Source organism: Primulina huaijiensis, chromosome 13 (assembly GCF_012295235.1).
Source record: "Primulina huaijiensis isolate GDHJ02 chromosome 13, ASM1229523v2, whole genome shotgun sequence".
NCBI lineage: Eukaryota > Viridiplantae > Streptophyta > Magnoliopsida > Lamiales > Gesneriaceae > Primulina > Primulina huaijiensis.
The window spans coordinates 13,702,793-13,774,881 of record NC_133318.1 but is presented as its reverse complement, the minus strand read 5'-3'; the positions used below and the strand labels follow the sequence as shown (position 1 = coordinate 13,774,881).

At 37.9% G+C, this 72,089-nt stretch overlaps 2 protein-coding genes across 4 annotated transcripts; one reads left to right on the top strand and one right to left on the bottom strand.

Annotated features, from left to right (window-relative positions):
* The first annotated feature begins 4,312 nt into the window (after nucleotides 1–4,312).
* Nucleotides 4,313–6,772, top strand: LOC140991240 (uncharacterized). Its single transcript, XM_073461178.1, has 3 exons — nucleotides 4,313–5,780; nucleotides 5,873–5,914; nucleotides 6,030–6,772. The coding sequence occupies exons 1-3, from the start codon at nucleotides 4,313–4,315 to the stop codon at nucleotides 6,770–6,772; spliced, it is 2,253 nt and encodes a 750-aa protein (XP_073317279.1).
* Nucleotides 6,773–17,161: 10,389 nt separating this feature from the next.
* On the bottom strand, nucleotides 17,162–29,408 carry LOC140990941 (dol-P-Man:Man(7)GlcNAc(2)-PP-Dol alpha-1,6-mannosyltransferase). 3 transcript variants are annotated; one of them, XM_073460820.1, is made up of 21 exons: nucleotides 29,355–29,408; nucleotides 28,118–28,177; nucleotides 27,943–28,028; nucleotides 27,743–27,784; nucleotides 27,553–27,598; nucleotides 27,144–27,230; nucleotides 26,185–26,240; nucleotides 25,711–25,828; nucleotides 25,313–25,371; nucleotides 24,778–24,849; nucleotides 24,129–24,192; nucleotides 23,930–24,033; nucleotides 22,824–22,895; nucleotides 21,969–22,055; nucleotides 21,814–21,881; nucleotides 21,422–21,490; nucleotides 21,273–21,355; nucleotides 20,126–20,225; nucleotides 18,290–18,355; nucleotides 17,806–17,899; nucleotides 17,162–17,597 (listed from the first exon to the last, which is right to left on the bottom strand). In XM_073460820.1, exons 2-21 carry the CDS (start codon nucleotides 28,149–28,151, stop codon nucleotides 17,520–17,522), a joined length of 1,485 nt encoding a protein of 494 aa, XP_073316921.1. In that variant the 5' UTR covers nucleotides 28,152–28,177; nucleotides 29,355–29,408; the 3' UTR covers nucleotides 17,162–17,519. The 3 variants fall into 3 exon arrangements, with proteins under 3 accessions (XP_073316921.1, XP_073316920.1, XP_073316922.1); XM_073460819.1 differs by lacking the exon at nucleotides 29,355–29,408 and having other exon boundaries at nucleotides 28,118–28,251; XM_073460821.1 differs by lacking the exons at nucleotides 25,313–25,371; nucleotides 25,711–25,828; nucleotides 29,355–29,408 and having other exon boundaries at nucleotides 28,118–28,251.
* Between the last annotated feature and the right edge of the window lie 42,681 nt (nucleotides 29,409–72,089).

The following is a 72,089-nucleotide window of genomic DNA, read 5'->3' as shown; positions in this document are numbered from 1 at the left end:
ACGAGTCGAACTCGAGCTAAGTAATTTCAATACAAACCGAGCTCGAGCCTGGTAATAGAAGCTCTAATTGAGCTCGAGCTCGAGCTCGAGCCTCAAACAATCTTAAACAAACCAAGCTCAAGCTTTGGTTTGGTTTGGATCGTTTACATCCCTGCCCACGAGTAATAAAAAAATGATCAAGATTATCAAGATACAAAATAACAAATAGAGGAGTAGGATAATTGCAAACCGAAAAATTCACACAATTGGATAAAAATAAGATAAACATCCTCGCAAAGTCATCAACATATCTTTTTTTTTTCTTACATGCTATGTCAAGAAGTTTTACATGAATGCTTGATCGGATTACCTTGCTTACGTTATCTCCAAAATAACTATTTAAAAAGAAGATTTCATTTTCAAATCAATATTCGCTGGTTGTCCGACATATTTTAGGCGAATCACAATGGAAAACTTTGACGACTTAAAAGAAACCGATATATCATCCCCAAATTTGAAGGACAAAGATTGGAAATCAAACATTTTCTCAAACTTCAAACAGCTAAAGCTATGATTTTTCATCCTTAATCATTCCGAAAATGGTGAATCTTTTATATACAAGAGTTGCCTTTCGCCAATTGTTGGCGAAAGTTCTCACATCTTACTCTGAAACACTAAAGCAGAGAAAAGGCTCGGTGATTTGTACGGCCTAGTGCTACTAAATTTCATCATAGCTCCTCGTTTTCGAACCATTTCTCAAAAAAAAAAAAAGTGTCACAAAGTCAAGCAGTACTAATAAACAAATTTTACAGTATCCAAATTAAATAGAAACATTTCAATATTCATACTCATACACACACTTATACAGTGACCATAAACTAGGAATTTTCAACATAGACTAGAAATTCACATTTTGCACACAAAAAAACACAATGATATCATCATCTTCAAAGAATCAAATTTTTTATTTTATCAATGAATCAAAATAATTAATCCCAAAAATTGGACGAAATCAACAGCTACAAATGAATTATCTACGAGATAAACCCTAATGCCAAAATTATATACAAATGCATTATCCCAATTTTTTTTAAAAAAAACTGATGAGATGATTTTTTCTAACGCAAACTCTCGTTGGAAAGGAGAAATGGCTCGCCGCTTGAAAAGACTAAACAATTGGTTGGAATTTTAGAAATGACTCATCGGCCTAGGTTTGAATGCAAAATAGGTCCAAAATACTTTGAACTTGTCGGACCTAAGCTATAATTAGTTGCGGGCAATGACCGGTCTTGTTTGGTTGTACGTAATTACGCATCGATTTTTTGGTTTATGATTTACGGTTTTTGAAATGTCTATGTTGGGTGCAATAATTGTCTCTGCTGGAAGAGCGATCGAACAGTGGTGCTTGAGTTGATGTGCGGTTTAAAATATTTGAGTTGCACCATTAACACTAGCTATAGCTTTTGGTAAAGCGGTAAGCACTCGGTCCTACAGTCTAATATGACAACCAAAACATTTATTACAATTTGGATCGGTTTAATAGTATTACGGTTTGATTTATATGGGTAGTTTATATGATTTGGAAACAAATTCGATTAATTCATTATGTATCATTCTAAAATGTGTAAAATAATCATTTAAATTCAGTTGCTATAATCTTCATTCGATTTTTCGAAGCTACAATTATATAATTAGATAATTGAATTCTATTATTTCATTTTAACTTTTTTTAGTAAGGTTAAGTTATTCAAATTTTGTTATTATAGATTTGCTAATTGTGCGATTTCTAAATTAAACTATTTTTAAATATACATAAATTTTTTTGAACCATTTTTTAAGTAAAATTATAATTAGCTACACAAATTTAATAATAAACAAATATATAAATAGAAATACAATAATTTATAATTCAAATTACATTTAGTTAGTAATAGTCTAAATATAAATAAAATATTTCTTTTCTTAAAATAAGGTTTAAACGGTCGATTCGATTTTTAGTTACCTAAAACTATAAATAAATCATAATAATTTCAGTTTAGGTTATAAAGTTTAAAAAAGTACTTCGGATTACGGTTCGATTTGGTTTATAGTTTTTTCTGGCTTGGATTTTCGATTTTCCTGTTCAGATCATATTATGCTCACCCTAGCTACAATCCTTCTACAGTCTCCGGTGGAGGTTAATCGATGCCAAAAGTGGAGAATCGACGCCGGATGATGAAAAATATACGCACATACGTTGTTGTCGGAGGTGAAGGAAAATGGCGAAAATTGTTAAGAATGCTCGCCCATGGAAGAGAATACACGCCGGAAGAGGAGAATCGATTCTGGAGGAATTGGTAGACACTCGCGTACGATGATGTTCAAGGAGGAGAGAAAATGGGGAAATGTCTTAAGAAAGCTTGATTCAATAAATTTAAATCTGAAGACGTTTCATTGTAAAAGAGAGTTGAAACTCAAAAATTCGACTGTGGAGAGCCCTTAATAAATAATTCTAATAGAGGAGTTGATACCTATATCGTAAAGTTGAGTGGAGATTTTAGCCTAAATTACCCTAAAAAAAACATATCAAAATCATAATTATTTTAAAAATACAAGGGTTAAATATAAGTTTATGATAGTCAAACTACTTCATTTAAAATTACACTTTTTGATTAAAAAATTGCATAGTAATAATTGATAGAAGTAATTTTTACGTGTTTTATTGCATTAGTTGGTGTGTTTGTATTGTGCATGCGTACATTTTGTTTACATTTTGTTCATTTTAGAGTAAACATTTGCATTTGGTCATGTCTCACCTGGGCGTAACGAATTGGCAGGTAAACTGGCTGGAAAAAAGGAAATCGGAGCAAAGTGTACCAGCAAGAAGACAATGGACAGAAGAGACGGCGCTCGGGCGGTAAAATTCTACCGCCCGAGCGCGAGAAGTAATTCACAAAGAAAAGTTACAGAATATGTGGCGCTCAAGCGGTAATTGGCTACCGCCCGAGCGCCGGAAGCCGCACTCCCCAAGTGTTTTACAGAGAGTGTGGCGCTCGAGCGGTAATTCTTTACCGCCCGAGCGCCACCTAAGTTTGGCAAGATTTGACAGCCGATTCTTTACCTTATTTTGGGAGTGTGGCTGATATGGGAAGGGGAGGTACGAGATTTGGGATTCATTCAGACATATTTTGAGAGCCGCCACAAGCTTGGGAGAGAATTGGGCGCTTGGATTGAAGATTCGACACTTTCCGGGCACCGTTCTTCACGTTTTCGTCAATTCTAGTATTTCTAACTTAGTTTTTATCTTCGAAACTTTGTTTTGCTGATTTCAATCATGAATTCTAGTAGCTAGCTTTAGTATTTGTTGGGATTTGAGGGGATCCTACCCAAAAACTTTGATTTAATTTAATTCAATTTCGATTTCGGGTTTATTCTTGATTATACTATTGTTTTTCTTCGTGTTGTTAGAGCAGCGCTAATTTTGACAACGAGTTTATATCGTGAGTGAGTTCGAGAGCATAACTTGTGATAGGAACGAGTAGTATAATCCGTGGATCTACAATTTATATAGACATATGAGATTGGATACGCGCCGATAGTCATAGTCCTAAGGGTCGAAAACTAGGGTATTTCACAGATCGACATGCGATCCACTCTTGATAAATAATTAAAGACATTTAATTACTTCATTGAGTCGAATTAGTTTGGCATAGCTCGAGAGAGTATGTTCAATTGAATAGGGAATCCTGTCGGAAGCGTAAATCAATATCGAACGAATTAATTAATTAACGAGGGGTAGGTGAACCGATATTCCCAACAAATCTTTCTTTTCATTGAATTTTAATCAACCATTTTAGATATTATCTTCCATCAGTTAATTATTGAATCTTTTTATTTGCATAGTTGCTTAAGAATAGTAGTGTTAAAACGATCAAATCAATTTTCGTTGCTAAATGTTCAATAACTGAAAAGAACCATTGTTAAATACAGTCTTTAGTGGAACGATACTCGTACTCCGGTACATTATACTATTACTTGACATCGTGCACTTGCGATAAATTTTGAGCATACAAAACCATATTTTTATTAAGGATTTCACAGTGCAAGTTTTGCTCGAACAAGTTTTTGGCGCCGTTGCCGGGGACTGTTAATCTACAATTTTATTTTTAGCTATTTTCTTTAGTAGTTTTTTTTATTATTTTTATTTTTCTTTTTGAACTAACGCTCCGTATTCTGTTCCAGATCTCTTGTCTAGTGCATGCCAAGGTCTCTCGAGTCTGAACTAGAGATATTCGATCCCGAGATTGAAAGAACATTACGCAGACGACAACAACAGCAGAGACTTAGAGACATAATGGACAGGAACGAACGTGAGGAGGAGCATCACGAAGATCTAAGGATCGAAGAGCCAAGGCGCATACCCATGCTTGAGTATGCGCAACCGTCGCTTGACGGGGCGCGTCCAAGCATAATGCGCCCAACTGTCAGGGCAAACCAATTTGAGATCAAGCCAGCAATAATTCAAATGATCCAGAACACTGTCCAATTCGGGGGGAATACGCTGGATGACCCGAACACTCACATCGCCGACTTCTTAGAAATTTGCGATACTTTTAAATTTAATGGAGTTTCAGATGATGCTGTTAGACTACGCTTATTTCCCTTTTCTTTGCGTGATAAAGCTAAATCTTGGTTGAATTGTTTACCTGCAGGTTCAATCACAACTTGGGATGATATGGCCAAGGCATTCCTCTTAAAGTACTTTCCTCCATCAAAAACCATGAAGCTGCGAGCGGACATAACCACCTTCTCTCAATTTGAGCAGGAGTCACTCTACGAGGCGTGGGAGCGCTACAAAGACTTATTGCGAAGATGCCCACATCATGAGTTGCCTCTTGGGTTAGTGGTCCAAACTTTTTACTATGGTTTAATTTCATCTAACCGGACCATGATAGATGCTGCGGCCTGCGGAAATCTGTTGAGGAAAACGGCCGAAGAGGGGTATGAGTTACTAGAGGAGATGGCTGCTAGCAGCTATCACCCTCAATCCGAAAGGAACACTCAGCGAAGGACTGCAGGAATACACCAGGTAACTGACTTTTCAGCTGTCACTGCACAATTAGAAGCACTCAACAGGAAAATAGACAGCATGAACACAAACGGGACAGCGATGCGCCTGCAAGAGATATTTTGTGAAAAATGCGGAGGGGAACACTATGTTAAAGACTGTCAAGACAGTGGCCCTTTCTATGTAAATGAGGAGGCACCAGTGAATCAAGTGGGGATTCAAAACCGTCCGAGGAATGATCCTTATTCAAACACATATAATCCTGGATGGAGACAACACCCCAACTTCTCATGGGGTGGCCAAGGCAGTCAAACGCGACCACAAGGAGGACAGCAGTATAGTAAGCAACCGATGTATCGAAATGAAACTCGAGATGAAAAATCAAACTTGGAGCAAATGATGTCGAAGTTCATTTCATCCACTGAAACTAGACTCCAAAACCAAGATGCATCGATAAAAGGACTCGAGAATCAGATTGGGCAGTTAGCCAAAATGATAGCCAGTAGAGAGCCAGGCACCTTGCCTAGTAACACGGAGACTAATCCAAAAGAGCAAGTGAAGGCCATTGAGTTGAAGAGTGGAAAGGTTCAAGAGTCACGGGAAAAAGAAAAAATTCAAGCAGGGGATGAGCAGACTGCAACATCTAAAGGTAAGTCTTCTAACTCTACACCAGCACCCACTGCACAATCTAAGATTGTTATCCCTCCACCTTTCCCTGCAGCATTGAAAAAAGCAAAACTAGATGCACAATTCGGTAAGTTTCTAGAGGTGTTTAAAAAATTGCATATCAATATTCCTTTTGCCGATGCTTTGATGCAAATGCCTAGTTATGCTAATTTTTTGAAGGACATCTTAGCAAACAAGAGAAAATTGGAGGATCACATGACGGTAAGTCTAACTGAAAACTGCTCTGCTTTGATGCAAAACAAGATCCCACCGAAACTCAAAGATCCAGGGAGTTTTTCTATTCCTTGCATGATTGGTGATGTTGTTTTTCATAAAGCGTTATGTGATCTTGGTGCAAGTATCAACCTCATGCCTTTTTCTGTGTTCAGGAAACTTGGATTGGAAGAACCTAAACCGACAAGGATGTCTTTACAACTGGCTGACAGATCTGTCAAGTATCCAAGAGGAGTGATTGAGGATGTGTTAGTCAAGGTGGACAAATTTATCTTCCCTGCAGATTTTGTGGTGCTCGACATGGAGGAGGATATGGAGATGCCTCTAATTTTGGGGAGACCGTTCCTTGCAACTGGCAAGGCTCTGATAGATGTGCAGGAAGGGAAGTTAAGATTGAGAGTGGGAGAAGAGGAGATTACTTTTGACGTTTTTAATACACTTAAGCACACTTTGCATGCTGATAGTTGTTATAGAATTGATGCTATTGATTCTCTTGTGTCTAACTATGTGCAGGATGCTCTTAAGGACCCTTTGGAGGCCACTCTCACTACTGAAATGGGAGAAGATGAATTGGATGAAGAAAAAGCTGAAATAGTGGCATACTTTAATGCCAACCATCCATGGAGAAAGCCAATGAAGATGCGACTAGAAGATTTAGGAGAGCGAAGAGATTTGACACCGCCAAAGTCAAGCATCGAGGACCCACCAACACTTGAGCTAAAACCACTGCCTCCACACCTAAAGTATGTATACCTAGGTGCGAATAACACTTTACCTGTCATTATTTCTGCTGCTTTGACAGATGTGATGGAGGACAAACTGTTGGAAGTTTTGAAAGCGCACTAGAGTGCATTTGCGTGGAAGGTGACAGATATCAAAGGGATCAATCCATCAGTCTGCATGCACAAGATCTTGATGGAAGACAAATACTCACCTCTTGTGCAACCTCAGAGAAGATTGAATCCAAAGATGCAAGAGGTGGTGAAGGCTGAAACGATTAAGCTTCTCGATGCAGGTATTATCTATCCTATATCTGATAGTGCATGGGTAAGTCCTGTTCAGTGTGTGCCGAAAAAAGGTGGGATTACTGTGATCACAAATGAAAATAATGAATTAATACCCACTAGGACTGTTACGGGATGGCGTGTGTGCATTGACTATAGAAAATTAAATGATGCCACCCGTGAAGACCACTTTCCCCTTCCCTTTATTGATCAAATGCTTGAGAGGTTAGTGGGTCACGAGTATTATTGTTTTTTGGATGGGTATTCTGAGTATAATCAAATCACTATTGCACCTGAGGACCAAGAGAAAACCATTTTCACTTGTCCTTATGGAACTTTTGCTTTTCGCCGTATGCCTTTTGGTCCTTGTAATGCACCGGCTACATTTCAGCGCTGTATGACTGCTATATTCCATGATATGATTGAAACTTTTCTTGAAATATTTATGGATGACTTTTCTATCTTTGGTGCAACGTTTGATAAGTGTTTGCAGAATTTGAGATATGTGTTGAGGAGGTGCGAGGAGACGAACCTGGTACTTAATTGGGAGAAGTGTCACTTCATGGTACAAGAGGGAATTGTCCTAGGGCATAAGATTTCGGAGAACGAAATAGCGGTGGACAAGGCAAAAGTCGAAGTTATCAAGAACTTACCACCTCCGACATCCATAAAGGGAGTTAGAAGTTTTCTAGGCCACGCCGGTTTTTTTCGGCGTTTTATCAAAGATTTTTCTAAAATTGCCAAACCTCTATCTTCCTTACTTATGAAAGATATGCCATTTGATTTTAATTCTGACTGTTTACAGGCATACGAGGATTTGAAGGAGCGCTTGGTGACGGCTCCTGTCTTGGTGGCTCCAGATTGGGATCTACCATTCGAGGTCATGTGCGATGCCAGTGATACTGCGGTGGGAGCTGTGCTTGGCCAGTGGCAAAACAAGGTATTTCATACAATCTACTACGCAAGTAAGACCTTAGATGAGGCTCAATTAAATTATGCGACAACTGAAAAGGAATTACTTGCAGTAGTATTTGCTCTTGACAAATTTCACTCATATCTTGTTCTGTCCAAAGTCATTGTTTACACCGACCACTCTGCACTTAAATATTTACTTGATAAAAAAGATGCAAAGCCACGCCTTCTTTGATGGATTTTACTGTTACAAGAATTTGATTTAGAAATAAAAGATAAGAAGGGTGTCGAGAACGTTGTGGCGGATCATCTGTCTAGGTTGGAGCTGGTTAATAATGACAGTGTAGATCATGCTATAAATGATTGGTTTCCTGATGAGTAACTATTTGAGGTGAGACACTGTCCTTGGTATGCGAATTTTTCTAACTTTCTTGTCACAGGCACACCACCACCAAATCTATCATTTCACCAACGAAAGAAATTCTTCTCTGACGTGAAATATTACTTTTGGGAGGAACCGTTTTTGTTTAAGATTTGTGCAGATTCTATGATAAGAAGGTGTGTTGCAGATGAGGAGTTTGGGCAAATTCTCAATCATTGTCATGACCGTGAGGTAGGTGGTCACTTCGGACCAACAAGGACGGCATCTAAGGTACTCGAATGTGGCTTTTATTGGCCAACCCTATTTAAAGATGCTCGTTCTTATGTGCTAGCCTGTGATAAATGCCAGCGGACAGGTAACATCTCTAACCGTCATGCAATGCCATTGAATAACATCATTGAGTGTGAGGTTTTTGATGTGTGGGGGATAGACTTCATGGGACCGTTTCCCAGTTCATTCACGAAAAAATATATTTTGGTGGCGGTTGACTATGTGTCTAAATGGGTAGAGGCAGAAGCATATGCCACTAATGATGCTCAGGTGGTCTTGAAATTTTTGAAGAAAAAATATTTTTAACAGATTGGGAACACCGAGAGCAATCATTAGTGATGGTGGCACTCATTTCTGCAACAAATTATTTGAAAAACTCTTGAGCAAATACGGTGTCACACACAAGATCTCTACCCCCTATCACCCCAAGACAAGTGGTCAAGTTGAGGTGTCTAATCGAGAAATCAAGCGAATTTTGGAAAAAGTGGTGGGTGTCAGTAGGAAAGATTGGTCGGGGAGGTTAGATGATGCTCTTTGGGCATATAGGACTGCTTTTAAAACACGTATAGGCATTACACCATATAGGTTGTTGTTTGGTAAAGCATGTCATTTACCTGTAGAATTGGAGCATCGAGCGTATTGGGCCACAAAAGCATTGAACTTTAATTTCACTGATGCAGGTGAACGACGTCTGCTGCAACTGGATCAGTTAGAGGCATTCCGGAACCTGGCATATGATCTTGCACTGTCATACAAGGAGAAGACAAAGAAGGCCCATGATAAGCGGATCATCGAGAGGGAATTCAAGGAAGGGGACAATGTTTTACTCTGCAACTCCCGATTGCGACTGTTTCCTGGAAAATTGAAGTCACGATGGTCTGGACCATTCGTGATCTCTAAAGTATACCCGTCGGGAGCCGTGGAACTGCACGATGGGAATGATGGGACATTCATGGTCAATGCCCAGCGACTTAAGCACTACATGGGTGGCAGAATANGAGCTCGGCGCTCGGGCGGTAATATTTTACCGCTCGAGCGCGGCCATTCATTTCACGAAAAGACTTCCAGAGAACCTGGCGCTCGAGCGGTAATTTTCTACCGCTCGAGCGCGCCTGCAGATAAAAAACGCGAAAAATCCTTTCCTCTCTCTCATTCTGCGAAATTTTCCCCAAATCCCTAACTCCTCTCACCCCTTTTTCAATTTTCCTGTGCAGGGGTTTCAATCCTTACCCAAATCCGCTGCACGGTGGAACAATATTCGTAGGGAAACAAGAATATTCATCGCTCCGGTCATCTTCTCCGATTCAAGGCACAATTTCCGTCGACACCACTATGGCACCAAAGAAATTGAAAGGTACTCCCGGTTCTTCCTCTTCCTCCTCGTTTGATAGAACTCGCTTTGTGAATGCGGCGGCTAGGGACAGATATGACCATGCTAAAATACATAGAAACCCCATTGCCGAAAGAGGATTTCGTCGTACCTTTGACGATAGATAGTTGCCAACTCTTTTGGACTTGGAAAGAAGAGGATGTGAAAAATTTAGTGAGCCACCTAAGGCGGCTGTGGTGTCCGTGGTTAGGGAATTCTACGCTAATGCCGGTGAACGGACTGATAGTAGGGCATTTGTTAGAGGAAGGCTTGTGCCGTTTGATTCTGCCACGATCAACTCCCTCTTAGAAACGGCTGAGGTCGATGACTCTAACTTCCAGGAGTTGGTGGTTGCTCCCGACTACAACTTGATTATCGAGACTCTATGCCACCCGGGTGCGATGTGGAAACCGTTGGGCGGACCGCCAAGATGTTTTGACGAGAAACACTTGAAAGCTAACATTGCCCTGTGGTATTTGTTTGTGGCCCGTAGGATGATGCCAGTCTCGCATAAAAGCGAGGTGCAAAAGGAACGAGCGGTGCTACTTTTTGCTTTGACCCAAGGATATGACATAAATGTGGGCAAACTTATAGCTTCTCAGATCATGTTGAGTGCTCGCAACAGCCACGTTGGTCTTTTCTTTCCAACCATCATATCCGAATTGTGTGCACGAGCAGGGGTAAACTTCCGGGACGACGAGGAGTGGCTACAACCGATGAAGCCAATTTGTCATGACGATGAACAGCGAAAAAGGGCAAAAACGACAGATGGACTTCCCCACTCAGTCGGAGGAAGCCGATGGATCCAGCGCCGCCGCCCCTCGTCGCCAGCAGCCCCGCAGGCGCACTCAGAACGAGAAAATGGACGAGAGTCTTGCCTTCATGGCCCACCAAGAGCAAGTCAACGCAAACTTTCAGGCACAGTTTACCCACCTCGATTCCATGATGCGCACCATGCTCATCCACGGGGACATGGACCCAGGGGCCATACCACCACAGCCGCCGTTCATTCCTCCCTATCAGTTCCAGTATGACTATCTCCCGCAAGGGGATGCCGCGGGAGTACCACCACCGGAGTACGACAAGAAGGAGCCTTGATCAGGGGAGTTTACTGTTTCTCTTTCGTCTCTTTTCTTTTCTTTTGTCTACTGCATTATTTTTGTGTCAGCATTATTGTTCGTTCGGTCAGTTATTTTTGCATTTGTTGCTGTGTTTGCATTCATGTTTGCATTTGTGTTCCTCATCTTTTGTGCAATGGGGACATTGCACACCTTTAGTATGAGGGTGTCGTCTTTCGTTTTAGTTTTCTTGCATATTTGTCTTGCATGGGTGTCAGTTGATGGTGAAATTAGACGATTGGTAGCCAGTGATGATTTTGGGCTAAATGAACAGCATGTTACTTAGTCTTATCACTCGTTATAAATCCTCCGGTATATTGAATTTTGTTTATGCACACCTAGTGGATTTTAATAGTAGTGTCAATGATAGTTAAGTTCAATATAATCTGTGAGGGGAACTGGAAAAACAGAAGATGCGAGTAGAACTTGAATGAGTACCTGTCGAAATGAGTAACTAATCAGTAACATGAACTCAAATAAAAAATCAAAAGTATTCCTCAAACATCCTTCATCCAATCGTGCATAGGACCTATAAATTCGCTCCGAGGCCAGATTAATAAACATACACCATATCCAAAGCCTAGGGAGTACGCATGAGAAAACTATGCACAAAAAAAAAAAAGGGGGGGGGGATGTAAGGTGTGGGGGAGCCAAAAAGGGGTGAAATCCTACTCCATGGCTAAAAAGGTGGAGATGTAAGGCGTTGGAGAATGTCAGAGAAAATTTCTGACAAGTGCATAGTGAAAATGATCTACGTACTCCCCATCTTTCTAACCCACCTGAGCCCGTTGGCTATTGACTCCCTACATTTTGTTGCTCAACTATGAAACTCTACCACTGTATGTGTTTACTGGTTGGTCCCAAATAGAAACAGGACTCAGAAAAGAGAAACTTGCGTTGACTGGTTGATTCGGTGACCCACATGATTTGCGAATAAAACTGTCTGAAACACAAGATAGAAAGATCCACAGCACACACGATCACACCTCTTGGAAAAATACAATTGTGTTGTGAGGTTCTGAAAAAGGGGTGGTGATGTATGTTGTGATTTGACTAAATGGATGTGGTTCACAAACCCGCTGAGGCCGTAGATGCCAGTTTACTACTTCACCATCAGTTTAGCTATTTTTAATTCTCTTCACTCTTTGTTGGTTGCATGTTGAGTTGTAGTCCGTAACCTATTTGGCTTGAGGACAAGCCAAAGGTTAGTATGAGGGGGTTGATAGAAGTAATTTTTACGTGTTTTATTGCATTAGTTGGTGTGTGTTTGCATTGTGCATGCGTACATTTTGTTTACATTTTGTTCATTTTAGAGTAAACATTTGCATTTGGTCATGTCTCACCTGGGCGTAACGAATTGGCAGGTAAACTGGCCGGAAAAAAGGAAATCGGAGCAAAGTGTACCAGCAAGAAGACAATGGACAGAAGAGACGGCGCTCGGGCGGTAAAATTCTACCGCCCGAGCGCGAGAAGTAATTCACAAAGAAAAGTTACAGAATATGTGGCGCTCGAGCGGTAATTGGCTACCGCCCGAGCGCCGGAAGCCGCACTCCCCAAGTGTTTTACAGAGAGTGTGGCGCTCGAGCGGTAATTCTTTACCGCCCGAGCGCCACCTAAGTTTGGCAAGATTTGACAGCCGATTCTTTACCTTATTTTGGGAGTGTGGCTGATATGGGAAGGGGAGGTACGAGATTTGGGATTCATTCAGACATATTTTGAGAGCCGCCACAAGCTTGGGAGAGAATTGGGCGCTTGGATTGAAGATTCGACACTTTCCGGGCACCGTTCTTCACGTTTTCGTCAATTCTAGTATTTCTAACTTAGTTTTTATCTTCGAAACTTTGTTTTGCTGATTTCAATCATGAATTCTAGTAGCTAGCTTTAGTATTTGTTGGGATTTGAGGGGATCCTACCCAAAAACTTTGATTTAATTTAATTCAATTTCGATTTCGGGTTTATTCTTGATTATACTATTGTTTTTCTTCGTGTTGTTAGAGCAGAGCTAATTTTGACAATGAGTTTATATCGTGAGTGAGTTCGAGAGAATAACTTGTGATAGGAACGAGTAGTATAATCCGTGGATCTACAATTCATATAGACATATGAGATTGGATACGCGCCGATAATCATAGTCCTAAGGGTCGAAAACTAGGAGATTTCACAGATCGACATGCGATTCACTCTTGATAAATAATTAAAGACATTTAATTACTTCATTGAGTCGAATTAGTTTGGCATAGCTCGAGAGAGTATGTTCAATTGAATAGGGAATCCTGTCGGAAGCGTAAATCAATATCGAACGAAGTAATTAATTAACGAGGGGTAGGTGAACCGATATTCCCAACAAATCTTTCTTTTCATTGAATTTTAATCAACCATTTTAGATATTATCTTCCATCAGTTAATTATTGAATCTTTTATTTGCATATTTGCTTAAGAATAGTAGTGTTAAAACAATCAAATCAATTTTCGTTGCTAAATGTTCAATAACTGAAATTAACCATTGTTAAATACAGTCTTCAGTGGAACGATACCCGTACTCCGGTACATTATACTATTACTTGACATCGTGCACTTGCGATAAATTTTGAGCATACAAAACCATATTTTTATTAAGGATTTCACAGTGCAAGTTTTGCTCGAACAATAATAGTTCTTTTTTTAAAAAAAAAAACACTAAAAATATTTTTCGAAAGTTCTTATTTGTAAAAAAGGATAGAAATTTCATCATTTACTATAGAAAAATTTCCAAATTGTATCAACCCAAATAATTTGAAAGCCCATGAGATTAAAGTCCATCAAGTCAAAATAATTGAGCGGTTGAGGGGTTGGCCCACGAATGTTCGAGGAAGTTGAGAAAGATGAGCCACGACCCATGTCCAGTGATCATGGAAGATGGAAAAACTGCTCTGGAGAATTAAATAAAAAGAAGACAGAAACATCAGAAAGTGACACGCAAAGACATCCAACAAAAGCTACATCAAAGCTTCTTCAAATTCTCTTATTAGCAGTCTGTGTATTTTCAATTTCCCAGCAGTCTGTGTATTTTCAATTTCCCAGCAGTCAAGTTTCTTGAATTTTACATATTCCTCCAACTTTCTGATGATAATGTCGTTCATGTTCATAACAACATAATTATATTTGATGTTTGTCATGGATTTTCTCTTCAATTTCATTATATTCCTCAGTTTATATTTTTCATTTTGAAGTCATACCGAGGGAATTAGAACTAACGCTCGAATCGAGACTCGCAACGCTTGACAAAGAAGTCGGATCATTCCATATTTGGTACGATCACGTGCCTAGCACGTCCCGCAATTTTCGTGTGAAACATATTGGCACGCCCAGGGGGACACGATGCCTCCAAAGCGTACTGAGATACATGAAGGAATTCCTCCATCACAGGAAAAAAGCCATCGTTCACAAGAAGAAGATATTGATGGTGATGGAAAATCAGTGGAACGACTGGTACATGGGTTCGAAGAAGAGGCTATGAAGAAAGGAATTTCATTTTTTGGTGGTGAGGTACTTCCAAAAAACATTATATTATCCATGAAAAAAAATATCCGTGGTGATCTCAACGAAATGACCAAAGCCTTTACTGCTGTTATGATGGACTTTATGGCAGAAGTAAGGGAATGGAGGAAGTCTTCGAAGGAGGAGAACAAGTAACCAGAAGTGAGTAAACCCAAAGAAAATGAAACTAAGCTGTGTGAAGACCAATGCCAGGAGTCGATAAGTTCTCAAGCAGATGGAAAACGCCGCTTCGAGAAATCTCCGACTCTGGGGTCTGTTAGAGAAGGAAAGTATACTCCTCCACACAGGAAGGAAGATGAATTGGGGCCGAAACACCAAAGTTACAACAGTGGTAAAAAAAGTAGCTGATAATATGTTCGTTGTGACTTCTCCTAGCATGCATCTGAGGATGTATGGTGATTGGAGAATGCATAGGTATTCAGTTCCAAGTTCGGGGAATAACACTCGGGGGACAAATTATTCCCCATACCCATTACGACAAACTCCAGTCTTGGACTTCGAGACTATGCATGATGTCATCCAAGAGTTGTATGGCCCAGGGGTGAGACCAATCAACCAACCAGAGTTCCACAAACCATAACTTTTCCCAATCGTGAAAATTCTTACCCACGAGGATATCGCATTCCAAACTTTACTTTGTACTCAGAGGAAGATGATCAATCTAGCATGGACATGTGGCGAGGTTTACAACACAGTGTGGGGAACTAGAAAATTTGGATAACTTTTCCAACTACAAGCTACGTTTGTTTCCCAATTCATTGACTAGCTAGTACTGCGTTTAATAGGTATGCCACACTGCCTCGGAATTTTATTATGACTTGGCATGACATGGAACGCCAGTTCCATACACTGTTTTTCATAACAGTACCTGAGATCAATATAACGGAATTGTCGAGAGTGGTCCAGAAGCAGGGAGAATCTGCTAATGATTTCATTTGCAAATTCAAAAGAGTGAGGAGTAGGTGCAAATTTTTCATTCCAGAATCAGAAAATATGTGAAAATGGCGCAGCGAGGACTTGGCTTTGAGCTGAGAAAGAAATTCCAAGAGATGGAATTCCGCGATTTTTATGATCTTGCTGTCAAGGTATCAAAGCATGAGGAATTATTTCGTGAGAAAAGTCATAAAAGGAAGTCTACTATTGGCTCTTACTTCCAGAAAGTTGAAGAAGTCGCCTTGGCAGAAGTGGTGAATTCTGGGTCACGTACAGTCCTATTGTTAAAGCGCAAGAATGAAGAATTTCCCAAAAAAAATGCTTCTCTAGTTTAAACGCTTTATACCTTTGATGCATCAAAGACAGAAGAAATTTTTTATCATTTGGTGAAGGAAAAATTCATAATATTCCCCCCAGATCATAAAGTACCAACCAGCGAGGAGATCAAGGGAAGTGACTACAGTAAGTATCATAATTCTTTCAACCATAATACTAATGATTGTTGGGCTTTTAAAAATGTTCTGCAAGAGAGAATCAACAAGGGAATCCTGAGATTCCCTGAGAAAAAAGAGACAATGATAGTGGATGAAGACCCTTTTCCACCTGTAGCCAACATGAATGTGAATAATACCGACTTATGCAGCATGAAATGTGACATATTCTACAATGTTTTTGTCATGAAGAAGTAGAAAAAAATGTAGAAATCTACCTGCTCTTTTGAGATGATATGGCTGAATGCAAAGGAGTTTGAAGGTGGCAATTTAATTGAAAGTTGAACAGTGTCTAGGTCACTCCACGATTCGATGGCAAATAGCGAATAATCGATAACTGGTAAGTGAGAACACGACGAGAGAATCTAAGTTTGTTTATGTGAAGGCGAAATTTTGAGGATTGATGTGGGTTTGAGCTTGTCTATTTGAAGGAGGAATGAAAAGAGTAGAAAATAAGAATTTCACGTTAAGGGTTGTTACTGGAGAAACTCTGAAGGATACTGTGATATAGAATGTGACCTGTATGCCAAGTTTTGAATATGGCCAAAGTGGGCTAAACATATAATTAGCCAAATTAGCATATTGACCAAATTGGCTACGAGGACATTTGTTAGACCCAAATTGTGTCAACCCAAATAATTTGAAGGCCCATGAAATTAAAATCTATCACGTCAATATTAAGTAAAATTACTTATATCAAACAATATTTTTATGCGCCGAATGGTTAAATTTAGATTCTACAAAATCAATAAAGTAAGTATTATTTTTAGAATTTATCCTTTTCATCAGGATTAATCATCTATTTTTAAATAAATTCGAATTAATAATATTAGAACGTAAAAATGTATACATATTCAGAAAATTTCAGAATATTAAACGAGATGCATTTCCTCATAACAAAAGTTACTTTTTTTTTTTGCGAAATATAATTGATATTATTTTGTTTTTTTTGTTATAAATATTATTGATTTTACCATATCCAATCATTTGATTTTACCAAAATATCTTCGGGACCGGTTCGGTGATTTTTAGACCGGTTCTGGTCCGGTGCGGACCGATTCCGAGTTCCATGCCCAACTTTGAAACAATGGTAAAACCAAACACCAACTAAAGTACCAAAACTTGTGAATACTTATAATAGAACTCAAGCCAATTTTATGCCGGACCGATTCCGAGTTCCGTGTCCGACTTTGAAACAATGGTAAAACCAAACACCAACTAAAGTACCAAAACTTGTGAATAGTTATAATAGAACTCAAGCCATTTTTATGCCGTGTAGTGGCCTAAACATCACATGCGTATTGCCATATTTCCATGCACAAACCTCGAGACAAAATCTAGTGCAGAAATTTTTCCTGCAGTTGGAAAAAGTTTAAGGTTCCAAAAGATGTAGAAATGCCACCTTGTTTACTTCTCAGAATGTTGAAAAACATGCGGTTCTCGAGATTTCGCAAGCATAAAAATCATATTTCTTCCATGTATATCTGTTTAAGTAGCCAATACAAGGTTCCTTTCACTGTGCTGCTTGCAGAACCTTTTAGGTTTGATTTATCTATAAGCATCTTCCTGTCAATGCATTAGCATCCTGGCCAGCTTTTATGGAATATCTCCTTGTTACCAGCTCGTCCATGGACGAATACCTTCGGTTCCTTGACCTGTTGTGAATGCATATAGACACCTGTTAAACTAGAACAGAAATTTCAAACTTCGTGCATTCCAGAAAATTGCCATCATGAGTTAAAGCCCGCATTCTCGAGAATATTTGAGGTGGCAAAATATAGGCTACTTATTTGTTAACATGTCCTATTTTAGAGTAATCTGCATATCATCCTGAAAAGTATGAGACTCAGCTCCTCGTTTTACCAGTACTGCGGGAGGAAATCCAACACGAAGACGAGCTCTGGTGAACCCCTTTGTGCTAAAAAGACATTCAAACCCACCAATCTGAGATTGCTCACTGCAACATGGAGAAACCGTGAGAAAAATTGGTTGTGTTTTAGCTGCAATATATGTGCAAGTAATGTGAACTTTGGATATGGAGAAACCATAATTTGAGATAATGATACTAATATGATAGATAAGCTGGAAAAAAATGTATGTTCACTTTGACAAGTCTCAAATATCTTAAAATCGCATTTCATAATAATTCAGTCTGCAAACGGCAAACGTGTCTTTTTTCTTCAGAACCATTTCACTTACAAATTGCCATGACTAGCAGTAAAACTGATCAGTTTGAAAACTTAGTCGAGAGCATAGGGTACTTGTTTCCCCAAAAGCAAAGTTGCATTTCAGTCAATTTCTTAGCCACATAAACATGAGAGTAATCAAGTACGATCAAGAAACTCACCTTAAAAGGTATGTAAAATTTTTTCTCTGCAAATCTCCCAGAGGAATCCCTTCTTCTTTCGAATACCTAGATCGCAATATATAAGTATCGGAAAATCTATCAGTCAACTCAATGGGGAACAAAATGTTTAATGCAGGATCAAAGGCCATTATTGAGAGAATAAGTTAATTTAGGATGACAAAATTTCTGAATTGTCCTTGAATGTAAATGGGGTCTAATAGAATATGGAATAACATCTTTGAGTTATTTGACTGGAGGCTAAAAACTAGCTATAATGAATTGTGATCTAATATAACTTTGAATGAGAACACCTAAAGCATCCATGGAAATCAATCTCTGTTTTCCCTTCATCTCTTATTCAAAAAAGAAAAAACAGAACTGATTTCCCTCTATTTCTCTGGCTTTAAAAATCCAATGGCTAACAAACATGGCGGTTCTTTACAGTCTGATCAGGCCATCACTGCACCGACCACATAAGCAACATGCAAACTAAAACACGTCCACTCATCTTACTCATTGAATGGAAAGAACTAGTTGAAGTGGTAACACCTAGTTAACGCATTTTGCAAGGGAATGAAAAAACTCAGCCATGATACAGGAACTAGACCAAAAGAACAAAGAGACAAGTGCTAAAGGTTGCAAAGTCCTACAGGCACTGATAAAAAACCTTAGTGATACAAGCACAATTATTGGTGAATAAGGTACTGATAAATAACTAGTCAGAAAATTGATCTAATTGTCTCGAAAGGGACCTGAATAGAATAAGTGAGAATAATGAGACAAATGATGGACAAGAGAATATAATGAAAAAAACCTCATCCACCACAAAGTAAATTTCATTCTAATATGCTTAAAAACTAATCCTAGCAACGGAATTTCATTCGACAGAGGCACGAGTATGGAGTTATAGAGGCAATTGCAGATGCTGATCTTGTAGACTTCATAGTAGATAGGAGGAGAACAACTGGACACTGCTCCTTTATGGTAACCTAGACATAAGTGAATATTTGTGGCTTAAGATCATCATAGATGATCTAAGAATCGAGCGAAAAGGACCAACAAAGTTGTATTACCAGCAGACTATTAACATTGCTCCCAATCCTTTGCAACATGAGAAGACAAAACAAACAGAGGTAGACATGCATTTCATTAGAGAGAAGCTTGATGGTGGCATAATTTGTACATCATACATACAAATAGACAGGCAGCTAGTGGCATCCAAAAAAAATATTGGTAAGTAATTCATTTCAGAAAATCACAAGCAAAGCAGGAACAGAAAATTTCTTCTCCGTCATGAGAGAGGTACTGCAAAATCTCAATCTAATATAAAAGACAATGTTTCAATGTATTATCATTCAAGGCAAATATTGAGAACATGTCATTTTAGGAATTTTGTTTCCTGATTGTCTCCTTGCAATTGGTAAGTGAGATCCCAGGAAATTAAGGTATTCCATAATTAAGTTTTCTGACTTGAGGCTACATATTCATACTAGACATTGAAGTAAAAATATAAATTTGAACAAAAAAAAGCTCTTCTGTTTTGGTAATAGATGACTCAAGAAAAAAAGACTGAAAACAGTGCTAGAGGTATCAAGAAAGGAAGAGTTGAATGAAAATCAATAGAGAGAGCCCATAATTTTTTTTTTTGCATCCATGTATCTGTGAGAAAAGAGAAACATGTAATAAATTTTTTACAGAAAGCACCGAAATAAACATTTAACTTTATGTCAAATTTCGACAACAATGTAAATTTTTTATAATCTCGATAAGGTTATAATGTTATGCTTAGAGTATACAGAGTCTAAAAATAATAAAACGAAATATCATCAAACATACCTCCATGGTTCATAATTTTCACAGAAGCGCGAGACCCCGTTCATTGCTGAGAAGGTGTCAATGTGAACCCATGTTTCATTTGAATTTTCCATTAAATACCCTGTAAAGCCATATAAGCATAGAAATTTGCAATCTAGGATGACATACTAAAGTAAAAGAAAAGAAAAACAAAGACAAATTTGGATTTTGTATTAAATGCCCTGTAAAACCAAATAAGCTCATAGCAATTTGCAATCTAGGATGGCACACATTATTTAAAATAAGTAAAAGAAGGAAAATAAAACAAATATTAATAAAGAGTATGCATGTGTGGGTGAGAAAGAGAGATAGGTGGAGGATAGGGAACCAATTCTAATTCATATTTTCAAGAGAAAAGGTAAAAAAAGTAATACATGTTCTGATTAAACCAATATATCAAAATTTTATATTATAGAACTGACTCAAACTAGGTTTGGTTAATGATTACAAATATGTACGAAACAGCTCTTGTTTATGAAATACATCATAGTATTCACTTAAGCCTTTCCGTTTCCAAGCAATATGTAATGAAGCTATCATTGCCTATGCAGTTCAACTCGCACAATGGCACAAGCAAATCTACATTTCAGGGGGAGTGGGGGTGTTTATAATCTTCAATTTTGAGTACATGTTAGCATGTCCATGAAGAGAAAGTTCAGTTGGTTCTGGGATGATTATCTTCTAGTTCAGAGGCACCAAGCTAAATGTACAACAACTGCAGGCATTCAAAATGCAGAGTCTTTGCCATATTCCATCACCACATAAGTCGGTTGCAACTTGTGCTCCATCCTTACACACAAATTTCATACATGCCTTGCCATCATGCCCGACTCACACCAAACTTAAAGCCTGAACTAACAAATCCTCTCATATTAAAACCACCTACTTGCCAAAGTAAAAAAATATTTTTGTACAACCATCTAACCATCACGATCCAATCCAAAGGGAAGTCAAAAACTACCAATCATTTCACATTTATAAATTTTCAGTCAAGAACCACAAAAGCACCAAGAATAAAAAAATCTGTACATATTCGAAGATACAAAAATGTAAGGCCACTTCCCACAGAGAGAGTTTAATACCGAATTGATGCACTAAAACAACAGAAGAAGAGGGAAAGAGAGCTAACCTGTCTTATGCAAAGCTTTAATGGCATGACCACTTGGGTAGTTTTCGTAAGACGCCATAAATGTCAAGAATGTACACCCTAGACTACATATCGTAAAGTCAGTAAAAACAATCAAAAGGCTCAAATAATAAAAGAGGACTTCATTTAACCTGATCATGAAGCCTCCAATCATGGCAACATAGAGATATTTCCAGAAACTCTTCCTCCTATTGTTGTATCTAAGTAAAATTAAGACAACAGCACCAAAACATCAACAGAAACAACGAGAGAACAAAACATGAATCATAACTTTGAAGAAATAAGAATTAATGTAACCGAAACATGGATACTTAGCAAAATAAAGGCTATTCCCAATTAGAATTTTGAGAATCACCTATTTCCATATGTTGTCTGAATACGTGAACCACATCATATTACTAAGCATTTGTCTGTCAATACTACAAACTAGACAATAACACCTAAAAGGGCGCAGGAACACTAGGAACAACACATAAGTATTTGTATTATGCATTCAACTATTTATCAAAAGGAAATTACGTACACCCTGCTAGCAGCCATTGCAGCTGAAAAATTGAACATGGGAAGGGAACTAATGATGAAACGGAGTTCCTGTAAAAGAAAAATCTTAGCAAATCAGATGTACAGACATTGGCATGAGCTGAAATGCTCCCCAAATTGCGATTCTAAAGGCATTACCTTGTGTGGAAGCTTTGAATAAAGCAAAACGAATGATAAAACTGGAAATACGTAAAACCAAACTCTTCTGTCAAGTAAAATACCTAGCTGCAGGAAAAATTCCATATCAAACTCAGGAGCATGAAATTCTCCAGCAATTTTATGTTTTTTCACAAAACTGAAGTCCCGTTAAGTAGGAATTTTAACTCCATTAAACTGATCTCAAACTTTGTCATTGTAGATTCTTGAACATAGTTGAAGAAAGATAAGAAATAGGATGGTTTAAAGGAGGGGGACGGCTGTCTCAAAGGATGAGTAAATGGAGTACATGGAAGATACAACCACAATTTGGAAATAAGAATTGGTACATAGGTTAATGAGAAAACAGCAAAAATAATTAAACTTGAAACAGTCAACACTAAAGAATAAAAAGTTCAGTTGACAAGATTGAGTATACCATCCCCCCCCCCCCCCCTCTCTTGCTGCAAACCTGAAGTAAGAACACATACACTAACAATCTACTGAATATTGCTCCATAAGCATACTTCCCACTCTTTAATCTGTTTTTCTTCCTCTCTTTTCTAACTGCATAACGACCCAAATAAGCCCTCTTACCTTCGTATACTCCACATATTTGAGGTTCAACATGAGTTGGGCCCATTATATTTGAGCTCAATAGAATTGAAAATGTTTTGCCCAACATATGAAAGTAATAAAGTATGAGCAAATCGATCATTCAAAAACTTAAAATTTGTTCATTGCACAACAGCACATTTGGGGTTAATCATTTACATTACATCACTTCAGGGAAGCAAACAATCTTGAAGCAATTTGATAGCGTGGCAATCAATCTATTTAGTCAAGTCTTACACTCACCAAAAAGAGTGGATATGCAGCCAGCAAAGAGCGGGGAAGTGCTGATGTGAAGTACCAGTGAAAAGAATGTGTCTAAAGAAAGATATCAAGGAAAAAAATAAATACCAAACAATCCAAAATAAAAATGCATCACTCGGAAGAGATAGATTGAAAAAGATATATTATTTTAATCCTTAGCCTTTAAAGCCAAAGCAAAAAGAAAAATGCACTTGTTTTACAACATAGGAACAAACTAGCGATTAATAGGGGCTCTTTACGACCACAAGTCGGGACCCATGCCTGACTAGGGTCTAGAAATGGTTCCTTTACTGTCAATGATAGATGATACCATAAATGCACAAGTGAGAAGACCTCTAACCAGAAACACTGACAATTCAATGTTGTTCCCTGGTGAGTTTCACCACCTTAGAGGAGGGGGAGATACTACTTTTCTAAAAGTTGTACTTGAGTATTAGCACCTGGTGAAGATTCATTAAAGAGATATTTGTAAACTAATTTGATTCGTCCAACTGTTACATTTCATCAATCTTCGATTCACCCTGAATTGATTGTTAGACAAGTCTCACTAATCTCATGTCAGTATACAAAGTGCAAGGGGAAATAAAAGTTCTAAATTTGCCAAAAAAGTTTTTGGCATCGTAACCAAGTGGGCATCTGTTCTTATCTTCAGGGATGAATAAAAGCCAAAGTCAGTGTATTAAATCAAACCTAATCACACTTAGACTGCCCACATATGAAAAGAAGCTCACAGTTGGCACAAGATCCTAGCTTTATTTTGTTGTGAATGTACAAGATATTGAGCAATTTCCTGTGTAAAACTATTTAAAAACTTTAAGTAGTCAACAGATATCCACAGAGATTGAATACCCGAGCATCGTGTAAGTTAAATGAAGTTCATGAAGTATTTTTAAATGGCCATGCAAACTGGTTATAGAAAAGCCTATGCAAAAAGAAAGCAAGACCAAGAGAAAAACAGGTATTGTGTGTCAAGAATCTAACCACTTTTAGTCATTTATCAATAATTTTGCACAAATTACACCCAGTCATCAGTGATTTTGCATTTAGTTCATTCTAAAACATGTTTTTGTCTTGCAATGGAAGGATACACCCCATTCAGAACTTCGGTTCAAAATTGAGTTAAACCAAAAAACTTCCAGTTCAGGCCATAACAACTTTCTCCAAAAGAAAGAATCGACAAGTATTGTGAGACCTGCAGTGCAAAAACTTCAAAACGTTTGGCATAACAATTACAAGACTATGTATGAAGTCACATAAAAAAGTGTGGTAGTATAGACGGTCACAAACCTATGCAAGCCAAAGCAGTTATCAAGCACGATAGTAGAGCCTTCGGTAATGAAATTGATCTAGACTGCAGTCAATTAATTAATTAAGAGAGATTCAATAATAAACGATCAATGAGCTACCACAAAATCACGTCACATAGGGCGACCATCAGTTAGGAACAGCTCTTTCTCATGGGAAAAATATCCGAAACAGGATTTAATATACGCTGGCACCATATAAATTATCTTTACCGATTCAACTGGATCCAATCTTCACAGCTAACACCTCTCTCTCTAAGGAAATCTATATCTTAGAAATAATTAAAATCTTTCATGATGCTAACGCCAAATAAACTACCTCCAAAATAAGGTAATAGTCATAAGGAAAGAAAGTACCCCCTCCAAAATAAGGTAATAGGCCACTTATGAGGAACAAAAACAAAGAGTACATGATCATAAATCAATCTCCTTTAAAGTCATGGTCATTTAAATATTTTGCAGAAAACGTATAGAAAATAAAAATAATCATTGCCTGAAAATAGTGACGATATTACAGCAACGTAATTGTGAGCACGCGCAGACACAAATGCACGCATGTTTGGGAGAGAGACGGAGGGGAAGCATAACAAAATGGAAGAGAATATTCCCCAAAACTTATCTACACAGCATACCAGCAATAGCTCCAACCCCAGAGGTAAGACAAGTAACAAGATGTCACATCTAAGGACAACAGTGGCAAAAATCTGAGCATTAAAAGAATGATTAATGGTTAGACAAAAATATAAACACGCGAATAATTCATCTCATGGCATATATTCTTCCTGCAATTTTTTTGTATACAATTTATCTTGAGAACTTCTAGGATTGCAATGAAAACAAGAAAGGTCAGCCCACTAAAATCAGGAATAGTATTAAAAGCAATAGGCATACAAGGGAATAAAGATAATGTTGCCAGAACAGATAGGCAAAGGGAATTGGTTGGCATATTTATACGAGCTGAGATAAATTTGATCCTCCCATTGGTCATAAGGCAAGATAAATTTGTGATCTTCAATTGACATGGGACCATAGAAAGTATGTATTTATCAGGTATAAAGTGAACCAGGAAAATTATTTGCAGGGAATAAAATTAAAGACAAACATAGTAATATGGAAGCTACCACTGAATATGTGATATAAACTCTTCGTCGTTAAGGGTAAACATACCAAACATCTTAATGCTGCAAAACAACTCTGGTCAAACCAAAAACCATATGCCAAGTTAACTGCAAACAAGAAAATCGGGTAATGAGTAGCTCAAAAAATGCAAATAGTGGTATAATGAGGAAAGTAATGCTTTTCTCAATCTTCACAACATTTAACTCAGAGGTTTGTCCATGGTTTCATTCTAAATTCTAACATGCACCAAATAATATGAGGTGATATGCAACTGATTTTCGTTTCCGTGCATCTTAGCATCTCTGGTATTGTCTCAAATTTTCATTATTTATAGAATAGCACGTTACTTTTAAGAGCCAATGCCAGAGTAATAATTCAGTTACAATCACAATTAAAATTAAATTGGTATAAAAAAAAACAGGGTTTACTGCAGGTAGTAATATCACCTAAGCCAAAGGCCAATATATTAGGAAGTGGGCGTGTGCAGTAGAATAGCACATGAAACTGAAGTGCGGTCAATATTACAAAGAAGGCTTCAACTTGAGAGCCAAAATTCTTCCTAATCTGTTCAATTAAGAGTTGACACAATGTTAGACAATAGAAGTACAGCTCAAACATTACAATTATTTCTACAAATTCTTAAGATTAGGAAAAGTAAGCAAAGGATTGTGTCTACAAATGCATGTTCCTTCTGAAATAGGTACGAGTTCCCTGAGATATAATGAAACACCATGACTTGATCCATTAGTGAATAAATTTTTTTATGACATGACAATCCCCAACGATTGGATTCAATGACTCTGACTGGTAAGCATAGATGATAGCATATCATAAGTCCTTAGGCGCGATTCATTATACATATATCACTCAGGAAGTGAGAAAGAGTAGAAAAATTATCAAATTAAAAATAAATCTTATACCTGAATGCGGAAAAAGCGCAATGTCGAAAGGATGATACAACCTAAAGCCAGACGAACTGGAAAAATAAAGTGAGATTTTTAGCTGGCACAAAAATATATGGAATAACTGATAATAATTACAAAAGTCGAGTGTTATCGATCTATATGTGCTACACATTCAGAACACCAGGTGATACCAATAAAAAAAAGTATATGAAAGACATTAGCATGTCATTCACTGATATGTATATCGTAGGGGCTAGGAGTTGATAGTTCGTTAATTGAAGTAAACCGGTTATAAAGGCTTTCTCTGTAGTAACTGATAACAAAAGCAATATAACAAAGGGAAATTTAGTATGAAGATGTATTCAACTATCAATTTGTTCGACATTAATTTATTGTCATCATAGTCAAAGACCCTAATCAGTAGCATAACACCTCTGCTACAGAGGCATGAACAGCTAATAACTATTGGTTTTTTGGCATCCTAAGATCTTCCATTTTTTGGTTATTATATTCAATCAAGTAAGTTATTAACGTATTACAAAGCACCATTAATTTATTCCAACTAGAAGGAGATGAAATTCAATGTCCAAATCATCTTCATCTAATTACTTTAAAATAGAATATGCCAATTTAGATTCAAGGAATACCTTTCAGCCATAAAGTGTGGCTTATGCAAGAATAATATCAACAAGCTTACATTCTCAACCAAACATCAATATTGATAGCTTGTAGTTGTATCATTGACCAAAAGGCCATACCGCACTAAGTGAGCCAATCCGGTGCACAACTTAGGTTAATACTATGTAACAACACGATACTGAACATTTTTAGCACTTCAAATGCATGCAGATATGATCAAATAAAAGCATAGCAACTGCATATCATACTCGGGTGATATCTTCTCGTAGAATCTTCATATAAGTAGAAGTAGAATAAAACAAGACACATGAACTTGCCAAAAGGAAAAAGGTTACCTGCATAAAGACTATAAATCTTTGGTAATTGCAGTAAACTTGCTACCAGTACAAAAGGAGATGCCAAAATTGACACAAGAATGGCACCTATAATCATGATATATAGTAAGAAACATCATCAAACTATTAAGGCTGAACTTTACTTCAACAGACAGCCCAAGTTCGGAGTTACCCTTCACTCATTATGATAACTTTGGCATACACGATACAAGCAACATGTAAAATCTTGAATCAATCAATTTTATGATTTTAAAGTGCATATATAAAACTTTGTACCACTTCTTCGAATTGAAACATTCAGAGTAGGATTGAAGGCACATAAAAATTTGAAGTAGAAATCCAATTGACCATAAGACAACATGATTAGAACAAAATAAAGAATATTATAAAGTTGAGCAAAATATCTTACCAACAAATGTGCGAGGGACCACTCCTGGAAATTCTAAATGATCATACTATCATGAGCCCGAATATGGAAAACCAAAAAAAAATCAAATTAAACAAAAGAAAAAATAAGTTGCACTGAAAAGAATATACAGTCCCTCGTCAAAAAATAAATAAAAAAAATGCAGCCAGGCAGCCAAAGGATCAAACTTTACCTTCTCTACGTGATGCCGATGATATAATATGTCGTGCATTGCCTGGAAAACAAAATTTATTAAAAGCAATCCAAATTCACTACAGTCGGCACTTTCACAAACTCAGAAAATATCTCAATTTGACTCCAAGAAAACGGGTTGGGAAAAAAAAGCCCAAAATCATAACTACATGATTAAAGAATTCTGGTCTTCAACAACACCTGAATATTGAAGCTTTCTTCAACCTTTGTGTAAGGTGCCATGAACAAATAAAAAGCAGCAATCAAGCCCAGAAGCAGATCATAGCCTCATCACCAACCATTTACAGATTCATTCATTAGGACTCAAACTTAAAATTATATTCAAATGCAAAATATATCCAAGAAATAAGAATACCATAAAATTGCATATCTTTGGATGTTAAAGCCATAGGTAGGACGGCTGTAAATCAAAGAACTGTTCGACGGGAAAGGGGTCGAAGGATTAAGGTCGACTATAGACAAAAATTTAATTTCTCTATAAATTTAATTTCAGTAATAATAATAATAATTTTAGTTAGCCATTCCTACAATTTTTAATTTAAAATAAAATAGGACCATACAGATTTTTTTTTTTGTTTGTATAAAATTTTGGTGATGTAATTCGAGAATAAAAGTTTTATTTTATGAGCTGTCGTTAATGAAATTATTTAAATTGGTTAAATATTATGTTAATACTAATATATTACACATCTTTATTCATTGGACGTTTAACTTTACTACAAATAAATAGATTTGCTCGTAATCATGATATCTTTTATAAGAAATGCGACTATAAATAATATTTTTATTTTAAAATAAAATATAATTTATCAAATTCATAGTTAATATATTTGTTTAATAAAGTTCTAAAATTCGGTAGGCGTTGGGCTGCCCAGTGTCTGACTAGGCTCACCTAATCGGATTCTACGGTATAAACATAATAAATCACATACTAGAACTTCAACATAATAACATCAAATTCAAAATACGCTCAAAATATTCCCCACATAGTCTAATGTATCATCTCAAATTTCCAAAAAGCAAAAATTAGAAATGTTGTATTAAAAATTAAAAATAGATGGACTGAAGCTTAAAAGCTAACATAAAATATGAATTTTTTTTTATCTCATCATACATATTATTGGTTTGAATGATAGAAGTATTGAAGAAACAGGAATACCACGTACATGTTGGACCTGTAGGCTGTAGGAATGACGTGACCTTCACACCAGTTTCTTCTCCACCGCAAGAAAGATATGTTATTCTTACCAGAAAAATCACAGCATAAGAGTGAGAAGGAAAGATCGTGCGTCCTGTCCAAGAAGGAGTCTCCTAAACGAGACTCTGGAAAGAAAGCCAGCAGCCTACTGAGCATATGTTAGACATGGGCTTGTTAGCGGATCTTTAAATTTTAAAACCCCAATTTTATTTTATTTTTAAAAATCAGGGCCACCTAGGCAGCTGGCCTCCGCCTAACGCCTAAGCGGTCGTCTAGGTCGCAATTTAGAACACTGTTGTTTAATAAACAATTTTGTGAAAAAAAAGCTAAAAATGGATTTTAATATTTCTTATGAATATCGGAGGATCCAATCCTAAATTAATGATATTCAGACCTCAAGGCAATCTTAGAACAGATCTTGGTTCATTGGACCTAGTGAAAAAGTTTTCTATCCTCGGCAGTGGATATTTACTTTCATAATGATTTTATTCATTTGTCTATATTTGATACAAATAAATTAGTGTCCAAAAACAGGTATATGTAAGCAGCATGCATAATTTAATAAGTTAATTAGATGATACATTCAACATTTTAAATTTATTTTAAATATTTATGTGTTTATTTTATGGGATTTAATTGTATGTCTCGAGTTGAGTTTTTTAGGCGAATATTCGGTGTTTGGCCGGGGACGGGAGACCGGATATGATTAAGGTCCTAAAATTAAATGTTATATTTTTATTTTAAGCAAAGAAATTAGTTAATTTAAATGATTTATAAATTTTAGCATTTTAAAGTCAAATTTAAATTTTTAGGTGAATCAAAAGATTTTAAGCACCTTATTAGCAAATTTCAAAAAATTGGAGATTTAATTATTGAGTATGGTGTTTTATATTTTATTAATTATTTTATGTTTTAATTAAATTTTTTCAGTTATATGAAACTTTCACTACTTTTTAATCTTAAAATGCTACTAAAAATTTTTTTTATATAAAATTTGAAACCTTTAATTAAAAACCATACAACTTTTCAAAAATACGTCAACATTTAAAAATAATCCAAAATTGAACTTCAAAATAAAGCATAAAAATCTCTAATTAAATTATTAACAAAATCTTTAAAACTTTTGACTATCAAGCTAATGCGAAAATAATGTCCCTCGGGAGTGTACTGCCGGATTCGATCCACTCAAACGTCAGTGCCTCCCTCAATATCATCATCACCTGCAGCATTCAAACCTAGTGAGTCTAATGACTTAGCACGTTCTAAACATGAGTAGCAAATAATACATATATAAGCACATGCATTAAAATAATACTTTTAATTAAAATAGACTTGTAATCATAAATAAATAATAAATCGTCAAATTCTTAAAGCTCTCAATCATTTATCATTTTGAGTGAAGTTTAATAATGTATCCTCTGGTCGACTGATCAGTCTTAGCTCACCATTGCGCATGGGACGGGCACTAGGCACTGACGTAAAATGAAAATACGATCGTTGGGCTCCCTGTGGGACCTTTTCCCGTAAACGGGCTCTCTCTAAGGCCTTCTCCCTCACGATATTCTCAAAAATCATATATCATATCCTTTATTTCACAGTCAATTCACATCCTTCAAAATATTTTTTTTTCTTTTTAATCATAAAATATCGTGTCCTTTCCGCATTTAAAAAATAGCATTTTAACAATAAAATTTCACAGCCTTATCATAAATCATAAATTCCCATATTTTCATCATAAACATTCTAAAATATCATTCATCATGCGTTATCATTCCTTGGGACATTGTCAGACCTTTAGTACTACCCGGGACGCAAAATGACCATTTTACCCTTGGACTCAAAAATTCCCGATTTTGGATTTTTCTTACTTTTATTGACTCGAGCCTATCCCAAATCATCATATAATCTTAAATTTGACTTCTAATATTTTTCTTAGACGTAAACACGAGCCTTTCGATTTAATAACTTAATGACTAAACCATGAAGCGTTTTAATCCTGAATAAATTCAAACTTAAATATTTTAATCCTGAATCTTAAACATAAACTTTTCCCACCCAAACTACCCTAACGAACCATGAATCGACCCCGTGGACCACGGTTCGAACCACCTTTCTTGTCCTAGCCACCTAATATTCCTATGTCACGTTTTATTCCCAAAAGCCCGAGCCACCCTCGAGCCACCATAGACCAGACCACCAGCCCTCGCTCCTGGACCGTCTCAGACCCCTGAATCCCGCCTAGACCGCTACAGCCTGCCAGAACCAGTAGCGCGCAAGTTCCCTTCCTCTATCTAATATGCGCGCGCGGCCCCTTACAACCCAGTCGTGCCCAAGCCTGCACCAGCCCCCCGGACCACCCCCTAGGGCCACCCCAAACCCTTCTTCACCTAGCCTATCACCACAGACCACATCCATACCCAGCTTCCAAAGCCGAGCCCTACCATTCCTAGATGTCGCGACCCCTTCTCCTTCATACCCCCATGAGTCTAGCGCTACTAGGACTCTTCCTAGCCTTAGTCATGACCCACACCGAGCCCCTGACCAGCCCTGGCCGAGCCCTGGTGCACCACCCCTCCTAGCTGAGGCCTAGAACACATGCAAAGCCCATAATACCCTAGCAAACCCTAGGTCTCTTCCTTCCTTATCCAAGCTCGGTTTCAGCCTTCGTGTTGTCCCTTAAACAACACTTTTCCTAGCCCTTTAACATCTTATATTTAAGCACCTAAATAAGTCTTGAAAATATTTATTTTATCTTAGTCGTCCCTGGTCTCCTTTCCCTAGCTTATTATCGAATATTCGGGTAAAATCTACAGTTTCATGAAATCATGCACTTTAAACATTCAAGCATGTAAAATATATCGTTTAAGCATTTAAAATCAATATGCAATTTAAATCATTTGCATGCATCGATTTACGTGTACTGATTTTTCGAGCGTTGCATTAGCATTTAATATAATTTGCAAAGTTTAAAATAAAAGAAAAAAAAGAGAAAATAGGTTAAAACGCGCACACACACCCCACATGCACACACACTCTAGAAACCTAAGGTTCTTAGCTCCCAAGCAGCCACCACCCCTTCTACACTCCTACATCTATATTTTGGTGAGATTTTCACAAGTTTTGTCGAGGAAAAATGCTTAGCATTCGTTCCTCGTTTATCCTACACGTTCTCTCGTACTAGTATTCATTTGTTCGAGCGTTTATATGCAAAAACATGTTCCAAACCTTTCTTGACACATCAGTCTTGTTATATACTGTTATTTGTTGATATTTATGCATGAAAAACATTTCCTACATGAAATATTTGAATCAAAACATGTGTTTGCATGCTGAAATTTTTCTGCTCATGATCCTTCAAGTTTCATGAGTTTTTGATGAGTAGGCTTCGTGTGGTTCATCTAGGTTGTTGCTGCTGTTTATGTGGATGTATTAGGATGTGCTTTGATGTTGCTGATCAATTCTTGAAAGGTGAGAAGCTGTCTGGTTGCGTATAGAATAGGAGGAGCGCAAGCTGCCACAGTATGCGCGCATGGGGCTGTTCTTCAAGTTTGCTAGGTTGGAGCAGGTTTGGGCTGGGCTATGGCTCATGTCTAGGGTCTGGACTGTGTCTTAGGGTGTTAAGGTGGGTCTGGTTTTGGTCGTTTATGGGCTAATCAGTTAGGAAATTCGCTGGAGACGAGAAGTGGCAGCGCGTGTGCTCGAAGCTCGCGCTAGGCGTATCACGGCCAGTTTCTCTACGAAGTCCACGTGCGACTTGAGTTGGTAAGGACAATATCAGTGGCTTGGTTAGGGTCTAAGGTCATGGTCTTGGGATTGGTTAAGGGTTGGTTTGAGCCGTTGTAGGTTTGGAGCCGTATAGCACTCGAACGTGTCAAAAAGGGACCAAATAGAGCCTAGAGTTGCTTGTCTTGTTTCGAGATGGTTTGAGGCTGTTCCAGATGTGGTTCTAGGGTTATGGAAAACGAGTTAGGTTGCTGGTCAAAGTTGAGTGGAGTCCCGAGTCCTGGGGTAAGTCGTAAGTTGTTTTATTTAATTCGTGAATCGTACGGGTAAGATGCAAGTTTGTGGGCTATTTTGAGCTGTAAGTTATAGGTGGTGGCAGTGGATCCGGGGGTCGATCCAACAAGGTCCACGATGTTCGTAAATAAATATAGCGTGCAAAAATATTATTTTTGAAGTATGTTAGTTGACTTGTGGCCAAATTATGCGTGTACGGTTCTGGAAGCCGAAGAATGTGTCCGGTGACCTTTCCAACTTATCTTATGATTATCTTATGATTGGTAGTGGATATCCAGTCCAAGGGTAGTGGTTATCCTTGCCGACAAAGCGCTGTGGTGTTATTTTGACCAAACCAATTATGTTATGATGTCACATTTTAATGAGCAGAACTCCACAGAAAATGATTACGTTTATGTTATGTCAAGCTCGAAGCACATTTTATGGTATATTTATGTAGGGAAGTCACATAATATTTATTTATGCCTAAGTTATTTTACATATTAATTATGTTTAAATTGCATGGTTTTCTTTTATTATGTAGCATTTGCTATTCACGGTTTATGCAAGCTGAGTTTTTAGACTCACTGAACTTGACAGATGTAGATGATATTGTTGAGGAGGATGGAGGTGATGACCAGTGAGCAAGCTCGGACCGTAAGCAGTGCACGCCTGATGGCCTTGCAGTTTATGAGTTTTATGCACGTTAAAACTGATTTCGTACTCTGATTTATTTTATTGTATTTATGGTTGAGAAACAAATTATTTATTTTGTTGTTTGAAAAATTTTATGGTTGTTGATGTGAATCATTTTTATGCCTCAAAATAATTAGTATTTGAATTTTAAATTTTTTGTTTCGAATTTATGTTTATTTATTTGGAATTTTCGAAAATTACTATTAGGTTTTATTGAGTTTAATAGCTAAGAATTATAGATTTAAATCAATAGAAAAAAATTAATTTAGCATATTTTAAGTAGTAAAATAAGTACGGGTCATTACAGTAGGTATCAGAGCAAGGTCCTGATAAAGGGTTGTGCCTACTGCCGGTTGTGAGAAGCTCAGGAAGTCACACATCAAGTCTGTAAGTTTTTATGGTTTTAAATGTAATAAGTATTAAAGTGCGAGTTTTTTTTAATGGTGTGTTTAAGTTTTGAATCACATTTAGTCTGCTATATGAATATTATTATCATGCATGTTGGTCACGTGTTGGGTTAGATTGTAGAACATTAGGCCTCCCAGACGTATGGTTGATCAAGAGGACCGTGGGGCTCGTGAGGAGGAGAGGGCTTCCCCTCCACGCCTACAACCAGATCTTCAGGATGAGATGCTTGCTGGCATGACTCAGTTCTTTGCGCTGTTCGCTGGGAACAATGCCGAGGTGGGGAAGAGGACGACGCCAAGAGCAGTTTATGAGCGCTTTCGTTAGATGGACCTCAAAGACTTTGGGGGGACAACAGATCCTATGGTGGTAGAGGGATGAATTAAGTTCACTGAGGTGATATTCACCTTTATGGAATTGCAGGATGTTGATAGAGTCAGATGTGCCTCCTACTTACTAAAGGACGATGCTAAGCTGTGGTGGGAAGGAGTGTCAGTGACGGTGATCCTTGAGACCCTTACTTAAGAGGGCTTCAAAGAGGTGTTCTACTCGAAGTACTTCATGGATGATATCCGCTCTCGACTGACTAGGGAGTTTATGACGCTGAGGCAATGAAACCGTACTGTGGCGGAGTTTGTGAGGAAGTTTGAGTAGGGGTGTCATTTTGTGCCCACGATTGCTAATAACCCATGAGAGAAGTTGAGGCACTTTCTTGATGGTTTGTGGTTGATCTTGCGCCGTGATGTTCGTGTGGCTGGTCCTACGATTTTCTCTGTTGCTGTGACTAGAGCCTTAGTGGTGGAGGAGGATCAAAGGGACATTGAGAACGACAGACATGGCAGAGGCCTTATCAGGCACCTCGATACCAGCCTTAGTAGCAGAATAACAAGCCATTTCAGGGACCATTCAAGGGCAAGGGACAACAACACTAGAAGATGGCTACTCAGAAGCCTCATGATTATTCTATGTGCCTGAAGTGCAATCGCTAGCATGAAGGAGCCTACTTATGGGGGACACGCAAATGCTTAAAGTGTGGAGCTCCTGGACACATACTTAAAAATTGCCCACAGTGGAAGTGCCAACTCAGGGGCGAGTCTTTGCTATGCATGCCGATGAGGCAAACCCAGACACTACTCTCCTTACAGGTACTATAATTAATTCAACACATTATAGTTTATTGGAATTTGGGATGCATGGTTAGAAATTTTTGGGATGTTAGCATGAGGATTTTATTGAAAACAAATTTTATGGATAGTAGATTCAGTCTGTGCATGTGAGTAAGTCCAGTACTTTGAGAATTGTTGAGTTTAGTGTTATGTTAATATTATCTCAAGAAGGATCTTCGTAGCAGGAATAGCCACAAATGCTCTGTTAGATTTCGGGGCTATTCATTCATTTATATCAGACAGTTTTGTGAGTTATTTGGGCGTCAATCCCACCAGATTCGATGTAAGTTATTCTGTGACAGTCCCATTTGGGGAAGAGTTGTCAGCTTCTAGTATGGTCAGAGACATGGATCTCGAGCTACAGGGCCACATAGTCTGTGCCAATCTTATTGTACTATCGATGCAAGAGTTTGACATTATTCTGAGAATGAATTGGTTGTCGAAGAATGAGGTGTTAATCGACTTTCAGCGAAAGTCAGTGTTGGTTAGACCACTGAGTATGGACAAATTTGTATTCGAGCCAAATGGATGCAGAAATCTGCCTCGAATGATATCATGGGTTCGGGCGAGGAAGTTTAAGCATAAGGGAAGGCATTTTTAGTGAGCATTATTTCAGGCCATGATAGAACCAGTTAGTCCATATCAGAAGCCCCAATTGTCAAATACTTTCTTGGCGTGTTTCCTGACGACGTTGCGGGTATTACACCTAAGCGTGAGGTGGAGTTTTATATTGATCTTATGTCAGGTACCATGCCAATCTCTAAGGCACCGTATTGGTTAGCGCCTATAGAAATGAAAGAGCTCAAACAACAGATACATGAGCTCCTAGATAAAGGATTTATATGCCCTAGTTGTTCACGCGCACCAGTGCTTTTCATGAAGAAAAATGACCGAAGCATGAGACTTTGTATTGATTACCTTGAGTTGAACAAAGTTACAGTGAAGAACAAGTACCTATTACTGAGGATCGAGGACTTATTCGATCAGTTACAGGGAGCGACTGTGTTCTTCAAAATAGACTCTGCTTTGGGTATCATCAGCTGAAGGTGAAAGACGCATATGTGCATAAGACGGCTTTGAGAACTAACTATGGAAATGTTCCAACACTTTGACACATAGACGTTAAACAAGTGTTGGCAGGAAGGTACTGCCTTCAGTCTAGACTAGGAGTTCAGTTAGGCAGTAAGGTAAGTCCTAAGCTTAGTGGGTTTGTACAAGGCGTTGTATAAATCAAAGTCTTCTAGTGGATTTTACCCGAGGTTGTAAAAAAGGGTGACATAGGAGCAGTTGAAGTCTCCGAACATCCATAAACATATCTTGTGTACTTAACTGTTTAAATTTTGTTTTCAAACTGATTTGTGCAGTTCGAACAATTATCAGTTCAGTTCTCACCATAACTGAACTGATATATGCAAGAACTGATTCCCTTTATTTAAATTAATTAGTTTACACAAGTTAAATTGCTTTCAAATTAGTCAACTTTCTTAACAAAGGATTACTTCGAGTATTTTCCGCTTGGTTTAACACCAAACTCTATTTAATTCATCGGTGTATACATTTTTAGAACACGAGCTATTGAAACTCATGGAGAATGTTGTGTTTGAAGCACCTTAGCAGGTCTTCACACGATCCATCATTCTTACTTTGTGGAGTTGGGGGGCCGAGACAAGTAGGAAAAGATACATTTTAACGTGTATGAAAGAAAGCTCATTTCAGTACTATGAAAAATTCGAGGTAAAGACATATGCTTCCAAATAGAAGAAAACACATCTTAACACGTGTTTCGTAGCACACGTGTTGAAGCGACCATCTGGATAATGAGTAGTTGAGTCTCAGCTCATTGTGTGAGATCCATAGGTTTATGTATAACTTCATTATCATACCTTTATGGCTTTCAACTGTTTCTTTAATTTTATTTTAATGTTGCTATTTTCGCAAGCAATTAATAACCAAGAATGATTCGATAATGTCATTTATTCTTGTAAGTGCTCAGCCTAATTAGCCTCATTCTTTTCATCAATCCATTGATCAAGAATGTCAGAACTCAGGTCTGATTGAACCCATCAGATCATAGTAATAACGTCTAGTAGCATAGCCCCACGGTCCCCTATGTATCACTGAGAGTACCTGCAAGAACCTTAAGTTATGGTTAGGGTACAATATGGTCCCTTCAACTCATTTATATCTGCAACCATTGCTATATCGAGAATTGCAAATGAATTCGATAACAATGTGATGTATCTTTGAGTAATAACAGTGATATGATATGTACAACTAGGAAAACACCTTTCCCTAAAGCACATGTCATGCTCTATCCAGAGACTCCTCGCACTATTAGCTCATCAAATCACATAGGATATCTTCATCCGTAGGCAAACGATGGATCTCCGACTACAATGCATTGACTCCTACGTATTCGAAAATACACAACCTTGCCACCTGATGACTTTCAATGAAGTCGGTAATCAAGTCAAACTGCAGTGCTAGTACGTAGAGCCTCCATGTTGTCTCGAGTCAAAGGACTAATGTGTATAACCATAACCGCAGTCTTTTCCACACGATAACTGATAACCACTTGAACAGTTCGGGGGAAGGTTGTACACTGCATCATCAAATGATCATACACCTGTATGAATGGACATCTTTATGTCTTTACCAATGAAACATGACGTTTACATCACAGATGACAGTTTCATGCTCAAGAGACCTTTATCCTTATTTTAAGCTGAACTTGTTTAGAATATACGGTACACTTCCTAATGAGTTTCATGATCTTATATTTAGAAGCAGACCTCATGGTACCTTTTCCATATTCAAGGATTTCATCTATGCAGTTTGCATGAGTATACAAATAATTAAATGCCATAGTTGGATAAAATCGTAAAATGTTATTAAAATAAAGATTGTCTTTACTTATGAGTCAATAAAATTTAAGCTATAAGTTAACTCGATGGACACCTACTCCATCAGTATCTCGAAAGACTTTCATGAATAAATTGTTGATAAAAAATCGTGGAACCCATTCTTAAATAGACCTTGTGAATCAGAGGTTAAAGAAGATCTAGCTATTTCTATGCATACTCTTGCCACCGTGAGTAGTTCTTCCTTCGATGTTAATTCATCCATCTCCAGAAGTTTCTCTATCATTGATGATATCCGTATGAATCAGATACAGTTAGTGTGGGTAATCCATCGGATATAGAGAATATTTTAGTGTTTAGGGAATTTGAGTGAAGATAATGACTTCAATATCACCTGCAAACAAGAAAGAAACTCGTGAATGGGCACCGGAGGGGTGTCCAGCGTAGCCACTCCGATGCTAAAGTCAGCAGGTTTGTAGGGGAAGATCACAAGCAATATATGTGAGGATATATGTGTGCTTGAGAATAAAGAATTTTCAGAATCTGTAAATTACATTTATATCTGCTATTTATAGGAAGGAAAATATAAGATTATCTCGATTTGTGTGCACACCTACCATTTATAGCCTTAGATGTTGACTTCCTATCAAGCCACCCTACATCTGATGACTTCCAGAACACTCCACATCCATGTTGCTCTGACAGATTAGACAGCATGTATCAATCATACTCGAGTGTGATTCAATTCTCGAGGTAGCTCGGGTGGTAAGATATCCGGGTGCTTATATGAGGGCCCGGACTCTTGACTGCCCGAGAAAAGTAGTGCCCGGCTAATTAAGAAAGTACCCAGCATATTTGGCTTTGATCTGGGCCATCCAATTATCCTCCTGGGTCATCCATGATCCGGATCCTTATGAGAGTATCAATCATGTTGGCCACTGAATACAGTTGTTTTCTCTCGGATAAGGGAATTGGAAAGTCTGGTAATTTTGTCCATACTAGAACAATCTAGCTTTCTTTCTTATAATCAAATAACGGAGTCCATTCAAATACACGCAATAAAAATCCATGTATGAACTAGCGTCCCTTAGCCCAGAATCGAGCCATGTCCTCTTTTGATTTAGAATCTATAAATATATATCCTGGACTCAAAAGTTTAATGATGTATGGACCTATGTGTTCCATAGAAGCGAATGCTTGAACATTATCTCAGTGAGGCCAGCCGCCCGTGAAATTTCCTATCAGCGTGAATGGATGAGTATCAATTACCACGGTCTGGTGGCTTATGGGAAACCGCCGCGCGCGCCGTAGCATGGAGCGAAGGGGCGTGCATGGTCGCTCCCTAGTTCACAATGTTGGACCAAAAAAGAATTGTAAAAAAAAATTAAAATTAAAATTAGATTTTGTGAAACAAATTTGACAATTTATTTTTCGTACGTAAGTTTGATAAGTCTCAATTACGTACCTATTAGTATATTAAAGTTGAGACATGAATTGATCTGTTATATTATATTTATCGTTTTTATATATAATTACCATATTAAATTTAAACTACAAAACTATCTTTATTCTATTAAATAATTACAAAAATTGATGGAAAAAACCATGTTAGAATCGAAATCATGATTGTATATTAAACACACAACGGATTCTACGACTCCGTTGGCATATATTATTATTATTATATTATTATTTGTTCAGTTGTTACAGTAATAAAAACAAGCGCATTTCGGAACGCTGGTCTCAGTGTCGCAGTGGATGCTATATAAATTAGCGCCAGCTTTCTTAATACATGGCTCTATGCATACTTGAATCCCGTACATCTGGCACATGCTTGGGAAAATGTACGAGCAATTGTCTGCCCCCACTCTCTCTACTGCATGCAACACAGTTCAACCATTACCAACTCATAATGATTTCAGCATATTATAGATTAATTCTAACAACTTTACTTAATGATTATAGATAGAAAAAATATTTTAGAAAATGAAATTAAAAACATAAATATCTATCGACATGCATAGATACGATTGTCGTTATCTTTCGTTAAATTCGGGCTAACATAATAGTCTACAAACCATGTTAGCTAGGTAAGCTGAATATATATATATAAATATATATGTTTTTGTGTGTGTGTGTAGTGTGTATATTCTGATATAGCTCAAACCTGATACATAAAGGTGAAATACTAGAGCAACAACAATTATAGATAGTGTGGAAATGTTTTTCATCTTGAAAATCATAAGGGTTTCAAGCAATGCCTGGAATTGGTTTGCTTATATAGAGTACTTCATAAATTAGGATTATATACATATCGTAATTTTAATTAAAATGGTCCAATATACCTTTGACCAAAAGGTTAGTTCTTAGAATTTAATTCAATGATTGTAATCATTTTTTAAGATTGTGCACAATGAATATGCCATGCATAAATATACATTTCATGCATATCTTATTTAGGTATAATCGTTAATCCAGCAATTGCAATATGAGATTCATTGGAGCAATTTATATGATCCAACTTATTTTATATATGATTTTTTATGTATCAATTTATTAAATAGTGATGATTTAGTATCTTGTTGTAGATTCAAAACAATCTTAGCATGAATCATGTTATACATGAAGTATAAGATAAAAATCAAATTTACTTTGGATCGCTTTAATTAAAAAATTAAATCATAGTCTTCATTTTGCTATGCATGTTATGATACGTAAATATATACAATATATATTTGTGTGTCATGAAATATAGCACAAAATGGAGCATTGGATTTGAATACAATATCATATTTCGATCATCTTCCCGATATTTGTTCATTTTAGTTTTTTTTTCCCATTAAAAACTCAAATCCTTTCAGTGGACTAATTTGAAATCCACTTCCTCAAATTTGTTGTCCAAATCAAATCATTCAATCGAAAGAAAAGTTATAATTCCCAAATTTTATGACAAGAAACATAGACATGTATAAGATAAATTTTGATAAATAAAAATATTGAGAAAAAAATTGTTTCGTGTAAGAAACTGACGGAAACTTAACTCAAATATCGTATATAAATCGAATAAAAACACGATTCAATTTAGGATCTTTCATATTTGATTTACTTATCTTCCTTCCGATGATATTAATGCTTCATAACAGTCTGACACCTGTGACGAACGGAAATGAATCGATTTACACAATCCAAATGCTTAACCAAATATTTGATATATTTTGTCTTTTTGATAAAGAAGCTCCCCGCACTTCTCATTACCTCTTGTTAGATGTATATTTAATTTAATATGTGTTAGTGGAAGTTGTATGAGTTTATCCAAGGAGAATGGAAGCTATAGGAATTTATCAAAGGAGAAAACTACTCCCTCTGATTAATAAATTCAAATTCAAATGAAATACTTGAATTCAATTGGGTTGAGTCAACCCTCATGGGCGACCCGTTAACTCGTTTTATTTATTTCCTACATCTCCAACTAGTACACGAAGGCTAGACATCTTGACTAGATAGATCATATTCATATACCACAAATTTCATACGAGAAAATGGAACGTGTGACCAACGATCATATTAAATAAGAACTCGGAGTTATACATCGATTAATGATATATAGAAACTCGATTCAAAATATATATGAGGATATTTAACTTGCTATACATTGGATTTATTTTACTGCACTAATCAACGTATTTTTTCCCAAAATAAAATAAAAAGGGCATGCTTGATTAAAAACTATGTATATATATCTGTATTCACAATTATGTTTTAACAACTAAGATGAACATAATTAGTCAGCTTATGAATACAAAATAAGTGTCAAAATAAATCTTTTTTTCATACTAGAATCTCCCAATCTTTATTTTAGTTGTTTTCTTAGACATTTACGACATTATCGAATCATTCATGGTTATTGATTGCTTGCGAAAATAGCAACATTAAAATTAAAGAAACAGTTGAAAGCCATAAAGGTATGATAATGAAGTTATACATAAACCTATGGATCTCACACAATGAGCTGAGACTCAACTACTCATTATCCAGATGGTCGCTTCAACACGTGTGGTACGAATCACGTGTTAAGATGCGTTTTCTTCTATTTGGAAGCATATGTCTTTACTTCGAATTTTTCATAGTACTGAAATGAGCTTTCTTTCATACACGTTAAAATGTATCTTTTCCTACTTGTCTCGGCCCCCCAACTCCACAAAGTAAGAATGATGGCTCGTGTTCTAAGAATGTATACACCGTTGAATTAAATCGATAACTTAACAATTAATTATGTGAGGACAGTGAAACTTCTTATGTTGGAGAATGAGTTAACAAAACTGACAGCTGCCAAAAATGGATCAGTGGAAATTTTGATTTTTGAAATTTTTAATTTTCATTATATGAACAAGATTTATTGTAAGGACCGTGTATTATGTTATCGTAAATCATATTGTGATTATCGATAATTCATGAGATTTTTATGTGATTAGAGAAAAAATGTTGTGATAATGAAAGATTGTATTAGAAATTGAATTGTCATTGAATGATATGTTGAACCGCAATAGAAAAATGACATATTTTACGATTTTTAGTATAATTATCTGAGTATTAGTTCAAATGAAATTAAACTAATTTCATTAGAAAGATAATACATAGCACTAAAACTTTCATGTTTTGAGTTTGTTCTAATCCATTTGGAAATAGAGGCAAAATCATTTTGAAGTGTAACATGTGCATTGCAATTTTTGCACTGATACATTTTTGGAAAATGAGCATAACTCTTCCATCTTAAATCCAAATTGAGTGAGGTTGGTTGAAAATGAAAGCCAAGACACAGATCTACAACTTTCATGTTGACCACTTGTGCTAAATCAAAACCGAGCAAGTTGGACAGAACATCTCGCGCTCGGGCGCGAGATGTTACCGCCCGAGCACGGTACAAACAGCACTCGGGGGACAGAACACCTCGCGCTCGGGCGCGAGATGTGACCGCCCGAGCGCGAGACCGACATTGGGCAGGTGATAAGAACGAGTTGCTTACATTTTCCTTTTCATTCTTATTCCGTGGTTTCGAGAAAATACAAGAGAAACTTGATTTCTATCATCCGAATCTACCTTGAAACATTGTCCAAACTTGGAACAAGTTATATATTTGAAATCCTCGCGTAGAGAACTTTCTTTTGAGGTAAGTTTCTTCTAGTTTCAGCACCTCTATGTATTGAAATGCTGGAATAGCATGTATTTGAAGTCGAGATCCATATATGTGATAGAATAACCGACAAGAAACTAAGTTTTGAAGTCGGAATTGAATTATGTTATAATTTCGATTTAATATGAATTTTCAAAGTTTCAAAGAATTTTTGAAACTTAAAACATTGATTTGAATGAATTTATTGATTGAAATGAATATGTTGTTGATGTAGATAGAGTTTATGTACTGAATTCTTCAAGCTACATCGACTGAAAACGAAGAATTGAGGTATGTGGCAACCGAGTAACATACGACTTGTATCTGTATCATATGATATATGTTTGCTTGATTTGATTGAGAATACATGTCTATATGCCTTATTTGTTGAGTTGATGTGGCATACATGACATACACGTTGAGCTATGATCCTTGGATACCTTGATATGATTGGATATGATATTGGGGTTTGTGAACACGATGCTATGTTTGGCATTATGTGGCCCTTAAAGCATAGTCATTTGTGGCCCCGATGATTGATTGAGATTTGGGATTTGAGTGCGCTTTGTCGACGCTATCATACGAGTATCCCTGATTGAGGCCGGTGTGCTATATCTCCACGATATACATGCATTGCATACAATATATAATTGTTTAGATACTTGTGGTATATATTGTGGTTGTTTCACACTGAGCTTTGCTCACCCCAGAGGAGGCTGTTGTTGTCTTTGTATGTGGACAATGACAGGTACTCCAAGATATCAGGAGACTGGAGAGGGTGCTTCAAGAGGGAGTCACAGTTGGAGCTGAGGTGTTATTGTTTTTCCCAGTGTATATATGTATCTATATACCGGGACATGTCCCGAAGATATGAGTTGTTTGTAAGAGGTTGGTTTTGATTATGTGTGGGCATATTTTATGATGTGAGAAGAAATACTATTTTTAGTATTTAAATCATAGATGAGATATTTTGGGCTCACTGTAAAGAAAATTTTAACTCGTTTTTCGCTGTCATTAATTAACTCTATTCAAATTGCATTGTAATCATGATTAGGAATTAAGGGCCCCACATGATATGGTATCAGAGCATTGCTGGGAACGCTCAATTGAGTCTTGTGTACACTTGAATAGGCACAAATAAATTGTACGTGTGTGTTTGATTTATTTGTATTTCTTGCTCTTGCTTGAATTAATTTGAGTAATTTATTGATGAGATTAAGGATTTGAGATGATGTTGATGTATCTTTGATATGTATTTGTGATATTCATAATATATTTTGTATATGGATCCCACAATTGAAACTGCGAGTATAGTACTGAAAGGTTGGTTGGACAATTCGAAGGAATGTCCATGGATCTGGTGATGTCTCGATTTCAAGACTTGAAACCATCCAGGTTCTTTGGCACTGAGAGTGCAGAAAGAACTGAGGCCTGGTTGAAGAATATTGAGCATTTGTTTAATATTATTGAATATTCTAAGACTTGGAGAATGAAACTTGCTCTTTATCAACTAAAGGACCGAGCAAAATCTTGGTGGGAAGCCGCTGAGATTGGATTGAAAGAGGCCGGGATTGAAGTAACATGGGATGTCTTCAAGGCCCAGTTTTTGGAGCAGTATTCTCCTCCTTCGTATTATACTGCCCAAGAGAATGAATTCAATAGTCAGTAGCAAGGAACGATAACTGTTGCAGAATATGCTTCAAAATTTTCTACTTTGTTGAAATATGCGCCTCATGTAGCGGCAAATGCAAAAGCGAAATATAACAGGTTTGTGAATGGATTGCATCCTGCTATCTATACTTTTGTCATTTCTGGTTTGCCTACCAGCTACGCAGAGACAGTTGAACGAGCAAAGGCAGCCGAAGTTGGACTAAGACGAGGAGGTCCTTAGTATGTTCCTCCACCTCCACCTCAAGTAGCAGCTCAGTAGCCTACTTCGCGTCCGAAAGGTAGAAAGTTTAAGAAGACTGGTTCTGTTTCTTCATCTTCTTCGAGTTCTAGTGGATCACAGAGAGGGAGTCCCGTTATTGCTCCGTATTGTGGCCATTGTAGATGCAAACATACTATTTACAATTGTCGTGGTATGTTTGGTACTTGTTATCAATGTGGACAAGAAGGCAATTTCTCTCGTGTATGTCCGAATAGGGGTACGACTTCTTCCAAACCCCAGCCAGGATTTAGAGGTGGCCCTAGTATGATGAGACCTGTTGTTCCTGTTCCCTCTTTTCAGCAGTCAAATTTTCCACGATATCGAGGACCTGGTAGTCAGAGGGCCCAAGGCCCTCCTCAAGTTAGAGTGTATGCCATGACCGAGGATCAGACGAAAGAAGCTCATGTTGGTGTGATTGCAGGTATTTGCATGCTTTGCGATTAATCTGCTTGTGTTTTATTTGATACAGGAGCATCTCACTCATTCATATCTCATGCATTTGTTGCATCGCATGATATTATGTGTACCCCATTGTATGTACTTTGTCAATAGTCACGCCAACAGGAAAAATTATTTTGTCTGAACATGTGCATAATTGTGTATTGATATATGAGGATAATGTGATATTTCTGAATTTGATTGTCCTCCCAATGCACGAATTTGATCGTATTATTGGCATGAATATCTTGACAAACAATCGAGCTACTGTTGATTGTTTTCATGGAGTGGTTCGATTTCGACCTGTTGATGGAACCAAGTGGAATTTTTATGGTAAGGGTTTTCAAGCAATAATTCCATTGGTATCTTCTTTGGAAATGTCTCGATTGTTAGTTAACGGGGATGAGGGTTATCTTACCTACGTTGTTGATGTCTCGAAAAAAGAGCCTCTTTATATGATATTCCTGTTGCGAAAGAGTTTCCGGATATATTTTCTGATGAGATTCCTGATTTTCTTCTTCATCGAGAAGTCGAATTTAGCATTGATTTTATGCCGGGGACTGCGCCTATATCTAAAGCTCCTTATCGCATGGCACCTCTTGAATTGAAAGAACAATTACAGGATCTTCTCGATAAGAGATATATTCGACCGAGTGTATCGTCTTGGGGAGCTCCAGTTTTATTTGTTCGAAAGAAAGATGGTACGATGCGAATGTGTATTGACTATAGGCATTTGAATCGGGCTACTGTGAAAAACAAGTATCCACTTCCTCGTATTGATGATTTATTTGATCAGCTTCACGGTACTTCTGTATACTCTAAGATTGATCTTCGTTCTGGGTATCATCAAGTACGAGTTCGAGAAGAAGATGTGCCTAAGACTGCTTTTCATACCAGGTATGACCACTCTAAATTCTTGGTTATGCCTTTCTGTCTCACGAATGCTCCCGCTGTATTTATGGATTTAATGAACCGTGTCTTTCGAGATTTTCTTGACCGATTCTTTACTGTTTTTATTGATGATATTCTTATCTATTCGAAATCGAAAAAAAGCATGCTGAACATCTGAGATTGGTACTGTAAACTCTTCGTAATGACCATTTATATGCTAAGTTGTCCAAATGTGAATTTTGGATGGACAAAGTAGTATTTTTAGGTCACGTCATTTCGAAACATGGCATATCTGTTGATCCTGCTAATGTTGAAACCGTATTGAATTCCTACAAATGTTCCTGAGATCCACAGCTTCATGGGTTTAGCTTGTTATTATCGTCGTTTCATTGAAGGATTTATGAAAATAGCTAAACCTATTACTCAACTGACATAGAAGAATCAGCGATTCATTTGGTCAGATGAATGTGAAGCTAGTTTTCTTGAATTGAAGACGAGATTGACAACAACACCTATGCTTACTATTCCGCAGGTACCGGAGGATTTGTAGTGTGTACAGATGCATCTGGTAAAGTTTTAGGCTGTGTTCTGATGCAACATGGCAAAGTGGTTGCTTATGCATCTCGTCAACTGAAATCTCATGAAACTTGCTACCTTGTTCATGATCTTGAATTGGCTGTCATTTTACTTGCTTTGAAGATTTTGCGCCATTATTTGTACGGAGAAAAGTTTGTTATCTATTCGGACCATAAGAGTCTGAAGAATTTCTTTTCTCAATCTGATTTGAATATGAGGTAACACATGTGGATGGATCTTCTGAAAGACTTTGATTGTGAGATTTGGTATCACCCGGGATCGGTGAATGTTACTGCGGATGCATTTAGTCGTAAAGTGCATGACTCTGTTTTAGCTTCTGTTAGTGTCGCCAAATTACATGCGGATATATGTACTTTTGGCTGGACTTTTCACTCAAATTGGAATTTCGTAACTGTCTCAGCATTGAAAATTGAGCCTAATTTGATATCTAAAATACAAAAGGCCCAACGAAGTGATACTTAGATTCAAAAGTCTAAAGAACTGGTATCTGCAGGACATCAGCCTAGATTTCATATTGCTTCTGATGGTTCTCTACGACTTACTGGTTGGCCGATAGTTCCTGATAACCTTGATTTGAAAGCTGCCCTTCTTCGTGAAGCACATCGTAGTAAACACAGTATTCACTCTGGAGGCCGAAAAATGTATTTGACATTGAGACCTCAATTCTGGTGGAGACGTATGAAGAAGGACATTGCTGAAGTCATTTCGAAATGCCTTGTCTGCCAGCAATTGAAATCCGAAAGAATGAAACCCGGAGGATTATTCCATAGTCTTGAAATCCCGAAATGGAATTGGGAACATATTGCTATGGATTTTGTGACTCATTTGCCTCGTTCGCCTAAGGGTTGTGATGTTATTTGGGTTATTATTGACCGGCTTTCGAAATCTGCGCATTTCATTCCGTATGAGCGGACTTACCCTTATAAGAAAATTGCCCAGTTTATACATCGAGAATATTGTGAGACTGCACGAAGTGCCAGTCTCGTTTATATCTGATCGTGATCTAAGGTTTGCTTCTAAATTCTGGGGTAGTTTCCAAGAAGCCATGGGTACATGTTTGGCTATGAGTACTGCTTATCATCCTCAAACTGAAGGCCAAACTGAGCGTAAAATTCAAACATTAGAAGATATGTTACGTGCTGTTGTGATGGATTTTAACGTGGGATGGCAAGATGCCTTACCATTGGTATAATTTTCGTATGATAATAGCTTCCAAACGAGTATTGGTATGGCACCATTTGAAGCCTTATATGGGAGACAATAGATCACCGTTATTCTGGGATGAAATTGGTGAAAGACAACTGACTGGACGTGAAATGATACAGGAAATGAATGATAAGGTTCAGTTGATTCGACAACGAATGAAAGCTACTCAGGATCGTCAAACGAGTTATGCAAATAAACGAAGATGACCTTATAATTCCAGAAATGTGATAAAGTGTTTTTGAAAATCTCTCCCTTTCGAGGCACGGTTCGATTTGGCATGTGAGGGAAATTATCTCCTCGGTATGTTGGTCCATACGAGATCCTTGATCGAGTTGGAGATCTGGCTTAACGATTGGCATTGCCACCATCTTTATCTGCCATTCACGATGTATTTCATATTTCTATGTTGAGAAAGTATGAACCAGATCCATCACATGTACTTCAACCTGATGAGGTTGAACTTGATCTTTCTCTTTTCTATGTTGAACAACCTGTTCATATTATGGATCCAAAGGAAAAGATATTGGGTAATAAAGTGATTCCACTAGTCCGAGTACAATGGACGCGACATGGTGTGGAAGAATCAACGTGGGAATTGGAAAGCAAGATGCGAGAATCATATCTGCATTTGTTTGATTCGATTCCATCTGTTCCATTGTATTCAATGTATAATGATCCATTTTCTTATTTTAGTTTTGATATGTAATATAACAGGTGACATATTTTATGTTTTCCAATTTTATGTATATATGGACACTGGGGATTTCGACGAAATCTTTTAAGTGGGGGAGAAATGTAAGGACCATGCACTGTATTATCGTAAATCATATTGTGATTATCGATAATTCATGAGATTGTTATGTGATTAGAGAAAATATGTTGTGATAATGAAAGATTGTATTAGAAATTGAATTGTCATTGAAAATGATATGTTGAACCGCAATAGAAAAATGACACATTTTACGGTTTTTAGCATAATTATCTAAGTATTAGTTCAAATGAGATTAAACAAATTTCATTAGAAAGCTAATATATAGTACTAAAACTTTAATGTTTTGAGTTTTGTCCTAATCCATTTGGACATAGAGGCAAAATCATCTTGAAGTGTAACATATGCATTGCAATTTCTGCACTGATACATTTTGGGAAAATGAGCATAACTCTTGCATCTTAATCCAAATTGAGTGAGGTTGGTAAAAAATGAAAGCCAAGACACAGATCTACAACTTTCATGTTGACCACTTGTGCTAAATAAGAACCGAGCAAGATGGACAGAACATCTCGCGCTCGGACGCGAGATGTTACCGCCCGAGCACGGTGCAAACAGCACTCGGGGAATAGAACACCTCGCGCTCGGGCGGGAGATGTTACCGCCCGAGTGCGAGACTGACATTGCCAAGGTGATAAGAACGAGTTGCTTAAGTTTTCCTTTTCATTCTTATTCCGTGGTTTCGAGGAAATACGAGAGAAACTTGATTTCTATCGTCCGAATCTACCTTGAAATATTGCCCAAACTTGGAACAACTTATATATTTGAAACCGTCGCGTAGAGAACTTTCTTTTGAGGTAAGTTTTTTCTAGTTTCAGCACCTCTATGTATTGAAATGCTGAAATAGCATGTATTTGAAGTCGAGATCCATATATGTGATAGAATAACCGACAAGAAACTAAGTTTTGAAGTCGGAATTGAATTATGTTATGATTTCGATTTAATATGAATTTTCAAAGTTTCAAAGAATTTTTGAAACTTAAAACATTCATTTGAATGAATTTATTGATTGAAATGAATATGTTATTGATGTAGATAGAGTTTATGTACTGAATTCTTCAAGCTACTTCGACTGGAAACGAAAAATTGAGGTATGTTGCGACCGAGTAACATACGACATGTATCTATATCATCTGATATATGTTTGCTTGATTTGATTGAGAATACATGTCTATATGACTTATTTGTTGAGTTGATGTGGCATACATGACATACATGTTGAGCTATGATCCTTGGATGCCTTGATATGATTGGATTTGATTCTGGGGTTTGTGAACACAATGCTATGTTTGGCATTATGTGGCCCTTAAAGCATAGTCATTTATGCTCACCCAGAGGGGGCTGTTGTTGTCTTTGTATGTGGACAATGACAGGTACTCCAGGATATCTGGAGACCGGAGAGGGCGCTTTTGGAGGGAGTCACAGTTTGAGATGAGGTGTTATTGTTTTTCCCAGTGTATATATGTATCTATATACCGGGCCATGTCCCGAGTATATGAGTTGTTTGTAAGTGGATGGTTTTGATTATGTGTGGGCATATTTTATGATATGAGAAGAAATACTATTTTTAGTTTTTAAATCATATATGAGATATTTTGGGCTCATTGTAAAAAAATTTTTAACTCGTTTTCCGATCAAATTGCATTGTAATCACGATTAGCAGTTAAGAGCCCCACATTTATTCTCTGGGTACATCTGTACTATCTGATCTTCAATCGGTGTTTTAACGAGTTCACATTTATTTATTTAGTAAGTTAAGAACCTATTAACTAAATAATAATATTAGTATTAATGATTACTAAGTGCAAGATTCTCATGGAATATATAGAAGAGTCTGAAATTGATTAATTAATTAATATTTAATCAAAATTTTATTAATAAATTAAATAATATTTAATTTTACAAATATGTTTATACATGTGTATATTTGAAATTACAATTGGATTTTAATTATTTTTATAGTAAAATGTGTTTTAAAATAAATTTAATTATTAATAAATTATTTGAAATTCAATAAAGATGCTTATTTAACTTATTAATTTATTTCTAATTATGAGGGTAGTGATAATTTACAAGATATATGATTTGTTGATAATATGTGATTTTATAGATTTAATATAATATTTTATATATGGTAAAATGATGATCAAGAGTCATGACCAATTTGCTATATGTATGTTGTGATATTTAACACGTTGTATTTTTAAATATTGATAATTATTTAAATTGGGCTTGGCTACGGTCCATTTCCACAGCTAAATTTGTATCACATTGTGTCATGAAAATTTAATGCAAATATTACATTTATTGGGAGATCAAGATTTAAAGATGGTGGACACAGATCCTCGAAATTTTTGAAGATCGAAGAGATGTTAAATATTAGAACCTTTTGTAATATTGCATTTGCATTCCTACATGTACCTAGGTTTCAGACATGGATCCATATATGGTTCATATGGATCAATTAGCTCTCGGTTATCAATCATCATTTATTATTTATAATGCATGTGGTATATTATAAATTGAAACATCTACTAATTTAAAATGCTGCTATTTTTTTTAAAAGCTCACATTTTCAAAAATAAAGATTTAAATATTTTGCATGTATGCAACCCTGCTGAAAAATATTCCATTTAAAAATTTATCTTAAACAATCGACAAAGAAAAATATTCTAGTTTAAAAATGTGCCAACTCGGCCCTTAATTAACGAATAAAACAAAGAAAGAAAAATCAACAAAATATCATAAAAACGTGTAAAACTGATCATGTCTACTCGAAACTCATAAAAACTTGATGTGCGGAAAAGTGTGGTTCTCCGGTCGTGCTCGCACATCTAGCCCTGCCTACCCAGAGTTCGGCACCTCCAGTCTCCTTGTCTAAATGCTTACCTGCATCAAACATACCTAGTGAGTCTAAAGACTCAACACACATGTACCATGATAACAAATACATGTACATAGCACACAGTAGTGAAAAATACTGTAATCAACATACATTTCATGAACTTAAAAGCATAAATATAAGCATGTCGTAAATATCATAACGCGTCAAGACAGGTCTCAACATATCATCATATACGTATACATTTTCTTTTAATTGAATTCAGTTCATTAGTTGTGACTTTCGTATCATCTCTAATCGTTCAGCTCTATTCGATGGATCCATCTATAAACCGTGGTACCAGGCGACGAGGACATTTGCGACAACATTACCCGTGCATTGAGCCTTGGCCTCATCTCATAATATCTCATACAATCATATTAGTCACAACAAACTCACATCCTTCAAAAACGTGTCATCATATTCATCACTTAATAAAATCCTGCATATACGTAAATTTTTCCTTAAAATCAAGCATGCAACGTATTTTTCATAATTACGTAAAAATCATATATATGGTTCACAAACATTTAAAAACATGATAAATATATGCCCAAGGCACTGCCAAGACTAAAAGCTCACCCTTGGAAACCCAAAATGACCATTTTATCCTGGGAAACCCAAAATGATCATTTTACCCCTGGACCTTAAAATTTCGACCCGAAGCTTACCAAATTCCTTAAAACATTCCAAAACATATTTTTAAGCATTTCTTAGACGTAAACCCGAGCCCGTTTCAAAACTTAGATGAGTCGTTTTAAAACTTAGACCGAGCTCCCGATTTTAACTCGAATCAACCCGAAGCTCAACAAAATTTTTCCCAAACCTAACCATGACTTAAAACTACAAGACCAGCCTCTAAACAACAAATTCCAGACCCTGAATAGTCCCCAAACCCTAGCTTAAAGTTTCTGGAAACCAACCTTGCGCATGAACCTCAAACCTAGTGCACCAACTGGAGTTCACTCGATCTTAGCTTTCCTCGACTCGAACCAGCCTAGAACGAGGCCACCCTAGGACCATGACCAGCCCAAGGACTCACCTCTAGACCAAACCTAGACCAACCCTCAGCCCCAAACGTGCGCACCACTCGGATTCCCAAAAGCGTGCATGGCCGCGCCCAAATCGGAAAAAAATCGACCCTAACACGAACCGCCTGCTTCCTAGCTGAGACCAGCTGGTTAAGGGCCTTCCCTAGCCTCGGTTGAACCCTCCTGGATCTCACCTCAGCATGGTGCAGCCTTCCCACAGCCGAGCCTCCTCTATTATTCCACAAACACGCATCGAACCCGAATCGATTAGAATAAAAAGCTTCGACCTTCACCCAAAACCGAGCACACCTAGCCTCCCATCATCAAGTAACCTTAAAACACAGCACCCTCGACCATAATATCCCAGCAATCGGTAGCCTCTTGCAACAGATCATAAAACGTGAGATGCAAAAAGATATGCATGCATGGAATGGAGGGGCCGTATTTTAAAGCAAGGTGCTGCTGGATTTCACGTGGAATGCTGCTGAGGGAGAGGGGTGGGCGGCATCTAGGTTTAGGGTTAGGTTTAGGGTTGATTAGTGCGATAATTAAATAGGTAACCAAGTGCTAATGAGTCCTAAATTGGATATAAAAAGATTAAAAGGGTTTTGAGCCCATTAAGCTTAAAATAAGACCATCAAGTCTAAACACACTTCCGAAAAATATTTCGTTTAGGTATGTTTTTGAAAATATCACATGAGCCCTCAAAAAGTTCTCCGATTCTATAAAATTTGCGTATCAATTAAAAATATGCTGTGGCGGGTAAAAATACCCAACAAAGCTCATTTCTCGAAAACACCCTTAAAAACACCCCTTACTAATTAATGCAAATTAATCATGTAATAAAAATTATTATTTTTTCCTGATAATCCTCGATCTCCGTTCCTCGTCCGAGCGCGAAATGCATCGAGAAACCCTAGTTCGTGAACTTCTAAAAATAATCATGAAATGGATCCTAACATACAATAATTATGCATTAAATGTATAAAAATAACTGAACACATAATTTAAATAAAACCCTAGATTGCATGCATTCAGGTTACATCGTTTAAATTTCCTGGGCCTTACAACTCTCCCTCCCTTAAAATAAAATTTCGTTCTCGAAATTTTAAACATACCGAATAACTCCGAGCAGCGACTCCTCATCTCGGCCTCAGTCTCCCAAGTAGCCTCCTCCTCGAAATGATTTAGCCACTTGACTTTGACCATATGGATCACCATGTTCCGGAGCCTCCTCTCCTGTCTGTCTAATATTTGTGTGGGTCTCTCCTCGAACGACAAGTGCGGTGTCAGCTGAAGTGGCTCATAGTTCAGCACATGCGAATGATTCGACATGTACTTCCAAAACATAGAGACGTGAAACACATTATGAACTCCTGCCAGATTCGGCGGCAATGCAACTCTGTACGCAAGTGTCCCAACTCTTCTTAGGATCTCGAATGGTCCGATGAATCTAGGGCTGAGCTTGCCCTTCTTCGAAAATCTCATCACACCCTTCATCGGTGCGACTTTCACAAAAACGTGATCCCCTACTGAGAACTTGAGATCTCGGCGTCTCTGGTCTGCATAACTTTTCTGACGGCTCTGAGCGGTCTTCATCCTGTCTCAAATCCTGACCACTAACACCGCTGTCTTCCTGACAATATCCGAACCCAACTCTGCTATCTCTCCTACCTCATCCCAAGACACTAGCGACTTACACTTCCTCCCGTACAGTGCCTCGTATGGAGCCATACCAATCGATGCCTGATAACTGTTGTTGTATGTGAACTCCACGAGAGGTAACTTTGGCTCCCAGCTGCCTTGGAAGTCGATCATGCAAGCTCGGAGTAGTTCTTCCAAAATCTGAATCACCCTCTCTGACTGTCCGTCTGTCTGAGGATGAAAGAAAATACTAAATAGCAGCTTAGTACCCAATGCCTGGTGTAGACTCTTCCAGAACGCAGACGTGAACCTCAGATCCCTGTCTGATACGATGAACACTTGAATCCCAAGCAGTTTGACTATCTCTCTGATGTACAGCTCTGTGTACTGAGTCATGGTGAAAGTTTTCTTGATTGGTAGAAAGTGAGCTGATTTAGTGAGCCGATAAACTATCACTCAGATGACATTATATCCCCCAGTAGTCCTCGGAAGTCCTGTCACAAAGTCCATGATGATGTTCTCCCATTTACACTCAGGGATAGGGAACAGTATCAGCTTCCATGCAGGTCTCTGATACTTTGCCTTAACCTGCTGACAAGTCAAACACTTGAAGACGAATCGCAAAATATCCCGCTTCATGCCCGGCCACCGGTAAAGAGTTTGAATGTCTTTATACATCTTCGTACTCCCTGGATGGATGGACTACAGGGTGCTGTGGGCCTCGCTCAATATATCTGCTCTCAGGGAATCACTGTTAAGAACCCATAGACGGTCCCTATATCTGACTATGCCGTCCACAACTGTATGCAGTCTCTGACCCTTAGCCTCATCCCTCTTTCTCCACTTCTGCAATAGCTCATCAGAAGTCTGCGCTGCTCTAACTCTGTCTCTCAATGTCAACTGCACTATCAGAGTAACAAGATTTGGGGCATCGTCCTTGGCATAACTGCAAGCTCAAATCTCTGAACCTCCGCCTGTAGCGATCTCTGTACCGACAAATGAGTAATCACTGCATACTTCCTGCTCAGAGCATCTGCAACCACATTAGCTTTACCCGGATGGTAGCTAATGTCACAGTCGTAATCCTTCACTAGCTCTAACCATCTCATCTGCCTCATGTTCAGCTCTTTATGTGTGAAGAAGTACTTCAGGCTCTTGTGATCTGTGAAAATCTTGCACTTCTCCCCAAACAGATAGTGTCTCAAAATATTCAGAGAAAGCATCACTGCTGCTAGCTCGAGGTCATGAGTCGGATAATTCTTCTCATGAATCTTCAGCTTTCTGGATGCATAGGCGATAACCCTGTCATGCTGCATCAGAACCGCGTCCAAACCGAGCTTCAAAGCATCTGTATAAACCACAAACTCTCCCTTCCCTGATGGCATAGCTAGAACTGACGCTGTGGTCAATGCTAGCTTCAATCTGTCAAAGCTTTCCTTGCACTCAGATCCCCATAAAAACTTGGTATTTTTCTTCGTCAAGGCGGTCATAGGAACAACAATAGAAGAGAACTGAATGAACTTCCTGTAGTAAACAACTAATCCCAAGAAGCTACGGATCTCTATCACGCTCTTAGGCACTGGCCAATCTCTGACTTCCTTGACCTTACTGGGGTCGAACTTTATGTCATCCTGAGATACGATGTGGCTTAAGAATGCCACCCTGTCAAGCCAGGACTCGCACTTACTGAACTTGGCATACAACCGTCTGTCCTGTAAAGTCTGCAGTACGGTTCTCAGGTGCTGATTGTGCTCTTCCCTGCTCTTCGAATAGATCAGAATGTCGTCGATGAAAACTGTGACAAACTGATCCAAGTACAGGTGAAACACATGATTCATGAGATGCATGAAGAACGCTGGCGCGCTCGTCAGACCGAAGGCATCACCAAAAACTCATAGCGCCCATAACACGAGAAGGCTGTCTTATGCACGTCAGACTCTCTCACCTTCAGCTGATGGTATCCGGATTGGAAGTCTATCTTCGAGAACATTGATGCTCCCTGAAGCTGATCAAAAAAATCCTCGATACTCGGAAACGGATACTTGTTCTTGACCGTGACTCTGTTCAGCTCTTGGTAGTCAATGCAAAGCCTCATACTGCCATTCTTCTTCTTGACAAACAGTACCGGTGCGCCCCATGGAGAAAAGCTAGGGCAAATGAAACCCTTATCTAGAAAATCTTGTATCTGGTCCTTCAGTTCTTTCACCTATGCAGGTGTTAGATGGTAGGGTGCCTTAGAGATCGGCACTGTACCTGGCATGAGCCCAATCGAAAAGTCCACCTCTCTGTCTAGTGAGATGCCAGAAACATTATCAGGGAAAACGCTAGGGAACTCTATGACAACATCAACATCAACATCAACATCATCTAACCTATGGCTGGCTGGCTCAAACACTGATACAATTCTGGCTAAAAACGTCTGGCAGCCTCTATTCATAAGCTTCCTCTCACACATGCAGGAAATGATGTGAGGCATCTGCTGATGTCTGGCTGCCTAAAAAATAAACGGTGTACTGCTGGGCGGTCGGATAGATACTGATCTCTGTCAGAAGTCTATGATGGATCCGTTCAAAGAAAGCCAGTCCATACCCAGAATAATGTTGAACTCCGGCAACGGTAGCACTATCAAGTCTGCCTGCACCGCTTTCTGTAGCCGGAGCTCCAAACTCTTCACTATCTGAGAAGTGAACATCTGATCCCCGGATGGAATCGATACTCTGAACCCTGAATCCATCGCCACTGGTATGATTCCTAGTCTCTTGACGAAAGATTTGGATATAAACGAATGTGTAGCCCCTGAATCTAGCAATGCATGCTTGGCTACACCTGAAATATATAACCTCCCTGCGACAAAACATACCATCAAATCTAATCGTGTTGAAGATTAAGAAATTTCTTATTGGCAGTTATCCCAAAATCCTCAAAATTTCAACGAATGAACCCAAATATTCCTCAAAAATTTGAAATTAGCCCTCAAAAACCGAGAATTGCCAATTAGCCCCTTAAAGTTTCGAAAATTACACTTCGGTCCTGCAAACTTGATGAAATATGCAAAATGATCCCATAAATTTTTTGGAAATTTAACCTCATAAATTGTGAAATTCTCGAAAACCTAATTGTCAAATTCCCCAAATTACAGAAAATTCAGATATCACCCCTTAAATATCGGTTACTACAATTGGGTCCTCAAATTCTCCAATTAAACAATTACATTCTTAATCCCAACTAGGTAGAGCATGCGTCCTAATTCCTTTTAAGTTAACAATACCATAATTTAATCCTCAAACAAGCATAAAATCCAAGCAATCATGCGATAAATTAAAATCTTAAACATAAGGGTTACCAGTAATCAGCGTCGAGCCTGGCTCTACCTTGACCTCCTCGGCGTGCATCACATATGCTCGGCCAGTAGTGGGGCCCTTGTTCCTAGGGCAGTCTACTGTTTTATGGCCCTCTTGTTCGTAAATGAAGCATTTAAAGGTCCCCCACATGCACTTTCCAAAATGGAACCTGTTGCACTGTCTGCAAGGCTGTCAGTCCTCTGGCTGAGGCGCCCCTGGCGCCTGAGGAGGTCTCTGCTGCTGTGCCCAGTAAATTGCTTCTTCTGCGGCTGGAAACTGGACTGAGTCTGCTTCTTTTTCGCAGCATCTCAAAATCGATGTCTCACAGTGCCTGCTCCGCATGAAAAGCACAGGCGGTGGCCTCGTCATAGCTCGTCGGCCTCATCAACATGACATCCCGAGGCAGGGTGGGTCTCAATCCGTCCATAAAGTGCCTCAGCTTTTGAGTGCATGGCATCTCTAGCGATCATGGGCACAAAATGGCAGCCCCTGTCAAACTTGCGGATAAACTCCGCCACAGATAAGTCTTCCTGTCAGAGACGCATGAACTCCCTCGTCAGGCGGCCCCTGACATCAGCTGGGAAATACTTGCCGTAGAATATCTCCTAGAACATGTCCAAGGAGAGAATAGCCAAGTCCACGGCATGCGCGGCTGCCTCCCACCATAAGAATGCATCATCTCTCGGCATATAGGTGGCGCACCTGACCCGGTCGCCATCTCTCATCTGCAAGTACTCAAAATGCAGCTCCAGCGATCTAATCCATCCCTCTGCCAAGAATAGATCTGTGGTACCCCCGAACTCCTTCGGGTTGAGCCATCTAAACTGCTCAAGAATATCGACCTGTGGTCTGGGAGCCTATTGTACCTGCTCTAGTAGCCTAGCCATACCCTCCAGAACAAGGGTGAATGCATCCATAGGCGGCGGTGGTGGTGGTGGAGGGCCTCTGCCGCCTCCAGGAATATCGTCCTGTCTCTCTGCACTGGGGTCGCATTTGGGAGGCATGATATCTGAATACAGTCCAAATTCTAGATGTAACCTATCATGCAATTGAATCTAGTATTTCAAAATAATAAGTCCTTAAATCATAACAGCAGTTAAACATGCACCGAAAATCCTCGAAAATCCTATATCATGAAGGCATGCAGGTGATAGTAGCAAATCATTTAAAACATAAAAGCTTACAAGCTTGAGGCTTGAAGACTGAATGACAGAAGCTGGCGGTGGCACAACTCTATACAGGAACCTGGCTCCGATACCAACTGAAACGTCTACTAATTTAAAATGCTGCTATTTTTTTTAAAAGCTCACATTTTCGAAAATAAACAGTTAAATATTTTGCATGCATGCAACTAGAGATGTAGATGAACCAAACTGTTTGTGAGCTATTCGAAGCTCGGCTCGATAAAAAGCTCGTTTGAATTTGTTTGTTAATCATATGAAACCAAGCCCAAGATCGATTTTGAGCTCGAAAATTTAATCAAACCAAGCTCAAGCCTAAGGATATTCGGATCGTGAGCTCGCAAACATGTTTGATAATAGGCTCGCGAGCTCGAGCTCGGCTAGTTTAGGTGGCTCGTAAGCTCGAGCTTGAGCTCGAGTAGTTTAGGTGGCTCGTAAGCTTGAGCTTGGCTCATTTGTTGAGTTGACAAATAAAAATATTAGTTCTAATGTCAATGGAAAGAATTGAATACAAGACATGTTTGAAAAAATGATGAATTCACACCATTTAGTCACAATTACATTTTAAATCTTATTTGCATATCATTATACTAAAATGTTCTTTAAAATACAATAAATAAAATAAATTAACAGAAATACATCAATTTATTCTTTTTCCCTAAAAATTTACATAACCAAGTCATATACAAGTTGAGTAACTTTATTATTAGTCTATGAAGGTTAATTAAAAATTTTACATGCTAAATTGATATGCCATTTGACCTTAATCAATAATTTAAGTTAATTATATCGAATTCATTTCATAATGATGTGTTGTCTTCGATCTATTATATATAATGAATATTCTAGATGTATGATTTTGGTGATATCAGTATATAATGAATATTATAGATGTATGATTTTGAAATGTTCAAAAATATACTGATTTATGTTTTTTAGCTCTTATTTGTGTCGTTTTGGTTATTTATGAATGAATTTACATTTTTATGTCAAATTTAAAATTAGTTTATAGATATATTTAATTTTTAACAAGCTCGATTCAAAATCAAACTCGAACTCGAGCTCAATTCTTTGCTTATCGAGCTCGAAAACGAGACGAGCTCAAGCCAGGCTTGTTAAACATGCTAAACAAGCTACTAATGAATAAAGCTCGAGCCTGGCTTGATTAACATGCTAAACGAGTTTTTATCGTTAACAATCGACAAAGAAAAATACCGTAGTTTAAAAATGTGCCAACTCGGCCCTTAACCATGCACGAATAAAACAAAGCAAGAAAAATCTGGAAAATCAACAGCGTATCATAAAAACATGTAAAACTGATCATGTCTACTCGAAGCTCATAAAAACTTGATATGCGGAAAGTGTGGTCCTCGGGTCGTTCTCGCACATCTTACCCTGCCTACTCAGAGTTCGGCACCTCCAGTCTCCTCGTCTAAATGCTCACCTCCATCAAACACGCCTAGTGAGTCTAAAGACTCAACACACCTGTACCGTGATAACAAATTCATGTATATAGCACACAACAGTGGAAAATAGTGTAATCAACAAACATTTCATTAACTTCAAAACATAAACTTAAACATGTCGTAAATATCATAACGTGTCAAACCATGTCTCAACATATCATCATATACGTATATATTTTCCTTTAATTGAATTCAGTTTATTAGTTGTGACTTTCGTATCAGCTCTATTCGACGGATCCATCTATAAACCGCGGTACCCGGCGGCGGGGACATCAGCGACAACATTACCTATCCACTGAACCTTGGCCTCAGCTCATAATATCTCATATAATCGTATTAGTCACAACCAACTCTCATCCTTCAAAAACGTGTCATCATATTCATCACTTAATAAAATCATTCATATATGTAAATTTTTCCTTAAAATCAAGCATGCAACGTATTTTTCATAATTACATAATAATCATATACATGGTGCATAAACATTTAAAAACATGGTAAATATATGCTCAGGGCGCTACAAGGACTAAAATCTCACCCCGGGTGCAAAATGACCATTTTATCCCTAAAACCCAAAATGACCATTTTACCCCTGGAAACCCAAAATGACCATTTTACCCCTAGACCTCCAAATTTCGACCCGAAACTTACCAAATTCCTTAAAACATCCCAAAACTTATTTATAAGCATTCCTTAGATGTAAACCCGAGCCCGTTTCAAAACTTAGATGATTCGTTTTAAAACTTACACCGGGGTCCCGATTTTAACCCGAATCAATCCGAATCTCAACCAAATTTTTCCCAAACCCAACCATGACTTAAACCTACTAGACCAGCCCCTAACCAACAAAGCCCAGACCCTGCATAGTCCTTAAACCCTAGCTGAAAGTTGCTGGAAACCAACCTTGCGCATGAACCTCAACCCTAGTGCACCAACTTGAGTTCACTCGATCCTAGCTTTCCCCGACTCGGACCAGCCTAGAACAAGGCCACCCTAGGACCATGACCAGACCGAGGACTCACCCCTGGACCAACCCTAGACCAACCGTCAGACCCCAAACGTGCGCACCACTCGGATTCCGTCAAGCGTGCATGGCCACGCCCAAATCGGAAAACAATCGACCCTAACACGAGTCGCCTCCTTTCTAGCCGAGACCAGCAAGTTAAGGGCCTTTCCTAGCCTCGGTTGGACCCTCCTGGATTGTACCTCAGCATGGTGCAGCCCTCCCACAGCCGAGCATTCTATATTATTCCACAAACAGGCGTTGAACCCTAATCGATTAGAATAAAAAGCTTCGGCCTTCACCCAAAACTGAGCACACCTAGCCTCCCATCATCAAGTAACCTTAAAACACAACACCCTCGATCATAATATCCCAGCAGTCGGCAGCCCCTTGCAACATATCATAAAACGTGAGATGCAAAAAGATATGCATGCGTGAACCAAGAAAAAAAACGAAACCATCACGCTTTGTCATGCAAGCACCGAACAAGACCTGTACTTAACACTTAAGACATCATATACGACGTGAATGATGCATAAAAGGAAGTACATGGCGTGCCTTTATGTGAAAATGCTCGAAAACTTGAAGAATCGCGCGTCGGGGAAGCACCGGAGGAGCGGGGAGGTAACTTGTCTGAAGAATAATGAAGGGCCGAATTTTACAGCAAGGTGCTTCTAGATTTCACGTGGAATGCTGCTGAGGGAGAGGGGTGGGCGGCAGCTAGGTTTAGGGTTAGGTTTAGGTTGATTAGTGCCATATTTAAATAGGTAACCAAGTGCAAATGGGCCCTAAATTGGATTTAAAAAGATTAAAAGGGTTTTGACCACATTAAGCTAAAAAATAAGTCCATCAAGTCCAAACACACTCTCGAAAAATATTTCGTTTATGTACGTTTTTGAAAATATCACCCGAGCCCTCAAAAAGTTCCATGATTCGATAAAATTTGCGTGCCGAATAAAAATATGCTCTGGAGGATAAAAATACCCAACAAAGTTCATTTCTCGAAAACACCCTTAAAAACACCACTTATTAATTAATTAAAATTAATCATTTAATCAAAATTATTTTTTTTCTTGATAATCCCCGGTCTCCGTTCCTCGTCCGAGCGCGAAATGCATCTAGAAACCCTAGTGCGTGAACTTCTAAAAATAATCTTGAAATAGATGCTAACATGCAATAATTATTCATTAAATGTATAAAAATAACTAAACACATAATTTAAATAAAATCCTAGATTGCATGCATTCAGGTTACGTCGTTTAAATTTCTTGGGCCTTACATAAATAATCAAAATGTGCTTTATTATTATATAATAACAAGAGTTTCAAGAATCTAGCAAATATAAAAAAACATGGCACAAGATTTTAAAACTAATGATGAGACAAATTTTAAAATTAATACCCCTCATTTGGATAAATCCAAAATTTAAATAAAGCCCATTAAAGAAAGTTTAATATTTCATTGTCTTCTATCAACCGTGGTTGCATGATGAACAGTACCCACGGTCAGTCTGTGGCTCATATTACTGAAGATCCCTAGATGCCAGAAATCAGTGGGTTCTACTGACATACTTGATATGAACTACGTGGAACTCCATGACTTCCGCACATATTATATAGGGATCTCATGGCGTCCATTCAGTAAGGTTCAATATTTGTTCGACCTGTGAAGAGAAAGAAGTCATATTATTGGGTTGTAAAAAATACGTGAGGGTTGTAAGGAGTTGCAATTGGGCTCTACGTTTTGTAAATTGTGATTGACCGATATTATTCGAGATCATAATTTAGCAATTGGGCTTTGCATACTCACTAAAGAAATTAGATTTCATATTTCATCAGACGGTGGTGAAAATGTTAAAATAGTAGGAGAAAATTCATAAAAACAACATTTAATATTTTATGTCTCAAGAAATATTTTAAAATAGTTAGTAACGTTTATTCTGTTTCCATTTCAGTAGATTTATGATGTCATCACGAAATCCTCTATCTCTTATACTCGATCAAAAAAAGCTAATCGGAACAAGTTACCTAGACTCGCTTAGGAATTAAAAAATTCTTTGAAATTATGAGAAAAATGCATGTGTGTTCACAAAAGAACATCTGAAAACGTCTGCTACCAATACCCCTGCTGAGGAATTGGCTAAGCTTGAGAAATGAAAGGACAAGCCAAGAGTTATTTTTTGGCTTTTATGTCAAACGAGTTACAAAGGCAGTTTGAGGAAGTTGTAAATGCTGCTAAAATTTACGATCACCTGCAAGAGTTGTATGGTGAACAAACATGTCCACTAAGACATGATACTGTCAGAGAGCTCATGAAGTCATGCTTGAGAGAAGGGGCCTCGGTCTATGAGCATGGTGAGGATGATAGTGCTCATCGAGAAACTAGTGCGTCTGGACCTTGTTATTCCAAATGGATTTTCCACGGACATTCTACCGTTGTCATTACCGCCGTCACTTGATGGGTTTGTGGTGAACTTCAATATGAACAAGTTGGAGGACAGCCCTGAAGAGCTGGTCAACATGCTTATAGCTATGAAGTCACCATCAAAAGGGAAAAGCATGTTTTCCTAGTGAGCTCTTCATCTTGGACGAATAAAGGCCTAAAAAGAAAAGGAAAGAAATGTTCTGCTCCTTCCAAGAAAAATAAACCAAAAAAAAAGCAAGCTTCAAACACTTTTGAATGGCCCACAAAGTCTGATAAGGTAGAAGATGTTTGCTTCCATTTCTAGATTCATGGACATTTGAAGCGCAATTGCAAGGAATATCTAGTTTTTAAGAGTTCTGGAAATGGTATGTTTTATATTAAAGTAAATATGTCAATTAATTCAACTTCTTGGGTATTAAATAATGGATTTAGATCTCATCTATACAATGATTTGCAGGTGATGACAAGAACTAGAAGGTTAAAGTATGTTGAGACCTTCTTGAGGATTGACAATGGAGCAAGAGTTGTTGTGATGGCCATATGAGACATTCACTTAATATTAAACAATAATTTTATGTTACTTTTAAGAGATGTTTTATTTTTTCCTAACTTAGTTAAAAACTGTTGGAACATTTCATGTTCGCAGTCTTGATTTTGATGTTAGCAAAACTTGTTATTTTGTTTCTAATGATTTATCGAAGTGCGCAAGAAACTGTAGCTGATCAGGCTTCGAACTGATCAGTTAACCGAGCCAAAACTGAATCTTTCGAGAAGTAAGCTGAAAGTGCCAACTGATTGCTCAAACTCAATAAGTCCAACTGAAGTATCAAAGACCATTTCAACTGATTGTCTAGCTGACAGACAGTTCAGCAGAAGACCTTCAAAAGCCCGGGCAGCTGATAAAATGCTCAACTGATGAAGAGTCAGGCTGACCAGTTCAACTGAAAGAGTGAAATCAGTTCAACTGACGAGTCAACTGATTTCACCAGACCAACTGAAGATCAGTTCAGATGACCAGTTAGGAGCATCGGTTAGGAATCAATCAGTTGCATATCAAGACAAGCTTACCTAAGTGGATTCCAGCTACGCACAACGATACAACAGCAATTGTACGATCAAGGTACAATAATGGACGTTGCAGCAACACTTAAAGACAAAATATTCCAGCATAGATGTCGGAAAAGTCGAGACACAAATTTCAAGGATGATAGGATCGGTTGGGAGGTGAGGAAGTGTTTAGAAGGGGGGGTTGAATAAACACTTGACAATTTTACACTTTTTTCGAATAATGAGTCCGTTTAGTGATAAACTGAGCTCGGGAATATTATTTGTCAATATCGATCAGTTAACTAATGAAAGTGCGGAATAAACTGACTGACTGATAGAATAAAACTGGAATTAAGTGACACAAGATTTATGGATGTTCGGAGATTTCAATCACTTCTACATGTCCCCTTCTATCTAAAAGATAGGATATTCACTAAAAGGATTTGATCAATACAAAGACTTGTACAGACTTACTTAAGTTTTAGACTTAACAATGTCAAACTGAAACTCTTAGTTTCGATACAGTGTACAGTACTCGACTGAACTGAAACTACTTAGCACAACTGATCTCTATAGATCGAATAATACAACAATAAGTGTTTGTGCTTGTAAGCTCAAATTATAGCCTTTAATGATATGAATGTATATGCTAAGTGTGAGCTTTGAAATCTTTTGAATATGAACAGAAAGCTTGTGAAGAGATTTCAGCAGAATAACAGCTTGGTTGATTGAACAGTTATGTGTATCGTTTTATATTTTGTATTTTTCTCTGCTGCTCTTCTCGGCTATTTATAGTCTTTGTTTCCAACGGTAACAATGAATTCGACTTGAATCTTTATATCTGTTGTTTGCCACGTCAACATTATTCTGACAATGGTACACTGTATTATTGCTGAAATGCAGCGTTCCCACTACAAGTTACAGTCTGCTTTTGTACAATTTGTCGGTTGATAGCTACATTCGTTAATTGATGACGTGTAAAACTTTTTTATCAGTTTTGACAAAGCGGATAGGATAAGATGATTGCCCTCAACTGATTGTAGTGTAACTGATCAGTTCCAACCGATCATCAAGTCGTCTACAATTTTCAATTAGCTAAGCTCAGTTGTCGTTGATTTTCTGCGCACTAATCTTCAGTTAGGCAACCAATAGTTTGCATATTTTAGATCAGTTCTTTTCAGTCTTCTTGATCAGTTTGTTCAATATTATACGCTCAATTTTTTAAACTATCGAAATTAATTTTCCAACAATTTCTCCCTTTTAGGTGTTTGACAAAACTTAGAAAGTATGAACTTATCAAACTGAACTCTTTGTAGATAAAATAAACTTTTATTGACAACTCTTTCAATGTACAAATTCATAAAAGGAATGAAAGAATCTTCTAACTGATAAAAAATTCAAAAAATCTGCCAAACTCTTCGACTGAATAAAAATATAGAAACTGTATTCTAACTGATCTTGATCTTCTAATTCTTTACTCTTTTATCAGCTGGTTCTTAATCATTCAGTTGACTAGGTCTCTTCTTGGATTGCTTCTTCTGATCTTCTTCTTCTTCTTCTTCTTCTTCTTCCCATTTTTTGTCAAACTTATCAACCCTGCTTGATAATGTACGAACTTTCGAAGTGACATTTGAAATGGCATTCAATATAAGGGACGTGAAATATGCCGTTTAGAGATAATACGAAGGCTGGACAGTGGCAAGAAGGGGCTGTGCATGGAAGGAATAAAAAGATCTAGGGTTTTGGGGGAAGCTTGGCTACGGGTTGGAGCTGCTGCACTAGGACTTGGCCAGCCATGGTTCAGGCCCTGTGTGCGGCTTGGTTTAGAGTCTAGGAAGAGTCCTAGGGTGACCAGACTCCTGAGGGCTCAAAGGAAGGAGGCAGCAGCATGCTTAAACCAAGAGCTAGGGTTTGCAGCTGGTTGTAGGGGTTGGGCGCATGACTGGCTAGGCTGGTCCAGTAGGGTCTAGGGAGGATGGCTCGGGGTCGAGACATATTCTGGTGGAGCCGTGGTCCAAGGTGGCTCGGGTTAGTGTGAGCCGTGACTTTGGGGATTAGAGTAGAGGGGTGCGCGAATGGTAACAAGGACTAGAGGCTGGTGCGCTGGTCTAGGCTGGGACAGGAAGGGTCCAAGAGGGTCTTGGAATGGTCTGGTCCATGGTGGCTCGAGGGTGGCCCGGGTTGTAATGATCATGGGCCATTAGGCTAAACCAACATGAACCTCGGTCCATACCCATGCACCACTACTGATCATGGGTCGTTAGGATGGTCCAGTATGGGTCTCAGCCCATGCTCATGCACCGCCACTCATAGAATATCCCACTCCTGGAGGTCTTGGGTTCAAGTGTTGGGAAAGGCGAAAAGCCCAACTGGTACCAACACTTTAAGAATCTAGGTACTTATGCCTGGAGGTCCTAGGTTCATGTGTTGGGAAAAGCGAAAGGAACCACTTTCCAGGAGTGGGATATTCTATGAGTGGCGGTGCATGGGACTGGACCATCATAAAGACCCATGATCAGTAATGGTGCATGGGTACGGGCCGATGCCTATGTTGGTTCAGTCTAATGGCCCATGATCGTTACAAAAAAAGGCGAGGTTCTTAAAGTGTTGGTACCAACACTTCAAGTATCTAGGTACTTATACCTGGAGGTCCTGGGTTCAAGTGTCGGAGGAGGCGAAAGAAACCACTTTCCAGCAGTGGGATATTCTACGAGTGGCGGTGCATGGGCATGTGTTAGGGCTCATGGTGGACCATCCTAATGACCCATGATCATTAGTAGTGCATGGGTATGGGGCGAGGCCCATGTTGGTTCATCATAATGGCCCATGATCATTACACGGGTGTTTCGGAGAAACGAGGCTCGATTAGGGCTTAAGGTTCGGTTTTGGCAATGGGAATGGAATGGGCTCAAATCGTGGGCCACGGGGGTTTGGTTCATGGCTCACAAGGGTATTTTATGGATGAAAAACTTATGATTAAAATTTGGTATTAAAATGTTATGTTTGGAATTAATTCGGGTTTAAAACGCTTCATGGATTAGTTATTAAGTAAATAAATAGAACGGCTCAGAATTACATCAAAGAAAAATATTAGAAGTTAAACTTAGGCTTATATGATGCTAGGGGATAGGCTAGAGTCAATAAATGTAAGAAGAAGTCAAAATTGAGAAGTTTGAGGTCCAGGGGTAAAATGTTCATTTTCGTCTCGGGTAGTACGAAAGGACTGGCAGTGTCCCGAAGAATCATATTGCATGCTAAATGACATTTTAAAATGGTTATGATGAAAATATGATATTTTTATGATACACACAAAGGCTGTACGATTTTTCCCGAAAAATGCTATTTTTGAAAGACACGATATTTTATAATAAAAAGAAAAGAAAAATATTGTGAAAGATGTGAATTGACTATGACATAAAAGAATATGATTAGGGATATCATGAGAGAAAAGGTCACGAGGGAACCTGTTTACGGGAGAAGGCTCCAGAGAAAGCCCGACAATCGTATTTCCATATTTAGCCACTACCCAGTGACAAGAGTTGCTGACGCCTCGCCTCTAGGTACTTGGTGTAGCTAAGACTGATCAGTCAACCACACGATGATATGATTACTGTTAGTCACTTTCAAGGATCAAAATTCACCTAAACATGATATACGATGATGGAAAACTTTACGATTTAATGATTTATGATATGATACATGATTACGAGGTTTTACGCCAGCTTATTTTATTAAAAGATTATTTTAAAGCTGCAAATTCTTGTAAATCTATTATTTTTGTACGTATAGTTAGAACGTGCTGAGTCATTAGACTAACTAGGTTTGGATGGTCGCATGCGATGATGATTTTGAGGGAGGCACTGACGCTTGAAGGGATCAAGGTCCTCCAGTACACTCCTGAGGGACTTTTGTTTTCCGCATTAGGTTAGGATTTAAAATTTTGAAGTAAATATTTTTGAAGATTATTTATTTAAAGATTTTTTACTTCATTTTGAAGTTTAGTCGTTGGATTATTTTAAAGTGACGTATTATTTTTGTGGTTTACGATTTATGGATTTTTATGCATTCAAATTTTTAAATAATAGTTTTTATGTTGGATGGTTTTGAAGTTAGAGGAAAATGTTTATAAAAAAAATAGTAATATTTTAAAGTTAAAAAGGAAGGGATATTTCAGTTGGTATACGAGCGAAGGATCTCGAAAGAGTTGTGTTACTGACACTCCGACAAGCTCGAGAAGTCACGCCTCAAGTCTGTGAGTTTTAATTCTTTAAATCTTATATGCTGAATTTTAAATGATTTTATGATATACGAACTAAGAGGATAGACGTATTTTTAAAAATTTAAATGCATGTTGGTTACGTGGTTTGGACGGCGTGTACAAGAATACTTACCAAACATGTTATGTGACGTACCGTACTTTTAAACTATTTTAAAAATTTGCGGAAGAATAAAAATTTTATTACATAAATAATAAACCTTCAAATTTCGAATAAAATAAACTGAAATAAACTGCTGTCAAATGAAATATTTGAAGTAAACAACTACAACCATAGTTTGTGAAAAATATTCGTTCAAACAACGTTAAACAGCCTCATAAGAAAAATTTAGAATATTTGAAACATTGCATAATTTCTTAAAAACATGGGCGGTCCTCGGGTTTAGCCTCCTGCTCAGTCCAAGCTGGCTCATTGGTCCCCACCCCTCGTCTCCTCAAAGTCATCATCACCTGCATCGATAAAGTCTAGTGAGTCTAAAGACTTAACATGTATAATTGGGCCTAAGCATAATTAGTGACTAATTAGCTATGAAATATATTAAAACCCAGCCCAAACCCTCATTGTTACACGCCCACTTTTCAAATTGCACACTCTCAAAATTCTCTCCTCAAAGTACACGATACACACACACACACTAATTTGGAGAAAATTCGAAGAAGCTTCAATGGTTCAAGCCAAGGTCCCGCTGTCACCGTTGTTCGCAATCGTCAACGTAAAATCATGCGTTTAAAACACAAAAGCACGCCATATTCTTCTTTTACTCATCATCACACCATATTATATATTTATGTTTGAAATTGCATGAAAAACAAGAACACCTTGACATATTTTCGTACATGCATCTAGGGTGATTTTTAAAGCATGGGTTTTGATCCAAAAATCATGAAAAACATGTATATAAGGGGCTGCCATGATTAGGGTATGTATTAAGGGTTGTTTTATACAATTTTAAGGGCCTAAACATGCACAATAAGCTGCACGAAAAAAATACAGAAGCTGGAAATCCATTCACGTATATGTGTGTCTTGAGGGCTCGGTTGATGGGTGCTTGTAGCTTGGCTTGGCTGGGGCTGGACCAGGCTGGGATAGGGTCATGTGTGAGTCAGGGGAAGAGTCCTAGCCATGCTAGGACTGGAAAACCAAGGGCTGGGAGGAATCCTTGCCAACAAGGACTCCACCCGAGAGAGAGGATCAAGGAATAACGCAGGTTGTTGCTGTTGTGCAGGAAGAAAGAGGCTCGGACAGGGGCTTTAGGCTAGGCTAGGTTAGGTTCTTAGGGTCCTAAGAAGGTGCACAAAGGGCTGGTTCAAGGTCTGGGGTGGTTGGCTAGGTCCTAGCAACAGAAAAGTAGAGTCCTACCATACAAGGGATTCTCGGCCAAGCTGTATGCCTCTGGTGCAGTGCTTCATGCGTGAGATCAAGGGGCTGGGTCGGTCTGGGCTGGGGCTGGGCGTGGTCCAGGTAATTTTAGGGCCATGAGGGGTCAAGTGGTTAAGGGCTGGAAGGGTCTTAGACTAGGTGGGAGTCTTATTGCTCAAGGGTAACACACGCACAACACATCCAGATTATTGGGTCAAGTTCCAGGAGGTTTTTGAGCGAGCTAGGGCTGGTGTTTCGCGCTGGGATTGGTCAATAGGGTCCCTAGGCGGGTTGGCTCGGGTTCGGCTCGAGATGGCTTGGGCGTGGCTCGAGTAAATTGGGAGATGGTCGGTGTGTTCGTATATGTGCCAATTTCAAAATTAAAGAGCTAAAAATGAATCCATGGGTCCACGGGTGTGGCTCATGACTTGGAAGGGTAGAACAAATCATAAAAAAGTTATGTTAAAAATTTGGGATCAAAATAATGAGTTTTGGATTTATCCGGGATTTTATCGCCGCACGAAACGTTAATTAACGAATTAATTGAAACGCCTAGTTTTAGGCTTTATAAATTATGGAAAATTATATTTAAGCTCAAATAATTATTAAAAGTCTAAGCTTTTAATTTGAGAATTTTAAATTAAAGTTTGGTTTAATTCAGAATTAAAACGCATTAATACGTTACATTTAAAGATTAATTAAAAAGTCCTAGATTTAAGCTCAATAAAAATATGAGAAAATGCATGTAAGCTTAAATAATTATTTCGAACATGTTAGAGTGAATGAAATTAAGAAAATGTCAAAAACGTGAAATTATACGTCTAGGGGTAAAACAGTCATTTTACACCTAGAAATTAGTAAACGTCGTGACAGTGTCCTAAATGCTGTTTTATATGCTAATATAATTATTTTCAATGATTATGGATGTTTATGAATTTGTATATGTTAATATGTCAATTTTAAATGTTTATGAATTTTTATGATTTTAATATGTTTATTTTTAATGTTTATTGTTTAATATGTCAAAACGTTATTTTAAATGTTCATGGATATGTATATGTTAAAATGTTATTTTTAAAAACGTTTATGGATTTTATGGTTTTATTACGAACATTTAAAAGACATGTTATATGCTTGGTTCAAAAGAAAAAACGTTACGTGCATGTTTAAATTTTATCAAGTGATGATAATATGAAACGTTGAAGGAAGTGAAGTAATTGTGACTAATACGATGATATGTTTGAAATTTCGTGAGGGTTATGGTCTCAGTGGGAGCCCGACGATCGTGTTTCCTTGGATACGGATATGATTATGTATATGTATACGATGATATGTTAATACGTAAGGCCA

What these genes read in the sequence shown, in the direction of transcription:
- LOC140990941 (XM_073460820.1), bottom strand. Translation starts at nt 28,151, where the DNA reads ATGGCTTTAACATCCAAAGATATGCAATTTTATG. An exon ending in TTGCAGCATTAAGATGTTTG is followed by an intron (nt 24,850 to 25,312) that starts GTATGTTTACCC and finishes TTTAATGCTCAG; the next exon opens with ATTTTTGCCACTGTTGTCCT. An exon ending in GCAATGGCTGCTAGCAGGGT is followed by an intron (nt 21,491 to 21,813) that starts GTACGTAATTTC and finishes AATTTTACTTAG; the next exon opens with ATACAACAATAGGAGGAAGA.
- LOC140991240 (XM_073461178.1), top strand. Translation starts at nt 4,313, where the DNA reads ATGGACAGGAACGAACGTGAGGAGGAGCATCACGAAGATCTAAGGATC. An exon ending in AAAACTAGATGCACAATTCG is followed by an intron (nt 5,781 to 5,872) that starts GTAAGTTTCTAG and finishes AATTTTTTGAAG; the next exon opens with GACATCTTAGCAAACAAGAG. An exon ending in AATTGGAGGATCACATGACG is followed by an intron (nt 5,915 to 6,029) that starts GTAAGTCTAACT and finishes TTTTTCATAAAG; the next exon opens with CGTTATGTGATCTTGGTGCA.